Raw genomic sequence first — 72,089 nt, 5'->3', positions numbered from 1 at the left:
GGGGAAAGCTCAGCTTCAACACTTTCTCATACAAAGCGTTCCAGAGACATGGTCCAAGAATTGAACCCTGTGGAACGCCCGTCGTGTTTGTTGTGCACATTTTCCTACCGTCTGTTTCGTAGACCACGATTTTGAAAGTCGCTCCTCAAAATCTTACAAAGATACTCGGGGACCTCCAATATGTGCAGCGATTCGGCGATCGCAGCCCTGTTGAAGGCATTTTTTACGTCCAGGGTGACCACTCCGCAGAATTGATTACCTCTCCTCTTATGCATCCAAGCCATCTCTATAGCTTCCACGACCAATTGGATGGCATCAACGGTGGATCTACCTTTCCGAAAGCCGAACTGCATGTCGCATAAGCCGTTTTCTCCCTCTGTGTATTTCGTAAGCCTGTTTAGAATTACTCGTTCCAGCACTCTGCCAACTGTGTCCAGCAGACATATCGGTCTATATACTGAAGGAGCTCTAAGATGCTTGCCTGGTTTCGGCAGCAGCACCAGCTTTGGTTGCTTCCAAATGTCGGGGAAGGTACCCTAATCGATACATGTTTGCAGCCCGATCCTGAACATATCCGGGTTTTCATGGATTGCTGCTTTCAGAGCTACTTTGAGGATACCGTCTGGTCCCGGAGCCTTCCTGGGTTTTCAGGCTTACACCACCGCGATCAGCTCATCGTTCGTTATCTGGGCTTCTTTTTCATCGTCATCCTGAGCTCCGCACGGCATCCTGTGGACGGCCGGCTCGTGCCGCGGCAACAGCGTTTCAATTATGGTCTTCATCTTCTCTGAATAGCTATCGGGTGGTACAGCTGGGTCTCTCAACTTCGCCATTGCAACTCTGTAGGCGTCACCCCACGGGTTTGAGTTGGCGTTGCGACAGAGCTCCTCCAGACAGGCTTTCTTGCTGAGCCTGATTTTTCTGTTAAGAGCGGTTTTTGCCGCCTTGTACGCTGGTCTTTGATACGCTCTTTCAGCGTTGTTGCGGGCTCTCTGCATCCTTCTCCTAGCCCGAAAGCAGCTCGCACGCAGATCGGCAATCGTCGAGTTCCACCAGTAGGCTGCGCGGCAACTATTTATGTCTCGGTTTATCCTCCCTCTGCATGATTGCATCGCATACTCGTGCTGGAGCCGGCCTTCTGATACCACTCGTCAGTTCAAACTTCTTGACAGCCGAGGGCTACAGAAGGGTACGTCAATAATTGAGTCTCGGCCATCCCGACGGTATGTACTGGTGGTACCATCGTTGGCAACATCTACGTTTAGCCCTGCTAAGGCCTCCAGTAAACGATTCCCTCTTGAGTAGGTAAAGCGACTGCCCCATTATATGGCCCACGCGTTGGAATCGTCGGCTATGACAGCTGGTCTACGATCTGTGAGCTCTTCAATCAGCTTGTCGAGCATCTCGTTGAACTGGTCAATAGACCATCGCAGGGGTGCGTAGCAGCTACAGAAGCAGACTTCGTTAATTTTGGCTTTAATAAAGCCTTCATCTGCACGATGTACTACTACTTGCAAAGGATATCTTCCCACCGTCCATATCGCCACTGATTTCGTGTTGTCTGCTTTCCAGTTCCCATCGCCAGCCGGGCACGGTATGACTTCGATATGATAGCCACATCTTACTTATACTCCGCCACAGATTGCCACGGTTGTTGAGGTTAAGTTGGATTACCTCCTCTGTGAATTAGCAGTAGTCACCTTAATGGAGGCCTGGCATCGCAGGCCTCCGCACCTTCTGCATAAATTACCTCTCTTAGGCCCCTTGCAGAATCTAGCAAGATGATCGTATTCCTGGTACCTATAGCATGCTTCGGGTTTCTGAGAGACACTCAGTGGACGACCAGCCTACTTTTATTTTCTCCTCTTTCAGTGCCTTGATGGCCCCTTCAATTGGTAGCTTGATTGATGCTATTAGCATTCCAGATAGCCCTTTCCTTATGTGGATCAGCATCTGCACTTCCCTTAGCTCGCACTGCTCTTTCATGGCAACATTTTCTTCCGTAGAGTGCATCCAAAAACCGTCTCCGGGCACACGGCTCTCACTTGTACCGTTTTACCTATGGCTTTCTCGGTGAGCTTTTTAGAATTTTAGCTCCAGGATCATATCTCCGGTGCGCCTAACTTTCCGAACGTCTGCACCTAGCTGTTCGAGCTCCGAATTTTTCCGCATTGCATGGCGAAACTTCTTGTACGAGTCATCGCTTGCCCTAAAAGAGTTTTTGTTTTTCGCCTGCTCTTTGTTTTCGTCTTCCGATTTTCCCTTTGACGATTTCCTATGGGGTATTGTTGCCTTCCTTGGTGGTTGCTGCGTTCGCTGGATCTGTCTTGTTGACGCGAGCATCCTTGTGTTTTTGGAGCCGCCCAGTCTTGCATCTCCTGGTGATGCTCATGGCCTCTTCGGCGTGAAGGGCACGCTTTCCGTCCTCTGGGATATGTCCCTCTTTGCAATGGTTTCCCTCGCAAAAGTGATTGGCATCGCCGTTTGTTGATTTTTCACTTGTCTTATTTCTAAGGCAGTCTTGGCCGCTAGCAACTGCTTCTCAGTCGATTTCACTTTATGTGCAACGGCCGCCCATTCCTTAATGTCTTTGTGCACATTGCTTCTTTTATGAATTCGTGCAATTTGTCCACCAGTCGCGTTATGAGCCTACTCGCCGTTTTAAGTTGCTATCACCTTTCATTACTCGAGGAGTAGAATGACACGACTGTCAGCCCAATATCGCTGTCCAATCCAAAATCCTTGCCTTGTCCTATTTGAACGCCGTGACCAGTGTACCGTAATCAGAATTTTGCTGGCATCCATCCTGATGTGCTGGTAGTCACTCCAGGGGCTAAGGCACTTTGAAAGCGGCACCAGGTCGCTTGTTCAGTACTACTTGCAGATATGTGTTTTTTTTTTATTTGTAGATGTTCAACAGTGCCCACTGTTCAGTACTATGGGCTCCACAAGAAGCTACGGTCGAGAAAGATTCACCCCCGCACCAAATGTACCATGTACAAAAGCATGGATCCTACTGGAAGAGGACCTGCAAGCACTTGGAGTATTCGAACGAAAGATGCTTAGGACCATCTTCGGCGGTGTGCAGGAGAACGGTGTGTGGCAGCGAAGAATGAACCAAGAGCTCGCTAGGCTCTACGGCGAACCCAGTATCCAGAAGGTTGCGAAAGCCGGAAGGGTGCGCTGGGCAGGGCATGTTGCAAGACTACCGGACAACAATGCTGCAAAGATGGTGTTCGCGTCGAATCCGGTTGGCACAAAAAGGGGGGGGGTACAGCGAGCGAGGTGGCTTGATCAGGTGCAACAAGATCTGGAGAGCGTGGGCCAAAATCGTAGTTCGAGGGACACAACCATGGACCGAGTAAATTGGCGTAACATCGTTAACGAGATACATTAATGAATGTTTGCCCTTTACTGGCATAAACCAGATTTGCTGGTATGTCTGAAACATAGTCTTCGGGTTTCTGAGAGACACTCAGTGGACGACCAGCCTACTTTTATTTTCTCCTCTTTCAGTGCCTTGATGGCCCCTTCAATTGGTAGCTTGATTGATGCTATTAGCATTCCAGATAGCCCTTTCCTTATGTGGATCAGCATCTGCACTTCCCTTAGCTCGCACTGCTCTTTCATGGCAACATTTTCTTCCGTAGAGTGCATCCAAAAACCGTCTCCGGGCACACGGCTCTCACTTGTACCGTTTTACCTATGGCTTTCTCGGTGAGCTTTTTAGAATTTTAGCTCCAGGATCATATCTCCGGTGCGCCTAACTTTCCGAACGTCTGCACCTAGCTGTTCGAGCTCCGAATTTTTCCGCATTGCATGGCGAAACTTCTTGTACGAGTCATCGCTTGCCCTAAAAAAACAAACACACTGTGTCTTCTGATTGCAAGTTTCCAAAGACCATCGTTAACGAGGTTTTATCAAATGATTTGATGTAACACGAACTAAATCAAATAATAATCCAAAGGTTCAATCCTGGATCCGATGATAAGTTTGGCTAAACTAGACACTATAAAATGTCATCCACGAATACCTAGGCATTGCCGAGGATGACGGCAAAGAGCTTGCACGCAATTCGATAAGGTTTTCGCTATCTCTAAGAAGTCGGCGACTTCATGGTTGGCCACGATTATGCTAGATAAATTTCAGCCAAGATGGGCACGCAAACCGGCAACCCTGCCGGCCGGTATTCCGATGCGGTCAGCATTCCTGGACGGTACACTAGCTACATAGCCGCCCATATGAGGTGACAGTAAAAAAGGAACTTATGGGAAAAGGTATACGCTTCGGAACATCCCCCTCCTCCGTTTTTGGCTTTGGAGGATCATCTCAGCCAAACGCTGCGCCCCTTTCCAAAGGCCATTCCAACCGAGGTTCTGTGCTGTTCCGTATCCAAACTCAGGAGTAGGGGTGAATGCATGCTATAAAATCGTTCCACCGCACCGTTCGAAGCAGGATGTTGAAAGGATGATGTCCTCTCCTGCGTGTGTGTAGCTCCTGAACACTGTTTTCTCGGGAAGGGGTGAGCAGTGCACAGGAAGCCTGGGTTTGGGTCGACGGAACGTCCGAAGTGTAGTAAAAAACAGAAGGGTCAGTGAATTGAATATAATTTTTAAAAGATGTTGAAATTGTAATACTCTCGTGTTGATGCCTCTTCGGGCCGGTGTGGTGCCACCGCTTCTGGACACCGGGCGGTCTGCTACCTCCTCCGGTGATTTTGCCTTCGGTCTGAGATTATCCTGAAGCTTCAGCCTTTTACATGGGCGTTGCCAGGATTTGCATTTAGTTATCCAGTGGAAACTCCTGAATTTCTGCATGCCTTCTGCAAATAGTTCTTTGGAAATTACACTAATAAATGAATTAAATAATAATTGAGTAGTAATTCCCTAAACTACTATACATGGTGTAGAATGATGATTTTTACAGCACGAGTCGTAAATTTATCCTACGAAGCTTGCCGAGTAGGATAATTACGACGAGTGCTGCAAAAATCGAGTTCTGCAACGAGTTACGTACAACTTTTTTTAAAAATTTTGAAGAAGACCACTTGAGGGTATCAGAAATTATATTGGAATGCATTCACCACTATTTTATAGTTTCTGAAAAATGGTTGTGTAATGATTAATCACGCAACTGAAAACAGTTGCGTATAGAGAAATCGTTGCGCAATGAATCATTACAGCACTGGTTTCAGTTGCGTAATGCCTATCCCTGCACTGCATACTACAGTGCAGGAAAGTAGGCCGTTTCATGACAAATTGGCGTGATGGAAAACAGCCTATTACGATGAGAAATTGTAAAAACTTCTTTTCAACTGGTATTGCTTTTCAAGAAATATTGATTTTTTCACTAAGGTCGAACTTTTTTCACCTTACTCCAATCTTTAATAGATTCAAACCAAATATGAATATACATAAAACCTGGGAGGGAGAAACCAATACAAAATTCCTGTACGTCATAGTGAGCCGGGATTCCGCTGTCACGAACTGTCACTGTGAGCCCAGATCTCAAACATTGGACTAACATGGAAAAAGCGCGTAACTGATTAAAATACATTTTCGCATTTCATCGAAAGTGACAAAAATTGGATGAAAATCAAATCATGCACATAATGCAAGTAATGTCACGTGAGCACCTTTCAACTGATTGAATATAAAGCATTAAAAAACGCATCGTTTTACTTTTTCCAAAAAAAAAAATAGTATTTAGTGCATAGAAAACTGTGGCCCTTTTTCCATGTTTGTCAGGAAAGATCGAAAGTACACAACAAAAGAAAACTAGCCTTTTTCCCCAAGCCTGCTTTGATTGTTGTTGGCAAGTAGGAGTTATCTTGCAGTTCAAACAAACGTTGTTCTATATTTCGTGTGTAGTATCGGAGCCTCCCTCCAAGCATAAAACCATTCATTTTCCGTCAATCAGGGCTGTTAAGAAGGTGAAATGTCACCTTCTGTCCCCCCTCTGGCTACACCCACGACTCTTCTACTCGAGAGGTGGATGGAGAGGTATGAAAATGGAATGATTTTATCTTCTGATTTGATTTTTCTCGTTTGGCCCTTTCCTCCTGCCCGTTTTCAGGTCGCCTCTTTGGCAACCGAAAATATGGGATGAATGTTATTTTTATCGAAAGGTTTGATGTTTGCATGTGGTGAAATTATGATAGCCACAACATTCGTACGAGCGGACTGTTGAATGGACCGTAACAAAATATGGCAGCAAATGGGAACAAGGGACAAGGGAAAAAAGGGCCGAATGGACGAAATCTAATCAATATGAAAAAGTTTTTTTTTCTTCCTTTCTGCATCGAACCTATCATATTCCCTTTCAGGAGGGCATTTTTCTTCCGTCGGAATGGAATCGTAACAGTTTGTCTTTCCATAAACTTTTGAACGGAAATCGATTGCGTTTAGTGACTGATCGGTTCCCTGTGGAGTGAAAATTCAAAGGTAAAATCAAACGGTAACAAACTGCCTGTATCAGTTTATTTTTCCACACCACCTTCTCAAACTCCACTAGATGGTTCTTTACGCTCCTGTCAATAAAGCTTCAATAAGGAAGCGTTAAATTTATCCTAATGCTAACAAATTGCACCGAAGAGAGGGTGTCGCTGACGAAAGAATCGTTTGTGAGATTTTTTTCCATCCAGTAGCTTTTCCGAGACGATTGCAGTTTACTCCTTTAAAATGTTTATTTAAATCAATTCCCGTTTCACATTTTTTCCTCAACGAGGGGTACATGAATACTATGGATAGTGATGTTACACTCCAAATAAGGCTGATGCAATGTAGAAAGATAAGTAAGATCAATAACGGGATATTTTTAATAATTTTTGTAATGCAATTCTAAACGTACAAAAAAATAATTTGAAATTTTATGTTCTCAAAGAATAATATTTTGCTTCTGAAAAGTATTTAGAGCGAACTTTGAAATTTCTGGACTGATACACAAAATACGCTCTGACATCGCTTTTCGTAATACAGTTCTAGAGCAGGGCGACTCAAAATAAATAAAATGTTTGAAAACCCAATCCTTTCCATCCTTACCATAAAAGTAGTGTTCTGTGAAATTTTCAGCATTTTCGGTGGTGATTTAAAGGTGACCCAAAGACAATGTAGGTTTAAATGGGCATTACTATAGAGAAATTTTGAAAAATGTTCCAACACGTTAGCACTGTAATGTAAGTACAAACTTATCATCTCATTGTGAAAACTCGTTCTTCAATCCTTAATGAAGGATGGTGCTGAAGAAACAAATCGGTTTTGAGCTAATTTTGGATTTTTGTAGATGTTTCTAGAGCTTGTTCTTCTTCTTCTTCTTTCTGGCGCTACGTCCCAACTGGGACAAAGCCTGCTTCTCAGATTAGTGTTCTTATGAGCACTTCCACAGTTATTAACTGAGAGCTTTCTTTGCCGATTGACCATTTTTGCAAGTGTATATCGTGTGGCAGGTACGAAGATACTATATGCCCTGGGAATCGAGAAAATTTCCTTTACGAAAAGATCCTCGACCAGCGGGATTCGAACCCACGACCCTCAGCATGGTCATGCTGAATAGCTGCGCGTTTACCGCTACGGCTATCTGGGCCCCATCAAGCTTGTATGAAGCTAAATAATAGCAAACAAATTCATGAATATCTCTTCTACAAATCGTCAGATTGCATTGCTCTCTTCAGCAAATTCCTTATTATGGTTTGAAGAATAAATTTTTACTTTGAGATGATGAGCTTGTACTTACATTTTAGTACTAACGGGTTTTGAACATTTTTCAATATTTCTTTATAGTAATGCCCATATAAACCTACATCGTCAAAGCACCATTTGGAAAGCTGAAAATTTCACAACACACTGCAAGAAGCTTATTTACGATTGTGTAAGAATCTTTCGCAGAATAATATCCTGCATTCGGTGATAGCCATGTCTAGCATTCTGTGAAATCCTAATACGCTTCTGCGACAATCTTGTTCAACATTTTGTGTGAATCCTGCCTAAGACGTTCGTAAAATTTATGTGAGAATTTGATTTTATAAGCTATTAATCTGTCCAACCTCGTGTATAAAACTCATGCTCAAAAATATGATCCTTGCATGATGATTCACCGAAATTCTGTTATGCCCTGGAAATATTTTAAAACTCAGTGCTGTTCCAAAAACAAGCGTGCCACTCAGAAATTAATTGTACGTCTCTCGTTCTTTGCGAGTAAACTCAAACAAGGTGCAGGAGACAATTTGTTATTGTGCGAGACAAAGCGAAGCAGAATCACTACTCTTCCAATCTCTTTCGTGAAGGCACAATAATTCACTCTAAAAACATTTCAGCAAGGTATGCTTTGAAAGCGGACAAACCTAAAAAATGCTTTGCAAAAACTTATAGTTGTGGATCCTGATAAATTTGATAAAGTCAGAAACATAAGGTGGTGATGAATTATATTTATCATGTTCAACAGTTTTGACTGTCACATAGTAATGAAATGACTTCAAGTGGAATTTTTACGCGTGTACAAAACACAAAGAGTGAATAAGAGACAACATACCACGCAGCCCAACGCACATTGCGAGTCAGCCCTGCCAGGGTGCAATGCAGAAAATATACTTGTGTACGTCTCTTTCATATTTAGGATGCTGTCTCGCAGAAGCGCGTGTAGAGTTTTGAGTCGCACCCCATCCCTGGTTATACCTTCTCACACACAGTCTGGATTGCATTTGGGTCCCACGACAACTGTGTAAAATTTCAGCTCGATCGATGAAACTATATTTTAGCGCCGTTCAAGGTTTAGGGTAAACAGGTATAATACAACCACCCCCCCCCCCCAAACGAAAAAAATGCTCTATCGCAGTGGCAAATGCATTACTTCTATAGCTTTTGGTATCAAAGTGTTATTTACTTAGTTAGTCATGCTCTACATGCAACTTTCTCTTACCAGGTAGCTTCTAAAATGAGTACAAGATGCCCCTCCCGTAGAAAAAGTATTGCAGAGTTGTAGAAATGTTTACAAGGAGAATTCCACCACTTGCTAAGCTTAAAAGGGTATATTAGCAGTCGTCTTCCGGTAAAAGTTTTTGTAATAAAAACAATAGTAAAGGATGGGCTTCATTTACAACGAGGCTTCCCTATCGGACCCAACATTTTACGCCAAAAAGCTGACTATCGATATTTTCGGTATCTCTACTGGTTGTCTATACTTCTTGGAGATCTTATATGCGCAACATCAGTTTTTCGTGGATATTTAAGATATGTAATCATATTTACGTGTTAAATAAGCGGCAATGCCTTGAAAATGAAGAGGGCGCACACTGGGGCAGATCGCTGTTTTCGACGGCCAAAACCTCTAGTACTCTAGATATGTACCCTAGATGTTTGGTGTCTTCGACAAAGTGTTTTAGAATAACTTGTACTATATTTTGAAATATTCAGATTCGATCTAAATAAGTGAAAACTGATCTAGATCAGTTTTATCTTTTGATAGGAGCGTACTAGCAAAAAACTTTCTTCTGCAAAGTTGTTCATTGAAGCATTTTTGACAATTCTTCGGAAGACACTTACACTCTATCGCTGACGTGGATTACGATTTATGACAATTTCGTAAAAACAGCCAAAAAATCGATTTTGGCCATTTTATCATACAATTATTTTTTTTTTTTAAATATTTTGTCATCAGGTATTAGAAGCTTATCTATAAAAAAGTAAATTTACATCATTTACTAGCAACATTTTCCGATTTCATTATATTTTTGGTAAAAATTTTAGACTGTTTTATATTTTTGGTAAAAACAGTCAAAAAATAGTGTTTTACATAATCCAGAATAACTCATGAAGCGGCAGATGGCAGCAGCTAATTTTTTGTATACGACTAGTCAAGAACATAAATTTCATTGTTGCGAAGAAATAAAAGTGGGGCCACGTGGGGCTTTTTTGTTGTGGTGGTTTGAAAATTTGATGAAAATATGTTAAAAAATGCTTATATTTGAGAAATTTTCATGAATTTCTATTTTTCAAATGTATTTCTGAAACATATTGCATGTTGACGAAGTGTTTTGAAGAAGTCATCTCTAAACTGGTGTTCCAATAAACTTTTAAACGGAATTCAAGATAATTTGCCCCATATGTGTATCTACCTAACTATCTATCCTTTGATATTTATTAGAGTAATAGTATTATGATTAATAAAAGCCATATTATACGATACCAGTTTCGTGATGATTTTTTCAAAACACTTACTTAAAATTAAAAATATATAAATTCATGAAAAGTTTCTCAAATATAAGCATTTTTTAACATATTTTCATCAAATTTTCAAACAAAAAAAAACCCACCTGGCCCCATTTTTCTTTCTTCGTAACAATGAAATTTATGTTCTTAACTAGTCGTATACAAAAAATTAGCTACCACCATTTGCCACTTCATGAGTTATCCTGGATTTTGTAAAACACTATTTTTTGACTGTTTTTACCAAATATATAACTAAATCTGAAAATTTTGCTAGTAAATGATGTAAATTTACCTTGTTATAGTAAAGATTCTAATACTTGATGGCAAAATATTTTTTAACATTTTTTTGTATGAAAAAATTACCAAAATCGACTTTTTAACTGTTTTTACTAAATTGTCATATATCGTAATCCACGTCAGTGATCGAGTGTAAGTGTCTTTCGGAAAAAATGTCAAAAATGCCTCAATGAACAACTTTGCAGAAGAAAGGTTTTTGCTAGGACGCTCCTATCAAAAGATAAAACTGATCAAGATCAGTTTTCACTTTTTCTTCTTTCTGGCGTTACGTCCACACTGAGACAGAGCCTGCTTCTCAGCTTAGTGTTCTTATGAGCACTTCCACAGTTATTAACTGAGAGCTTACTGTGCCAATGACCATTTTTGCATGCGTATATCGTGTGGCAGGTACGATGATACTTTATGCCCTGGGAAGCCGAGAAAATTTCCAACCCGAAAAGATCCTCGACCGGTGGGATTCGAACCCACGACCCTCAGCTTGGTCTTGCTGAATAGCTGCGCGTTTACCGCTACGGTTATCTGGGCCCCACTTTCACTTATCTAGATCAAATCTGAATGTGTAAACATGTAGTACAAGTTATTCCAAAATACTTTGTCGAAGACACCAAACCTCTAGGGTGCACATCTAGAGTACTAGAGGTTTTGGCGATATGCCTCAGTGTGGGGCGTATTGCCCGGTTGGGGGGCATTGTACCAATTAGCCCTATACGGGATTTACTGTGGAAAAGCTTACTTTTGCAAAAAAAAACATCGTCAGAGGCCATTATCCTTTGTATAAATTTTAAACATAGGTATTTTTACGATAAACAATTGTCAACATTGTCCCGCATCCTATTTAACAGACCGAAAAAAGTAGTCCTTAGTACAAAAACTCTGTAAATTGTATCGACTTCTCTAATCTAAACTAGGTGCGTATTGACCGATGTATGAAACTGATTCATCTCTCGGAATTATTTCCGATTACGTCGGGGTTGAAATGATCACCTTCATAACCCGGCTAGAGGTGAGCAACAAAATAATGATAAAATAAAAACACATTTTGCAATCGCATCTAGTTTTATTATGTTCTGAATATATGAGATTCAATATCACATCAAAAACGAATCATGCAATCATAGTCAAATTGGTTGTCGGTATGTTAGCCTTTCAATTTTTTAAATAACTAATTAATAACAAAATCAACATAACATCATAATAAAATATGTTATTATTTTGATATTTATAACTTACGAAGATAATTAAAAAAAAATATATCAATCTTATAATAAAATTTTGTCATTATGTATAATTGAAATACTAATGAAGCCATAGTCCATTTAACGAAACGGCAACACTAATGATATTGATGTTACTTTCACACGTGACGACACCGCCTCCTGTCAAAATTTCATTCATAAAATAAGCGATCGGCTGTTATGAATGAAAAATATATATATATAAAAACGTTTATATAAAAACGTTTCTTAAAATGGACTATTATCAAGAAAAACAGAATGACATTTATATATTCAATCATCAAAAAAAAAAGTAAAATAATACAAATAGTATTCTCGTTAAACTAAGAAATATTTTATTAAGTCAGTATTAGAGTAAAGACAAACATTAATTGCAGAATAATAATTATAACAACTTAATTAACCCATATCCACGAAGAGCTAATGTAGTTATTATTTTGCAATCAATATAACAATAATTACTTATTTTGTTATTTTATCTTGTCGATATTTTTGTCATTGGTTTGTTATTACAATGGAAAAACAAGATACACACATATTAAACAAACTGAGCTATTATTTTTGCGTTGCGGGGTAAGAAGTATTTCCTAGATTGCATACTGGAAACTGTCATGTTGTTTACTTTACCATGCTTGTTCCAATTACTTATGAAAAACTATTTTGGATGAATTAGCTATTCAATCGCAAGTCAGAGCATGACACTTTCAATTGCCGGCCACGTCTATATCATAGACTGCATTATAGACAGAAACAGTTGATTTTTTTGTATTCTGTAGCTTCAAGAGACTCTATAGCTTTTTGTGTAGCTAGTCTAAATGCATTATTTTTTTTTTTTTTTTTTTTTTTTATTAAAGACACTTTACACCATTTGGTGCATTCGTGTCTGAAAAACTATAACATTAACATACATAATTCAATTCATTTTGATTCGCTCTCATTTTTCCTTCTCGATCGCGTCTGGTACACCTTCCATTCCGAATTGTTTCTATTTTCGACTATTTGACCATTCTGACTACATGATCGCTTTGGCTCATTCTCAACTGTCGTTCCACTATGCGTAGTCTCAGTTGACAACCGTCTCTTCCCGCTAGGCTCCACTGTTGTTTCGTTTCGATCATCGTTTTCGCTGTCGCTACTATCGTCATCGTTGTCGTCGTCGTCATCGCCAGTATCATCCTCACTTGATATGGAATGAGCCGGCGGTGGTGCGCATCGGTTTTCGTTACTCTTCTGTTCACTAGGTGCGTGTGGCTCAACTCGTTTTTCGGTTACACTCGATGAAGTTCGTTGTTGTTCCTTCGGGTAGCTAACGTAACTGCGATAGCTGTCAACGGTAATGTATACTGGCAGCGGTTTCTCCATCCTCATACGAACCACGCGAACACCATTGGGGACGCCCGAGAAGTAGTTTTTCCAAACATCGTTCTGGATGGAAAGTACCTTGCCGTACGGTTGAAGGTTTTTGGTGATGATCGAATTCGGCATCTGCGGCGGCAGATCGTGAATTTTGATAGTAGTGGTGGGACCGTCCACGTACACCGGGACGAAATAATCTACACCTTCGTAGATAAATGAGTGTCGTAGATGGTGCTGCTTATGTAGACGTGGTGCTACGCTTGCATTGTTCATCTCAATGAACACGCAATTTTCGAGGTGATGCAATTGGATGCTCTTGACATCGGCCATGTCAAGCTTGAGCTTTTTCTTGAGGAATTCCTCCACCTGGTCCAAAACCGGTCGCTTTGGCAGGGTACTGAAGTCCACAACGAGGGTATTTTTCCTGTGCGCAGTCATTTTGCGTTGAATGCAAAAATTCTGTCACACAAGAAACCGTGATAAATTCGAAGAACTGGAGCTAAGAAAAAACACGTATATCGCACACGAAGAGCGGTTGCCAACTGTAAATGCATTATGAAATCGTTCAATAAACATTACTTATGAGTAATGTAGTACTTCTTACTTTTGTTTGAGTGTGTAAGAATTATTATTTTGGGCGTGTGCAAGTGACATCGCAGAAACCGACTTGCAGGTTTAGTGAAGGAATTTGTGGCGAACGGTTGTGCTGGTTTGTAACCAGCAAGCACTTGTTTGGCCGACAGAGCGCATCGTACCTTCGTGCTGTACGTAAACGAATTCTCTCTGCTCTTGGAAGTTTTCTTAAAAACTACCTAAAGGAATAAAACAGTACTTCTCAGTGTTACTAAAACAGTACTTTTCAGTACTATTTTTTATACTATTGATCCTTTTACAATCCTTGTTTGGACCCGTGTCTTCGATTTTTCGTTGGACCAATTGGCGAAAGCTAGCGGTGGTAATCTTGGGAAAAAAGACCTCTTGAGGGTCACGTCTGCTTATTCACTAAACATGGTTGCAACTTCAAACAAAAGGAAGGGTGAATCTCTGAATTCACAACTTCCTTCCAAAAAAGTGGGTTTTAAAACTGTCACTACACGTGGCAAGAATGGAAGAAAGGACGTTTCCCCGGAATGCGAACTTTCTTCCAAGGGTGAAATGAATAATTGTATCGAAATGAGCAATCAGTTCGATGCTCTAGACAAATTTTGCGAACACCAAATCGAAGCAGCCTCTAGCCCAGGCTCTTTGATTCAAGTGAGGAAGCAAAGAGTGCCGCCTATCGTGGTCAGTTGTTCCGAATTTGGGGGATTTAGGCAGGAGATCTTGAACTCCACTAAGGGAATCAAGGTTTCCTACTAAATCACAAAGAAAGAAGACTGTCACGTTTTGCCGGAAACTCTTAAAGATCCGAACTTCTTCCCAAACATCTTGAAGAGAAGAAGCACAATTTTTTTACTTATGACGACAAAACTGAACGTTTGTTCAAAGTTGTCTTGAAAGGTCTCTCAAGTGACTATAAATCACCTGAAGAGATCAAAAATGGTATAAATGATTACGGCGGATTTTCCCCAGTACAAGTAATCATTATGAAAAAGATAACCGTATCTGCATTATTCGGAAAGGGCTTTCTCATGAATATAATTTAGTTCACTTTAACAAAAAAGAACTAAATAATATTAAAGCTTTAGAAAAAGCAAAACTTATGTTCGAGTCCGTGTAACATGAGAACATTTCCAGAAACCTGGAGGAAATTACCTGAAACCCACTCAGTGCCGTCGGTGCAAAAAGTGGGGTCATGGTACAATTTTTTTTCGCATGGATGCTAAATGCATGATTTGCGGAGGTTCTTCTCACGCCAATGACGACTGTCCAGTGAAGGAAGATACCACCAAGTTTATATGCTCGAATTTCGGGGCCAATCATAAGTCAAATTTTTGGGATTGCCCTTCACGCAAAAGAGCCATTGAGGTTCGTGCCAGGCAGATGAAAGGCAGTTGCGATAACGGTCGTTTCCGGAATTTCCCTGGTAGAGTATCGAACAATGCTCATTTTTCAGTTAACGATCGCTTGATTAGGAATCATACCCATCAGGAAGATCATAATCATGCTCATTCACAAACTAATTTTAATCCATCGGATAGGCGTTCGAATCTCTTAATTTCGAATGTATCTACCCACGATAAATCCTTTGCCGATATCGTATTTGTTTGATGAATGCTCTTCAGGATATTTATCAATTCAATACCCTGACAGCCCTACATGTTTTTCCTCTTCTAGAAATCCATCTACGATTCACTTGGTCTTAACCGACTCTAGTAATCTTTGTAGCCAATTAGTTACTCATGCTGATTTTGATTCTGATCATGTCCCTGTTACATTTCAAATATCCCATGAAGCGATTCTCAATCCTATCAGCTCGACATTCAATTATTTTCGAGCCGAATGGAATATATATGAAACGTATATTGACTCTAATCTAAATGTTAACATTTCATTACAAACTAAACTTGATATTGACAATGCTCTTGAAACTTTAACAAATTCCATTGTTGAAGCCAGGAGTATTGCAATTCCAAAATGTGAAATAAAATTTAAATCCGTGATTATAGACGATGGTCTTAAACTCTTGATCAATTCTGTGTACTTTCTTCAAAAGGGCGAAACTAACAAATTTAAACAAATTGAGTTGAAGGCTGGACTGGTATCCTTTTGCATCTGACTTTCCGAAAAAGCCACAAAATTTCATATTTTTTAATTAAACTTGAAATAAATCATGAAAAACAAATGGGCTTAATTGAATTTCGAATATTTGTTTCCAAGTGTGCCATTTCGCCCATTTCCTCTCACACCAAACAACGATGACAATAGGGCTGATCTGAAACCAGATATCAATTAGGGGCTCTTGATGAATGTTGAGCTTATTCTCGCATAAATCATGTAATGCATCATTTAATCTGTTACCAAATGTTAATTTAAGACGCCTGCATTGAAACTGATATGTAGAAACCCCGGTATTATACAAGGTATTGTGTTGGAATGTTTTAGTTTGCTTATCGCACTTATGTTGGATAGATAATAGTGTGGAAAGGAAATCGATGCAACGTCTCTTGTTCAATTCACTGCACATCATATTGCATCAGATTACCAAGAAGTTAGAAAATTCCTAACATACCTCCGCCGCTGTACAGTTTCAAAACTTGTCCCCGACATAGTTTTTGTCACCGGTGAAGCTGCCCGGCACCTTCCCATACAAACTATAAAGGCATTAAAGATGGCATATCGGTTTATCCTCCAGCAGTGGAGGATATCCTGCAGAATTATGAGTGTGATTGGCTGAAAGAAAAACATAACTTCTGTAGAAGTTGTCCGCAAAGATTCTGGTGGTATCCGATCGACGATGGAATGTTAAAACACTTACCTTTGGCTACTCCTGACGACGGCTAGTGGACTCAAGCGGACTGCTTTGTGTTTGATGAGAGCGGCGAGGTGATTTTACCAGCGCTGAATATTCATATTTCAACATAAATATAAGCCTTTCATTAATAACGATACTATAAAAAGAAATTTGAGCAGAAGGGCGCAATTGAAACCGCTTCCAACAAAAAGCAAAACAAACAGGCGAATTTGACAGATGGTTTTCCAATTGGACTCGATCGAGGGGCGTAATTGGATTTATGATTTGACGAAAGGCGATTATGCTGCAGGGCGCAATCACAAACGATGTTCAGAAATGGACGTTATTATATTTTTCGCAAAATTGTAATGCAAAATTAAAACAAATAAGTGTTGAATTAGATAAAATGATAAAACACCTTACGGTGATCACAAATAACAAAAATGAGGGTCAAAAAATGGTGTTATAAGAAATAGAGAATTAATTTTCTATTGAAAAATTTCATTCGTTGATTTCTCATTTAGACGTCGTTGTCAATTTCGCCCATTTGAAAAAAGTGCACAGAATTGCAATCTCCTCATGTTTTTGCTATGAAAATTATATGGCAGGAGTTGCAGAAAGAAATCAAGAAACGTTTTGCTCAATTAAGAAACAAAAATTTTGAAAATAAGATTTTTCAATTGGACCCTGGCTCTAAGCCCTTTTGGAAATTATCTAAAATTTTGAAAAAACCTCAGAAGCCAATACCGGCATTGAAAGAGGAAAACAAATTATTACTAACTAATTGCGAAAAAGCTCAAAAACTTGCTATGCAGATGGAAAGCGCGAACAATTCTAATTAAGGATCATAGTGCAATAGAAAATCAATTTACTCAGGACTTCGAAAATATTCTCAATCAAGAGAACGTTTTCGAAAATGCCTGGGATACTGATTTGAAAGAAGTGAGAACTATTATTTAAAAAAAATCAAAAATATGAAAGCTCCTGGCGATGATGCAATTTTCTACATCCTCATCAAGAAACTTCCAGAAAGTAGTTTATCATTTTTAGTTGATATATTTAACAAATGTTTTCAATTAGCATATTTTCCTGACAAATGGAAAAATGCTAAGGTTGTTCCAATTTTAAAACCAGACAAAAATCCTGCAGAAGCTTCTAGCTATCGTCCAATCAGTTTGCTTTCCTCCATCAGTAAACTTTTTGAAAAGGTTATTTTGAACAGAATGATGGCCCACATCAACGAAAATTCAATTTTTGCCAATGAACAGTTCGGATTCCGCCATGGACATTCGACCACTCATCAACTTTTACGTGTAACAAATTTCCAACCGTTCCAATCCGTTCCAACAAATCTGAAGGCATTCAAAAGTGTTTGGCATGAAGGTTTGATTGTAACTGAAAGAACTTTAATTTTCCAACATACATTGTTAGAATAATTCAAAGTTATCTGTTAAATCGTACACTTCAGGTTAATTATCAGAACTCCATATCTGAAAGACTTCCTGTAAGAGCTGGTTTTCCTCAAGGCAGCATTTCGGGACCAATATTATACAATATTTTCACATCTGACTTACCTGAGTTACCTAAGGGATGTCAAAAATCCTTTTTTGCGGATGACTTAGGCCTCTCCGTCAAAGGACGAAGCCTGCGTATCATCTGTAGTCGATTGCAAAAAAGTTTGGATATATTTTCTTCATCCTTGCAGAAATAGAAGATTTCTCCTAATGCTTCCAAAACTCAACTAATAATATTCCCACATAAACCAAAAACTCTTTATTTGAAACCTTCAAGTATACATGTTGTCACGATGAGAGGGGTTTCAATAAATTTGATGAAGTTATGTATCTAGAGCTCATGCTAGATAAGAATTTAACTTTCAAAAATCACATTGAGGGCATTCAAGCCAAATGTAATGAATATGTAAAATGTCTCTATTCCTTTATTAATAGAAAATCAAAACTTTGTCTTAAAACTTTAAAAAATCTTAAAACTTTGTTGTATGCTGCACCAATATGGACTAGCTGTTGTAAAGCCAGAAGAAAGCTCTGCAGAGAATTCAAAATAAAATTTTGAAAATGATTCTGAAGCTTCCTCCCTGGTATGGTACCAATGAGTTACACACCAAAAAAATCTTAGATTAACACGAAACGTAATTTAAGCCACAACACAGCAAATTATTCTCGAATTTACATGGCACGTAATTGTTTATGATTATCATGTAAAAGGAGTTGCAACTAAACATTCAACAATAGTTAATGTAAACTGTCTCATTGCATTCGAAAATGCTTGCAATCTTGAGTGAAATTGAAACATTTCATGATCATGCATCCAACATTCGCCAATGTTGTATGCTTTCTTGCATCTTGGAAGTGAAATTGCAAACAAGATTGCTCGGTTTGCATGGTTCTACGCTGAATATTCTGTCAAAAATAATGCACATGGATGGATCGACGGCTTGTCATGCCATGTGCATTACTTATGATTGAATTTTCAGCGTGAAAATCTACCGAGCCGTTTTCCATGCAACATTCTTCGAGAGAAGACGTTTCGCGTTCAACAATATGGATTTTGGTAACAATGTTGTGTATAATAGATGTGTTTATAGATTTTATCATAGAATAAAACATGAGAAATGGCTTTGCATGATTGAGGCTAAAATTCCGTTACGCTTAAATCTAAGATTTTTTTTGGTGTGTAGTATGTCATTAAAACCGAAGCAAAAAATAATCTAGGACACATCCACGAACCCCTCGAACTCGAAACGTCTATTTTCTTCCCATAGGTGCTTTCCATACGGTAAACTCTTTCCCCGTAGTAAACCTAAACGCAATTTAAATCCGTTTCATAGAAAGCAGATATATACACAAATTTATTGCCCAATCTTCGCCCTGTATCACATCGTTCGGCTTTGATAGACTTACCCCGTCCGGACGCGAAAAATCCAGCCAATATCCTGAAGTCAGTCGGAAATCAGTCCTACCACCATCATCACCAAAGACATCGTCGTCTTCCGATCCACACGAAGGGGTTTCACACCTACTTCCCTTTCCCATAACAAACTGCATGTTACGTTCCGCTCGTATGTTATATAGCACTTCCTGTGTCGCTTGTACCCCTTTGCCAGAGCGTGAATCCGCGAACAACACGACGACGACAAAACGGTAAATTGAATATCCAATCGAAAGACATTTTTCCTGCTTTTCTCCGCATGGCTATTGACACTTGGTAATCGATTTAAATTTTATTTACTGTCTACTTTAAGGGAATATGGTCCCTCGTTTGGTGCTTCCTTTATCCGGGAATTTAGAAGCCTCGCTAACGCGGGCAACGAGGCGTTTGTAAAGGTGTTCAATTAAGTACTTCTAATCCTAAGGTATGATAAAAAAGTAAAAACTTTCCTCCAAGGTAGCTCGTACAAGTTCCCATTCGAGACGCCTAATTGAAATATCTTGTTGACCGAGAGTTTGCTGCCCAACATGAAAAAGAAATTAAAAAGTTTACCCCTACTCCGACTCAACGAGTCGAATCGCCGTTATTAGCCCCTGGAAGCAGCGCCATATCGACTCGGGGAAACACCTTCGTCATTCCTGGGAGTCCCTCGGGCCACCACAGCCGCCCTCCGCAATAAGGTGATATTCACTTTTTTATCACTTTCACACTTTTCCTGACAAGTGGAGTTTCTTGCACTTTTCTGCGAAACAGCACGGCTCAGCAAGACGGATGTTGGAGGAAAAAAAAAAACTCTTGTACCAACTTTCCTCCGGGAGCCACACGCTGTGAGTGTCGATAAAAAACAATGACACGGCTACCTTCCTAACGGTAGTAGGATCATCAGTTCAGAAGAGGGCTGTCGGTCGGAAGTCGTTAGCTCGTCGTCGCCGTCGCCATTCGCACAGTAGGCCAAGTGTAAGAAAGTTTTCTCGTTCAACTTCCGGTGCCAGGCGGCGACTGCTCCACAGGGAAGTGCGATGTTCCATCTTCGGTGAAGACTGATGTTCAGTCAAAAGAGAGAGGAATGAATTTCGATAAATTTTATAAACAATTGGCTTTGGTTCTTTAGTATTTTGACGTTAACTACGTCTTACGGCAATATACTGGGTGTCAATTAAAAATCTAAAATTTTGCGACCGTCACGAAATTATGAATGATTTTGAACGCTAATAACTCAGTCATTTATCTATCGATTTTAAAAATTTTCCCACCAATCGGTCGGAAATGTATACAGCAATTTTCTCGAATGGAGAAAACTATTGAATATCGACAATAAACTATTGAAAATTAGGAAAATGTCGACCCCTTTCTTACGCAACCAATCACGTGCAAGCAGTTTTCCACGCTTCTTTTGCGTTCCGCTTCGCACTATAAAACCAGACCGATTCCTGCTTCTTCGCTCATTCTTCTTTTTGCCGTCAGACTGTGAACATGGTCGGCGAGCAAGTCTCGAGTGCCTTTCGCATTCTCCGCTCAGTTTTCAATGGAACGCGAATGGAACAACAACACGCCGCCACGACTGAAGCCGCTTGTTGAAGCGCACATCGTCATCGCCACCGCAAACCTCATCGGGCGAGGAGGATTTCTACCAGTGCGCCGTCAAAATGTGTCCGTGTTACGCAAATTCAACAATTCAATCGGCACTTTTCAGAGCCAACAAATGTGTTTTAAAGAGTTGATTGTGTAATATTCTTTAATTTGTTCGAGATGGCTGAAGAAAATCGACCAAAGCCGCCAAAATGTGTCCGTGTTACGCAAATTCAACAATTCAATCGGCCCTTTCCGGAGCCAACAAAAGTGTTTTAAAGAGTTAATTGTGTAATTTTCCCTAATGTGTTTACCACATACTTGCTATAATTTCTTAATTCATCTCATAGCAGCATACAATAATTGATTTATTACGAATGATTGACAATACGGCAATTTGAGGATGTTTCCGAGGACGCTGCTGCTGTGCCGTTGGGATGCAATATATTTTCTATTGTTAAAGAATGATTCAAATATTACGTAACGCAAAATTTGCCAGCTTTGATTCCCCTTCTTTCCCCACGTAATGAAATTTTTTAAATTTTGACGTTAACTACGTCTAACGGCAATATACCGGGTGTCTATTGAAAATCTATAATGTTGCGACCGTTACGATATTTAGTTTGAACTAAAGGAAGGCTGCAACTATGACAATCGACTTAAATTCAAATGCAGAAAATCACTTGGCGTAGTTAACGTCATGCGGTCGTGTCTTGTACACAACCCCCACTGATTTTTTTTATAATTTAGCTGTAGTTGTTTGGCTCTTAGACTTTGTCTCTTAAGCTTCAGTTGTGTAACTTTGGCTTATTAGTTTTGGCTATTGAGCTTGTTACCGTTGAGAAGATCTAAATTTGTTTATTTGTTTTCCAGAATAATTGTTAGTATTTGTTGTTAGTTTATTGTTTCGGTAAAATTAATTTCATTAAATGTATTTTAAGAAATTTTGAAGAGATGTTAGGAAAACTTGTACGTATTTGTTTGTTATTATGTTGTCACTAATTGTTAATCAAACTAATTACTCCGGAATTAGTTATTAGGAACAAAATTTGTTAACACACGAGACACGTCTAATGCTCGAAGTGAAATAAAAAGGGGAAAAGCGTTAGCCATAAGGTATGCCACGTCAAAAAGGGAATAATGAAAGGGGATGGAAAAAGGGAACAGGATGGGCAGGCTACTGGGATGAATAGCGATAAGCTAAAGGTCCATTCAAATCTAGATCTCAGTGAGACAAGACGAAACCGTGGTGAACCCCTGTAGCTGCCCTAAAGGTCCGCTCAAGGTCCAAGGATCACGCCAAGGCTACTAAGAATCGACTGCTGGAACCCCCGACGCCCTAGGACGCTGGCACAACCCGTTAAGCTACCGGTATCAGCATATACCTTCCTCGTGTACCAAATCGAAGAACCCGAACTCGTGCGGCCCAACACCTGAAAGGATACGGAGTTGGGCATGTCAAGCATCGAACGTGCCCATCAACTCCCCCGTGCCCTACTTCCGGGTCGCATGGAGACACTACACTTCACACCCACATCACAACCAGTGAGTCTAATAAAAGAATAAATAAAATTGTGTGCGTTTTTCTTGAACCCTTGACGAGCCTAAGCCGACCCTAAGAGTTTCTGTACGTGAGCCAGGTCCCTCCGACCGGCCAGGTAACAAGCTTTGGCTCTTAAACATTATCTCTTAGGCTTTGTATCTTAAGTTTTAGCTCTTATGCTCTGGTTCTTAAGCTTTGGATCTCTGACGTTTACTGTTTAACTTGAGCTCTTAAGCTTTGGCTCTTAATCTTTGTCTCTTAAGCATTGACTCTTAAGCTTTGTCTCTTAAATTTTGGCTCTTAAGCTTTGGTTCTTAAGCTCAGGTCCTTATGCTTTGACTTTCAAGCTTTGGATATTAAGCTTTAGCATTTGAACTATGGCTTTTAGGCTTTGACTCCCAAGCTTTGGCTCTTAAGCGTTGGATTTTAAGATTTGGCTCTTAAACTTTGGCTTTTGAGCTCTGGCCCTTAAGGTTTGACTCTCAAGCTTTTGCTCTTGAGCTTGGCTCTTAATCTCTGGCTCTTAAGCTTTGGTCTTTGAGCTCTAGTCCTTATGCCTTGGCTCTTAAGCTTTGGATTAGAAGCTTTGGCTCGTAAACTTTGGCTTTTAGGCTTTGACTCTCAAGTTTTAGCTTCTTAAGTTTTGGCTCTCAAGCTTTGGGTCAAAAGCTTTGGATTTGAAGGTTTGGCTCTTAAGCCTTGACTTTTAAGCTCGGGCTCCCTGGCTTTGGTTCTCTGGCTTTGACTCTTACGCTTTGGTTCTTAAGCTTTGGCTCTTCAGGGTGTCTACTCGTCTACAGAAATGAAATTCCCTGATATTTCCAGGTTTTTTTAAGGTTTTACAAAATAGTTCCAGGTTCAAGAAATACTCTTATTTCACATTAATAAAAATTTAATGTTAAAATAATGTTGGTTCAATAATGGTTCGAGCTTACATTTTTTTTTAAATGCATATTGAAGATATTTCAATGTGGAACAATATCAAAGGGTTAGTTTTATTCAACTGAATTGTATTTGATATGGACTATTCTTATTTTTTATATAGTTTGTAAGAGCTATGATCATCATTGTACACTGAACGGCAACATTCAAGTGCATCAGAATACTTGGATACTTAAGACAGCTCATTAGGCGAAAAATCGAGTTCGACCAGTACAGCATTTATATTTTGTATTTTTGATCTATGATGAATTGATTGCATTTCATTCGACAACGTTCAAATTTTGTAAATTGCAGGGCTAGAAGTAACTGAAAGACTTGAAAATAGGAACTTTAAGAAACTTTTTCCCTGAAAAAGGGTACCGTGACATGCTCTATTACCATGAGGTTAAAAAAACTCAAGTTTCAATCGATCAGATAAAAATAACGTATGATTATTTTCAAGTCTTTCATGTTTTACATAGTAGACCGTTTTATATACTTTGCATAAAAAATATGATTTGAACCATTTTGAAAATTTTGTATCAAACAACGTATTGAAGTTTGCATGATTGATTAGGGAAATAATATATATATTTCACTTCGCCATTTTGGAATTATAACTGAAACACGGTATTTGGAACACATAAGCAACCGCGTCCTTATACCGTGTGCTGGCACCACGGTAACGTTTGTGACAATCATTTAAAAAAAATAAATTATATAATATGCTAGAAATCCACATAATTCCCAAATACACGGTATTAATCAACACACGGAATTAGAGCAGGTCACGGTACGAAATAAAGACCAAACTGAACTAAAACGAGACCGAACAGGAATAAAAAAAAAAACAATAAATCGAAACCTAACGGAAACCAGGAGATGAGAGTTTGATTCATTATTAAATTAGATTAAAGATTTCTCTGAGAATAACTCTATTTTTTAATTCCTTGTGACATAACGACAAATAATACTGCTCGTATTACTGTATGAAATTTTCAATGATTTTCTCAAGGAATTTCATCAGAAATTATTTCAGAGATTTGCCCAAAGATTCAGATATTACTCCGAAGATTTCGTCAGGTTAGGATGGTTGGATAGATTTCTTTATTTGAAAGGTTTGCAGCCCGAGAACTTCATCAAAAATTCAACCAGAAATTTCTTCAAAGATTTCCTTACAAGGAGTTCTTACAAAATTGTCCTTAAAAAAATCTTCAAGATTTTATCTAGAAATTTCTCTAGGGATTTCTCCAGGACTAACTCAAAGATATTTTTAAGATTTCTACAGTAATTCTTTGAGATTTCTCATGGAATTCTTTGAGATTTGTCTAAGTATTCTTCCAGATTTTTTTTCTCCGAGTAAATGTAAATGATATTTTTCAGGAATTTGAGAAAATGTTCAAAAACGTTCGTGAGGTATTTTCAATGCAAATTTTCAAGCAACCTCTGATGAAACATTTTAAAGTTCTTAAGGCACCCTTGATGAATAAGGATTACTAGAAGAACTCATAGACCCTCGAGGAAATTTTAGAAGAAATTCTAGTTAAATTTTTAGGATAATAGAATAAAAAAAGAATCAATTGAAACTCTGAATTATATCTTGCAACATTTTCTGAAGAAACTTTTTGAAAAATACCGGACGTAATCCCTTAAAAAAGTAGGAGGATTTTCTGAAAAAAGCTGCAGTGATAACTAGTATGGAACCCTGAATGAACGTTTGTAGATTCCAAGGGATTTTTTTTGAGAAACTCATTGAAAAATGCTTGGTTGAAATGGCGTGAAGAATCCTAACCGGGTTTCTTGATAAAAAAAAATCGCTGAACAATTTCAAAACTCTGGAATTAACTTTTGCGGATGTTCTTGGATAAAAATCTGTAAAAATGTTTGGAAGAACTCCTATAGTAACAAATAGAAAATTGAACAACTGGTTGAATTATTAATGGAAATTATCAGGAGGAAGACCTAGGATTGTGTTCAGAAAAAAAATCAAAGTGATCCCTGAGCAAATTATTGGAGATAGTAACGTTCAAGTGCTCGAGAATTTCAGGAAATAGGAGCATATTTTGGTGAAATTTTGATATTCTTTGAAAATCGCTGAAAGAATATCTGGGATAACTGGAAGAGGAATCCCTATAAGAATTTCTGGAGAGATTCCAGGTTAAATCTCTGGAGAGACAACTAGGATAATTTCTGAGGCTTTTCCTCGAGAAATCTGAGATGAAATTCTTGAAGAATTAGTTGAATAGTCTCGTAACATTCTCTGGAGCCTGCAGAATTTTGTATCAAATTTCATTTGCTTGCAGTTGATAAGGAAAAAAGAGACTTTAAAGACCATTTTCGTTGGAAAATAAAAAAGTTTGGAGACCTTTCATGAAAAATGATGATTTTTATTAAAATAGAGACCAAGTCTCTAAAAAGAGACCTGTTACCAGCCCTAAAATTAATTCCATCAGTGCTCCACTATTCGCTCTTGCCTCTAGTGTAAAAATTGATTTTTCGTGTCAAATCAAAAGCAACATTTTTTACACGGATATATTCTAGCAATGTTAACAACATTAACATTTTGACACAAAAATAGTATTGATCGACACAATCGTTATTTTATAATAAACATTTGAACACATAACTTCCCTTAAATGATCGGAATCTGGTGCACTGATGGTACATTGTTTGTTTCGACACTTTAATTTGAAAATTGTTCGAATTTCAGATTACTTTCCCAAAATCAGTTTTTCAATTTCGAATAATTTGAAAAACATTCATGAAGGTAACCCATTACTGGACACATTAAGAGATATTAATAAAATTCAATCACATCTTGGGAAGTCAATTAAATTTCATACTCGAAAATATCCTCAAGATGTTTGGGTTTTGACTTGAAAATGCTTTATCATGAACATATTCTACCATAAATCACTGGCTTAAAGAAATTTCCCTGGTGGTTTTCAAAATTCCCTGAGAATTCTAGGTTTTTTCCAGGTTCAATAAAATTCCCTGATAATTCCAGGTTTTCCAGGTTTTTCCAGGTAGTAGACACCCTGCTCTTAAAAGTTGGCTCTTAAGCTTTGGTTCTGAAGCTCTGGTCCTTATGCCCTGGCTCTTAAGCTATGGATTTTAAGCTTAGGCTCTTAAACTTTGACTTTTAGGCTTTGACCCTCGAGCTTTGGCTCTTAAGCTTAAGCTCTTAAGCTTCAGCTCTTTAGCTTCGGTTCTTCAGCTTTGGATCTTTATCTTTGACTTTCAAGCTTGGGCTCTTATGCTTTGATTTTATGTCCAAAGTTGAATCACCGCATGACTTTATCAAACAGAGCCAAATCTGAAGAGACAAAGTGATAACGCTGAATCTTATGAGCCAAGCTATTGCTTCAAGGCCAAAGATAAAGAAACTTTGTTAGTAGTGAGAGTAGTATTTTGATTAGTATCGCGCTTACCAAAAAAAAGACAATAAATGCTTATAATGATCTTCCGCTTTGACACAACATCTCAACAACTTAAAAAAACTTCTAACAAGGTTTCTTTATCTTTGGTCTTAGAGCTCCTTAGCTTTGGCTCATAAGATTCAGCGTTATCGCTTTGGCTCTTCAGATTTTGCTCTTAAGTTTGGGTACTTCAGCTTTGACTGATAGGCTCTTAAGCTTTTGACTGCTTGGTTTTGACTTTTTGGGCTTAGTTGTTTTGCTTTGGTTTTTACTGTTTAGTATTAACCAGGCTCGATAGGAACTACTATGCGATGCAAAAATGAGGCGTTTTCCAGGGTTTTCTGTAGAGTAAAAGTTGAACACAAAATTCACAACACGAATTCTTAAACGATTCGAGTGAGGGTGCATCAAAATGCGAGGACTTCTTCTGATACTCTTTCCATGTTGATTATATGCTCACCCTTACTCACACTTTAAAAGAACTCTTAGGTGACCCGTCTGAACCAAAACAGGCCTTGCCGAATTGTGATGGCAGTCTTTTTTGAAGGATTTTTTCTCCTTTGTGTTTTGTGTTACATCTGTCTCGCTCATTTTTCGTTGCCTCTCTTCATGGTATGTTTTCGCTCCCTCGCAAAGAGGCAATGACAGCACGCTGCTCTAGAGCATGGTGAACTGGGTGATGTAGAGGAGTTTCATCAAGCCTGGTATTAATTATCAGGTTTCGGCTCTTAAGGTTTTATACTTTAACATTGCCATTCTAGATTTGACTTTTTAGCTTTGGCTCTTATGCACTGATTTGCCTTAGCTTTCGCTCTTAAACATTCGTTTATTACCTCTGGCTGTTGGATTTGCACCTTGGCTCTTAAGCTAGGATAATTTCCGGAATTGGTTATAATATGGCCACTATATGGCGGAATTTTAAGAAAATTTCAAAAGTGTAAACCTTTTGAGAAACGATTGAATTGGATAACTATGAGTTTTGCATTTTATTAATCCTACAAATGACCATTTTCGGGTTCCGGGACGCCTCAAACTTACGATAAAGTGGCCAATTTGTATCTGAACATCTGTGCACAACTTATTGGAAGGCATTAAAATGCACTAAAGTGCACAATTATGTATGATTTCTACTTTACGAGAATTAAAACGGTTTAGTATCCAACAAATCTCTAGCCGGTTCTTCCGGGCATTACGTCCGAATGGCCACATCCAGTATATTTTAAACGCTGCAAAACTCTTCATTTATAATGTTGAATACCAGATCTTAATGATTTATGCAAATTAAAATGATTGTTATTAATAATAAATAGAGGTAACTTGGTATGTCCCAAAAGAAACCCCTTTTTTACCCAACTTGACCCAGTGACCAACCTGTGGTATGAATACTTTTACACCGCGATGTTGTTTGCGCAACATTGTATTTCACTTTGTAACAGTTTTGTTGCAATAACCTGTGTGCCAAGGAAAACACAGGTCATAAACGCTTCTTAATCCGTCGGCTGTGAACACTACCTCATCGGTAGTGCCTCACTAGCGCAAACTTTTAGCAAGGACACCAAACAAAACCGTTTCAGTATAACAGTTCAGCCATAATCATTTCGCAATAATAATTAAAAATAAATGAATTTCAACTGATGTACACAAACTGATGAGCCTCATCAGTTTGCGATAACACCACCCGCTTTAAAATTGAATTCGTTAAGGAAAGAAAAGCGCAGAATCAAGTCTCTTTGCTTTTTGGTGATTGAACAAGGCAGTCGATTTTTTGAAGAAGTAGTGAACTTATAATACGAGTCAATAGAACCGCTTAAAGTGCACAGTAATTGCGGAGTGAAGTGTAAAAAACGTAAGGAGAGAAGAACTGATTCAATTGTTAAATTTTATAGTATTATTTACCGTTAATAGGCACGGTATACAGTTAAAAATTATGAAGATTACACGTCATGTAAACTTCATTTATGCGATGTAAACATGACGTAATGTAAATTTAAGTCTGAAATAATGTAAAAATGTGTTATATGTCATGTAACCACAGAGGATCCTGGTGGATTACATCATATATAATTGAAGTTTACATGAAATATCATGTAAATATCCATGATACTCCACGCTCCAATTATGTGCATTATATGTCTCAGAAATTTACACGTTTCGTTCGAACTGTGTAGCTGAAACAGAGAATAGTTTCTGAATTCTGCAAGAATGATTGCAATTTATCATTAAAATATCAGGTAAATGCAAATTAAATGTGATTGTGTGATGTGGTAGCTTATGTGGATGTATCGCTTGAAGGCCAAACCTTCAAGCGAAGGTTTTTATATTTGGCCTACGCAGATCCTGGTTTCGACCCTTCGAAGAATAGTGCTGTAATAGCCCCATCGGCGAGAGTGGTTAACGCACCGTGGCGATAACGTGCCACCTACGATCTGGCCACAGATTCGTTCAGTTTTAGGCGAGTGGTAGACGATCCTGAGCGGTTGGCAAGCAAGTGCGACAAGGCACCGTCCGTGGCGTCGCTCCCAACCGGCCTGCCGGCGCAAGAAGCCGTAGTCACGATTCCGCTCCGCGCCGAATCATCAAGCAGTCTCTACCGAACGCCACTACCCCGAACGCCACTACCCCGAATGAGCCATTACCCCGAATAGTATGAGATACAGTACAGTATCTTGTTTTGCGTGTAAAAATGCGTCTCTAATGAAGGCTGGTAATTAATGGCATGTAAAATTCGTCGGTAAAATGTTCATCATATATTTATTCTTTCGAAATATCTTGATGGCAACTATATTCTTCTCATTCTTTCTGAGACAGTGCCTGTTTATCAGCTCAGTGCGCACCTTCGCAATTCAAGGGTTCATTCACAAATTTCATGTCGCCAACAATTGCCATTTTTAACACCTACTCACCCCCTCGTACTATTTTTTGTATGGCAATTCTACATATTGTGAATGGGCTGTATCATTTCGAGGACAACCACCCACAAACTTTTTTGCTCCCTTCAGCGTTACGAAATTTGTGAATGGGCTTTAATAAAATAAGCATTTTATTGACTGAAAGGAATTCGAATCCATAACCCTCAATATGGTATTGCTTAACAGATGCGTAATCACCGGTATTTGGTTGGTGGTGTTGGTGGTGTTCATATTTCAATTTTGTTTTTGAACAAATATTTTTCTTTCTTATGAATATAGGTTGTGTCATAGCATCACGTTGTTACAGTGATCATTCACGTCATAGCTGCAAACATTTCACCAGAAATTTGCCCTTCTTTTTTAAATAGGCTGTTCTTTCACGTTTTTGTTCGATAAGCTAGTCACTAATATTTCCATATAGAACAGCTTTTCATAAAGGAATATATCTTGAAGGCATTCACTAAAGTGATTCCTGCTATAATTCTAATCGAAAAATTTCCCTTTCTTTTATATTCTTGTATTAAAAAAGACAGATCTCTTATGGATTTACCCACCACTTTTCTGCCATCATTTCTTCATTATCTTGAATCAAAAAAATATTTTATTTGTGGTTATCACAGAAATTCAAATTAATGATCCCACAAATCAACAAAAGTTCTTACTGTAGCGTCAATGAGAGGCCGCCGATTTTTCTAACATGTACAAGTGTACAAGTGCGATAGCGGAACGGTCGTCTATTAGGTTGGTTTATAGGCGGGTTCCATAGAACAACTTTTGCAGCGATTATCTCAGGATGAACTTCCATTACCATCGTTTACGGAACAAAATCTTTAAGACGATCTTAATCTTAATGCCCGACACCTATAAAATGAATAAAGGAAGTGGCTACCGACGTCCAATAAGAGATTTTAGTACATCCTAATTTTGTACATTCCTTCCTTCCTTCTGGCGTTACGTCCTCACTGGGACAGAGCCTGCTTCTCAGCTTAGTGTTCTTATGAGCACTTCCACAGTTATTAACTGAGAGCTTACTGTGCCAATGACCATTTTTGCATGCGTATATCGTGTGGCAGGTACGAAGATACTCTATGCCCTGGGAAGTCGAGAAAATTTCCAACCCGAAAAGATCCTCGACCGGTGGGATTCGAACCCACGACCCTCAGCTTAGTCATGCTGAATAGCTGCGCGCTTACCGCTACGGCTATCTGGGCCCCCATACATGCCCCCATTGTACATATTTAAAGCAATTCTTCTCATAATAAATTCACCATTCTTTTCGAAATGGGCTGTTCTTCAGAGCATTGCAATGTGGCTGTGTGAATCTTCCCAAAATTAGAGGACAAAACTAAGTTTGTACAAATTATTTGCTGAACAACTAGCTGCTTATTTATCTTCTAATATTTGAAAAATACATTTTTGAGCCAAACTCGTGAAATACTCAAAAGGAATCGGACAATTATCTCCCCACTCTCTAACTAGAATATGTCTCAAAATGTTATCCATTCGGGGTAATGGCGTTCGGGGTAGTGACCCATTCGGGGTAGTGGCGTTCGGGGTAATGACCCATTCGGGGTAATGGCTTTCGGGGTATTGGCGTTCGGGGTAGTGGCATTCGGGGTAGTGGCGTTCGGGGTAGTGTCATAGAATCCCCGCCTACTACGTCGCCACCCACCAAAACGACAAGAAGCCGGTACACGTCGACACCCGGTACGGCACGACATCATCAACGGCGCCGGTCCGTGACGGCACGAGATTACGTCGTAGCGATCGTCCGTGAGCCAGGATCCCGTCCGGTAGCTAAGCTACGCTCAGGTTAGATCTAATCCAACATTGTTTTATATAGCTGTAAGATTACTGGGGAATACTTGCGCAAGTCTTAGGTCATGAAGTTTATCCTAAATATAATGAGATTTTCAATCAGTATCGATGTTTTCGCAATCACACGTTAGTTTATTTGTAATCAATATCCAAAAATCAAAAGTCTTATCCTTTCGCTTGGTTTGATACATTTTGCGCTTTTATCGTTGGTGAGTATCCCGTAAAGTTCGTTTAAACCCGCCTTGAGAGAGTTTTGCCGGGTAAGCAATTCAAAGTGCGATCTCGCATCACACCACTTGGGTGTGTTGGCGCTTAAGCGAGATTTGTTTTCAGGGTTTTGTAGAATTTAACCGCTGCAGAAAGTTTACGCTCCTGGATTCCGATTGGATTCCGTTCGTGTCTGTGTGGAACGGAAGCATACTCTAAAAGTTGCACAGCACTGGTGACAGGACACCTAAAGAAGTTCTTAGAACATTTGGTTCCGTATCGTATCGTCTGGCTTAAGACTTCGCTTAGGGTACGCCTGTTACAACTTATCGCCAATGCTTGCATCGTTTAAGTCGTTTCTATAAACATCCGTTGCGAACGCAAGCACTGGCCAGTAAGCTTAATTTGATCCGGTCGCCCAAGTCGACGACCGACACCTGAAGCATTCTCCATGGGTCTCGATTTAACAATCGAAGAGAAATAAAACATTCGTATTCGAACCTTCGAAGAAACGTGATTCAATTCTAGTGTCCGTATATCACGGCAACCCTTTCCTTTACAACAACACATCATTATATTGTTACACACCGGAATAACTCCGGCCTCAATTACATATCTTCGTACCTGCCACACGATATACATATGCAAAAATGGTCAAACGGCAAAGAAAGCTCTCAGTTAATAACTGTGGAAGTGCTCATAAGAACACTAATCTGAGAAGCAGGCTTTGTCCCAGTGGGGACGTAATGCCAGAAAGAAGAAGATCTCTTTAGTTTTGACTTCTAAGCTTTGGCTCTTTGGGCTTGCCTATATATATAGGATCTTTAGCTTTGTTTGTTTGGTTTTGTATCTTTAAATTTGACTCCTAAGCTTTGATTTCAAATCTTTGGGTTTTCAGCTTCCGCTCTATAGTCTAGGTTCTCTAGCTTTGGATTAGCCTTGCCTTCGACTTTGACAACAGCTTAAGCTTTTCGGCTCATTGGTTTTCACTTCTCAACTTTTGTCGTTCACCGTTCTCCCTTAAACTGCGTTTAATTTTTAGTTTAACTAAACATAGCTGTTCAGCTGAAACATAGGATCTTTAGCTTAGACTCTTTTTCTTAGCTCTTTACCTGTTTTATGTTTATTTATAGTAGGGTACAAAAAACTTCAAAATCCTGTGCTCCTATGCCTCGATCTCACCCGGAACTACATCACGCAACTTCATCGGGGGAGAGCTGTGCTCATCCACTTCGTCAGTCTCAGCCTCTAGCTGTTCTGCTAGTTCGCTGTTGTTATCGCTAATGTCGTCAAAAACGCTGCTCACTACGACATTCCTACGGTGTTTCTGCGAATACTCGTTTTGCCTCATTGGCGGTTGAAAATCTGCACAGCTTTCTGTGCGACGACTCTTGGGCTGGCCTCACGTCAGAGCCCTGTTGAATTTCTACTGGACGCTCATACGCACTTCGCTACTCTACGACGACTCGATCTTCGCTGGTTGACCAGTTGGATGCCGAGGTCGGTCCAGCGATTCCGGTTGAAGGATGACTTCTGGATCACTGGCGCCCCGACGACCCAAAACTGGTTAGTGACGATCGATGCTACTCGGCCTAGTCCCCGATATTGAAGCTAGCCTACTCCGGCTACGCGTTTCTTCATGCTTCGGTTTTTCCGGTGGAGTCCCGAAGTCAGTCCAGCGATTCCAGTTGGAGGATGGCTTCTGTTTCACTAGCGCTCCGACGACTCAAGCCGGTTATACGTAACGTACTATTCAGAGTAGTCCCCGGCGGTGGATCTATGCAACTCCGACGAAAATTTCCTCGACAGCAGAAGATCTTCCGAACCGATGCTATCCAAGCAGATGCCGATCTCGCGATTTCGGTGGAGGGAAACTTTTGGTTCACAGACGCCCCGACTATCATTTTCCGGTGCTGTTTCGTGAATTACTCAGCGATGGAATAAGCCTACTTCGACTTGACGTTGGTCGGTCAAGTGCCTGGGTTGATTCTGCAATTCCGGTTGGAGGATGACTTCCGGTTTGCAGGCGCCCGACGACTTAATTCCGATACTACACTACGCCTGATTCTCGACGGAGGATCTAGCCTACTCCGATCGCAGCCTGGAGCTCTATGATGTTCACGCATCTCCTTTGCAGATTATGTCGCGTTATCCCTCTGTTCACCGCATTCCAATTGCTTTCGAGGTGGCACATGTTCTACAGAATGTTATTCGGCTTTTAAACGCTTGCGGTTTCCGATATCATTTCGCTTCGCATATCCTTGAATCGAGAGCAGTTGAATATAACATGTTCCGGTGTCTCCTAGATATGTGTACAGGTTGGACATTGTAGAGACTTTGTGCAGATATTTCCGGAAGCGATAAAAACTGGGTACATGTTTTCTGGTTGTTCACACCGATACGTTAGCAGTAAGCCTTTGGGTCCATCTTCCTTTCTCCATTGGCGTAGGAACAGGGGGGCGGGGGCAGGGGGGCCTGGCCCCCTCCAGAATCATCCAGCAACCCCCCCCCCCTCCCAGAATTTATGATGATAATAAAAAAACGCAACAAATTAATACGTAGCAGAATCTTCTGAATCAATGTAACTACTGAAGAGATTTTTGTCAATAACAAGAGTCATGGTTATTGACAAAAATCTCTTCAGTAGTTACGTTTTCTTATGTTGAACAACTGAAGTGAGGAAACCTCGCTTGTCTCACATAGCAGCAGCGTGGTGGTTCTGACTTCGGTGAATCGCGCAACAACCGATAGCTTAACCGTTGCTGTCGATCGAATGGTTACTGTTAGAAATAACTTTTTGTTGTATGCGATAAACACAATTTTTCGACAATAAAAGCGTCAATATCCTGGAAATTTGATTCCCAAAATTCGTTCCAAATCCAATTAATACTATTTTCAGCATAAAGCAGCATGTTCCTTGCATTCTGATTTATTATGTGCTCGAGATGTCCGGTAACGAGAATACACTAAAGAAATCCATAAATTAACTCCAACTCGTATAGTGTCCGAAAAAAATAATTGAAAAATATAGACAGAATTTGTAAGACAATACATAGAATTTGTAAGACAATACATAGCGAAAATTCTTGTTGGAAATTAAGACATAACTTTCATGGAATTTTAGCGTATCCAAGTATTCTTTAGATGATGTGAAAAGATGTAACACAATTATCTTTCCAAGAAAACTTATTACTTCATAAATTTTAATATGATTAATTTCCAACAGATTTGTATAATTTTTTGAAGAACTTCGATATTCTTTACAAAATTTTAGTATAATCAAATTCCTCAAGGAATATTGAAGGGTGGCTTCAGAACTTTTAAAAATGTCTTGTGAATAAGTCAAATAATATTGTGGGACTTGTTCATATTTTCATAGTGAATTCCTCCTTGTTGACATTCATTCTCTACCGAGCAGAAGAAAATAACTAATAACTACTGAATACCAAATTGAGGTATCCCGTGCCAGAAAATTTTCAATACTTACAACCTGAATGAGCCTTGCATAAGAGGTAAAATACCTCAAATAATACCTTCTGCATATTCTATAAATGCCAAGCTGATAATTAGATCAGGTATTGCAATACCTAAATAATACTTGATGGATTTTTAGATAAAAGTGATTTTTTTTTTTTCAATAAAAGTTCACCTCTAGCAGTCCATAATACCTTTCGAATACCAAAATGAAGTATTTTTAATCGTTTGAAACATTTTTTTTTTAAATACCTTTATAATACCAAAACGAGGTTTTGAAAACTTAACAATACCTAATTATGGTATGATACCACAATATGGTATGCATAAGTTATTGCGAGTTATTCTTTCCTCCTCGGGTTGTTTGTCTATTTTTCATTAGCAAATTGATTTCTGAATATGTTCCCGGATTTACCTAAAAAATGTTACTAAATTTTTCACAAGTTCAGTTTTTTCTCGCAATTCCTCAAAAAGTTGGTTCTGTCAAATCTAATACTGAGATATTTTGCTAATTGTTCTACTAGAAATTTTTTTGCAAATTCCTTCAAATATTTTTTCCATAAACTTTATTACAAATTCTTCCGCAAAGTTCATAAAAGTCCTTAACAAATATTTCCAAAATACTTAAAAAAATGCGTCAAACATTCTTCTATATTTTCTTCTTCGAGAAATTTCTCTTCAAATCCCCGGATTACTCTAGAATTGAAAAATAAAGGTTTTTAGATGTAGCTTGCCTGCGAATTCTTCAAAGGAAATTTGTTGAAGAAAAAATTTTGCTTCCGAAATTGGCATAGTGGTTCAGGAATCTGTAGAGAAATATGTAGCAACATAACTGAGAAGTAGAAGAGTAAAGAAATTTGTATTGATCTTCCTTAAAACACTTCTTTGGAAATAATGTTATCAATTATTAGCAGAATCTACTAGAGCGGAATTTCTATAGGCTCGCTGGCAGAATTCTAGAAAACCGGAAGTCAAGGAAGGATATTTTTCAGAATAATTTCTAAAGAAGATTCTGATGCAACTTCTTGTGAAATTCATTTTATTTGTCAATTAATTAGAGAGATTTTAACAATCCTGTAATTAACCTCTTGAAATAAGATAAATAATCACTTGACTTTCATTTTACCATTATCAATCTATTACTCTACCTGCTTCAACCTTTCAACCTGCTTTTGTTTCTCCTTCCTTCGCATGACGCTTTGAGGAACTTCGTACAAAAATCTGTCCATACTAAAAAAAATGCAATATTTTAAAGAATTTAGAAAATGATGAATTATAGGAGTTTTGAATTTTTATACGTACGGTTATGATCTAAAAACATACTGGCAATGTTTTCGCGTTAAACACTATACTACAGTATTACAGATTAATAGACCCTTCAAAAAAGTTTGTTTTGAAATTCTGAACGTAGGAAAAATTCTACATAAATATGTTCACCAGAGTATCATAAAACTTCGGAGTTGATACAAAATTTTATCTAACATTTAAGTTACAAATGCTTTCAGTAAAAACACCAATAATTTTCTATTATAACAGACGAGGAAAAAAACAAGATTTTTTGTAGTAAATCCTACAAGGACCACTTAACTTTTTTATGAGGTACATTGTCAATTCTTGAATTTTACGACAGGAATTCTGATTTTTTTTATTTTTGAATAATGTTTATTCAAAAGATTACCAACAAAGTACTTTCAAACCTTGTTTTATATGTGTTTCTCTAGAAATCTGATAAGGAGTAATTTGTAGGGGAATATATAGAGCAATCGCTAAAAATATTGTGATATTCCCGGAGTAGTTTTTAAACCAAAAAATTGAGTATGGATATTTTTTTTAATTTTATTCATGAAAAAATCCTGAGATTACAATTACCAAAAAAAAAGTTAATTCTAGACCCTGAAAGAATATTTGATGGAATTTCTAGAGAAATTTTTAAAAAGTTCAAGAATAAATTGCAAAATATTAGAAAAAAAATTCTTAAAAAATTCCTAAAAGCATCGTTAGTGCGGTTTAAACTAAAAAAATCTCTGGAAAATATTCAGATGAATCTCTGGTGAATTTTTCGGATGAATCTTAGGGAATCTAAAAAAATATCTGTGAAAATAATGCAGATACAAATGCGAAGAATTTCTCTGAAAAATATTAACAAAATTTCCTCAATCGTATTTTTTTTTACAATTGCTCATGAAATTTTTGTGAAATATTACGAGGAATTCTTAGAGCACCTAGAATAATTATTTCATTGTTTTGCAGGAAGTCCGGATAATTTTTACTGCGTTTTTTTAACAATCCTGCAGAGACATTGAGGAAGAATTTCGAAAGCAAGGTGGGAAGAACTGTTGATGAACTATCTGAAGAATTCGTGGAATAAATCCTTGCTTGTTGATCTTGAAGACATTTTTAGTGAGAGTCATAGAATTTTTTGTACTATTTTTTGATGAAATTCTCAGTTATTCCTGAACAACCTAATCAAATTTTTAATGGACAACTGGAGGATACTTGTAACTAACAATTGGAATTTATATGTAATAAGTATGGAGAGGGCCTTCCAGGAGAATTTATTAAAAGAATTTTTAATGCATTCTCTGGAGAAATTCTTCAAGTGTTTTTTTTTTTTTTATTTTTTAGCTATTTGATAGAGAAATTTTCTGGTGATCAATAAGTCTAGGAATGATTTTTCGTGAGAATCTCAAGATGAGCTCAAAGCAAGCTTCCGAATTCTCACTCACTCTCACGATAATGGATTTCTCCATCACCACAATTTTCAGCGAAAAGCTGCCTTGCGAAATTATCCGTCTACAAAACAAAGCGAAAATAGATAATGGCACAACTCCACAGCTGTGAGTATTTTATTTTATCATTCTCCTCTCCATGGAGAACTTTTCATGTGTCCATCGCCACAAGCAGCAGTTGCTTTTATGCATCAAATTAACTGCTGATTTCGTCAAGTTGATGTGGTAGCATGGATAGCGTGCACGCATCGCGGCTGTTTTCAGCAATGTTGTAGGTTCGAATCCCGTCGGCGGCACCAGTTTTTTTTTATCCACATAGTGATAATTCTCGGGAGAAGTTGGTGAGCGAAAATATGATGGGGTGAAAAAGAAATTATCCCCTGAGTGGAATGATTTTCGGTTATCCTCCATCGTAACTCTAGGGAGAATAAGTGTGAGCGAAAAAAGAAATTCACGTGAGGAAGCGAGAAAGCATTCTCCTTACGTGCGAAAAATTGTAGATTTCGCATCATTGATACGATAATTCAGAACCCTGGCTCAAAGGAAGCCGGTAAAGGAATTCTTGGAGATAGCACTAAAAAGAACGAAAATAATTGAGGAAGGAATTTCTTCTCCAAGAAGGAATCTCTTCAAAGCACATGGTTGAATACCTGAATAATTCGTGGAAGTACCACAAAAGACCTTCGTTGTAAGAATTCTTGAAGAATTTTTGACTGGATTACAAAAAGAATCCAGTAGTGAAGATTGAAATTTACAAATATCGCTGATGTGCCGTGAAACGAGACAAAATAATAAACAAATAAAATCAATACTTTTCTGGTAAAACTACGAAATTTGAGAAAATCGTGATTATTGTGACCGACATTACTTCTGTGAAACAAGTATTTTCTAGGCCCCCCCCCCTAGGCCCCCTCCAGAAAAAAAATCCTAGCTACGCCAATGCCTTTCTCCGAGTTATTCCACTCCTGCTGTCACTTGGCCATTGTTTCCATTCTGATTGTATTCCTCACAGTAAATGAGTGCAGACGGGGATCATTCCGGCGATAACACACTAGGCTTTCGCCACACGTATAGCCATGAGTCGGAACGTACCAGTCAGCTTCTCTCGATTGCGTTTGGTTCTCAATTCAATCTCGATATGGACCGTATGCCAGAAGACGCCTCGTACTGCTTATTGGTCCTCCAATGTTGGGCATGATGCTAGCTACAGTGGTAGCCGCTTTCGTTGCCTTTTCGCTGGCATAGCTAGTCTAGCTATTCCGACGCCAGCATCTCCACCTCCTCCTCAGTCTCACCAGTTATCGCAAGAACGACGTCACCTGCGAACCCGACGATCTCGACTCCATCATACTCCGCAGTGTTGGAACAAGTATGGATCCCTGTGGAACTCATGTCGTTACTTTGGTTGGATCCGTCCCTGGTTTGTGTCGTAAGCCGGTTCCGAAAGTAGATTTGCAGAACTTTACTCGTCACTATCTCCCGTTTGAAAGCGGCTCTGGCCAGCCGGTAGGTCACCTTACGCTCTTCCATGCTGGCTTTCGATCTAACTCTCTGCACGCGTCTTCTGGCTCTTAAGAAGGCTGCACAGAGGGTGCTGAGTACAATATGCAGGACGCCGCTGACTCCTTGACTCCAATTTTCTCGGTATAGTTGCGTCACACGCTCTCGCCAACGCTTCTGTCCACTCTCCTCCTTCCATGTTTGGAGCGTCGCTTACTGCTCGGAGTACTTTGACGAAATGATCCTTGTTGAAATCATTTGTCTTCCACCAACGTTCTCCATTCCTCCTCTGCCATACTGCCCAACTTCTCTGGACAACGCAGTAGTGGATTGATAGTCACTATCGATGTATTTTTCGCTAACTTACTTACTTACTTACTTGGCTTTACATCAATTATCTTGATAAAGCCTCGCCAACAATAATTCGCCAATTCACTCGGTTCATGGCCGCTTCTCTCCATCCTCGACTGTGACCCACGCTCTCCAGGTCCTGGTGCACCTGGTCAATCCACCTAGCTCACTGCGCCCCACGCCTTCTTGTTCCGACCGGATTCGTAGCAAACACCATCTTTACAGGGTTGTTGTCCGGCATTCTTGCAACATGCCCTGCCCAGCGTATCCTTCCAGCTCTAGCTACCTTCACGATACTGGGTTCGCCGTAGAGTTGAGCGAGCTCGTGGTTCATCCTTCGCCGCCACACGATCGTCCTTAGCACTCGGCGTTCGAAAACCCCAAGCGCTTGCAAGTCCTCCTCGAGCATAGTCCACGCCTCATGCCCATAGAGGACTACCGGTCTTATGAGCGTTTTGTACATGGTACATTTGGTGCGGGGGTGAATCTTTCTTGACAGCAGTTTCTTCTGGAGCTTCGACTTCCGCTGATTAGGCGCCTTCGTATTTCCCAACTAACATTGTTGTCAGCCGTCAACAAGGATCCGAGGTAGACGAACTCGTCCACCACCTCGAAGGTATCTCCGTCTATCGTAACACTGCTTCCAAGGCGGGTCCTGTCGCGCTCAGTTCCGCCAACCAGCATGTACTTTGTTTTCGACGCATTCACCATTAGCCCGACTCTTGTTGCTTCGCGTTTTAGGCGGGTGAACAAATCTGCCACCGTTTCAAATTTTCTCCCTCTAATATCCATGTCATCCGCGAAGCAGACAAATTGTCCGGATCTCGTGAAAATCGTGCCTCGACTGTTAAGTCCGGCTCTCCGCATGACACCTTCAAGCACAATATTGAACAACAGGCATGAAAGTCCGTCGCCCTGTTGTAGTCCCCGCCGAGACTCGAACGAACTGGAGTGTTCGCCCGAGATCTTCACGCAGTTTTGCACACCGTCCATCGTTGCTCTGATCAATCTTGTGAGCTTCCCGGGAAAGCTGTTCTCGTCCATGATTTTCCATAGCTCTACGCGGTCGATACTATCGTATGGCGCCTTGAAATCGATGAATAAATGGTGCGTAGGAACCTGGTACTCACGGCATTTCTGGAGGATTTGTCGCACGGAAAAAAACTGATCCGTTGTCGAGCGGCCGTCGATGAAACCTACTTGATAACTTCCCACGAACTCGTTTGCTATGGATGATAGACGACGGAAGAGAATCTGGGATAGCACTTTGTAGGCGGCGTTTAGGATGGTGATTGCACGATAATTTTCACACTGCAGTTTGTCGCCCTTTTTGTAGATAGGGCATAGAACGCCTTGCTTCCACTCCTCCGGTAGTTGTTCCGTTTCCCAAGTTCTGACTATCAGCCGATGCAGGCAAGCGGCCAACCTGTCCGGGCCTATCTTGATGAGTTCGGCTCCGATCCCATCCTTGCCAGCGGCCTTGTTGTTCTTGAGCTGTTGAAAGGCATCCTTAACTTCCCCCATCGTGGGAGCTGGTTGGTTTCCGCTTTCCGTTGTGCTGACGTAGCCATCGCCTTCGTTGTCCTGACCTTCTGTGCCTGTGTTCTCTGCGCCATTCAGGTGTTCATCGTAGTGCTGCTTCCACCTTTCGAACACCTCGCGTCCATCCGTCAAGATGCTCCCATCCTTATCTCGGCTCGCGGCACGAAGCCTTTGCGGGATGTGTTGAGCTTCTGATAGAACTTCCGCGTTTCTTGAGAACGGTACAGCAACTCCATCTCTTGGCATTCCACCTCTTCCTGGCGGCGCTTTTTGTCCCGGAATAGGTGGGTTTGCTGTTTTCGCTTCAGTCTGTATGGTTCCACGTTTTGCCGCGTACGATGCTGCAGCATTGCAGCCCACGCTGCATTCTTCTCCTCTAAAACCTCCTGGCACTCCTCGTCGAACCAATCGTTCCTTGAGCTCCGTTCCACATATCCGACAATGCTTTCAGCAGCGTCGTTAAAGGCTGCTTTGACTGTCCTCCAGCAGTCCTCAAGAGGGGCCCTATCGAGCTCGCCCTCATCCGGCAACGCTGCCTCAAGGTGCTGCGCGTACGCATTGGTGACATCCGGTTGTTTCAGCCGCTCGAGATTGTGCCGGGGCGGGCGTCGGTACCGTACATCATTGATGACGGATAGTTTTGGGCGCAGTTTCACCATCACCAGGTAGTGGTCGGAGTCAATGTTAGCGCCACGATAGGTTCTGACGTCGGTTATGTCGGAAAAGTGCTGTCCATCGATCAAAACGTGGTCGATTTGCGATTCTGTCTGCTGAGGTGATCTCCAGGTGTACCGATACGGGAGACTGTGCTGGAAATAGGTGCTACGAATGGCCATATTCTTGGAGGCGGCAAATTCTATCAGTCGTAGGCCGTTCTCATTCGTCAGCCGGTGGGCGCTGAACTTTCCAATCGTCGGTCTGAACTCCTCCTCCTGTCCAACCTGAGCGTTCAAATCTCCTATGATGATCTTGACGTCGTGGCTTGGGCAGCGGTTGTACTCGCGTTCGAGCTGCGCGTAAAATGCGTCCTTGTCATCATCAGTGCTTCCGGAGTGAGGGGCTATGCACGTTGATTATGCTGAAGTTAAAGAATCAGCCTTTGATTCTTAACTTGCACATTCGTTCATTGATCGGTCACCACCGGATCACGCGCCTTTGCATATCACCCATTACTATGAAAGCTGTTCCCAGCTCGCGTGTGTTGTCGCAGCTCTGGTAGATGGTATGATTACCTCTAAACGATCGCACCAATGCTCCTGTCCAGCACACCTCCTGCAGCGCTACGATGTCGAAACCGCGGGTCTTCAGTACATCGGAGAGTATGCGAGTACTTCCAATGAAGTTGAGAGATTTGCAGTTCCACGTACCGAGTTTCCAATCGCTAGTCCTTTTTCGTCGCTGAGGTCTTTTCCGATTGTTGCGGTCCGTATTCTCTCTTTGGCGTTCCTGTGCTGATGTGCTTTTACGGTTGGCTTGCAGGGCCTGACACCAACCCCCTAGATTTCCGGAGGACCATTCCCCCTAAATGTTCGGAGGGCCATGCGCAGTTTAGCTTAGAGTCCTTCTCTGGCACTCGGACGATGATCAGCCGCCCCTGACATGGGGAACAGACGCTGTTGTGAGCCACTCCTAACATGGAGTACAGACGCTCCAGGTTTGCAAAAGCAAACCCCCCCTTCCCTGTCAGCATACGACCAAAGTTCCCACCGGGGGTTGGTTACCCGATCTTCCCCAAGGTTACTCGTACCCCGGCCAGTACCACGAGGAGGTAGGGATAGGAGTTGCTGGGCAAGAGGCTAAGGACCGCACAAAGGGGTCTATTTTATTCCTGCAGATACGCGAGGTACCAGCCATTTACCCAGCCATTTACCGCGCTAACTCTCCAGTTCGAATTGTTGATCAGCGACGGGCTGCAAAACGTCACGTCGATAATAGATTCCTTACCGTCTTTGCGAAATGTGCTAGCGAGACTGTCGTTGCACAGCCTTACGTCGAACTTCTCTCGCTGGTCAGTCGGCTACCCCACTTCACGGCCCAAGCATTGAAGTCTTCTCGGATAAAATAAAATAAAATCCTTATTATTGGAAAAAAATAATCGATACACAATCTTATTTATTCCTAATAATAGCAAATCGTAATCCGATAGAATTCCAATCGATATACAATCGAAATCCAACTGAAACCCAATCCATATTCAATCCGTGCAAATTAATTTTACGTTCAAACTAAATCCTGGATTGATTAAGATTGGATTTGGATTCTTTTATTCAGAGAATCTGGATTTGGAAGATTTGGAATTGAATGATTTTGATTAGGTTTTGAACGCGAATATCGATTTGAAGTTCGAAGGTGATATTGATTTGGATGTCTATATAGATGTGTATTTTCACCTCAAGCCCTTTCAGACTTGCTGGTATCATGCAAACCTTCAAATCTACATCGGTGACATGTCTCCGTTCTCCAAATACCCCCTATAATTTATATGAAACACCACCGGATCAGCCTGGAACTCCTGGGGGGATCAATTATAAAATTAAACGGTTTTTTGCCATTCTACACCGAATCACTTCTGCAAGGATTCCGTTTTTCGCTCCTCCAGATAAACCAGCACGGCGTAGGGCGGTTAGTTGGAGTTTGATACCTTTTTAAGTGGCTTCTTTTCTTCAATGGCTGTGGTCCATGGGAATTGCACCGGGGCGGTAACCAACATAACGAAGCATCAGCAGCTAGAGCAAACGGTGAGTAAGACGTTTCGTGTTTCCTTTCTTTTTATGTGGAGAAGCATCTCCGAGAGGGCTTCCAGTTGAAAGAGGATTAGAGTGGATTTACGTTTCGCACCCCCCAGAGGAAGAAAGTTTCTCGTTTTAACACCCCTCCTGAGTGTTATCCACTTAATAAGGTAAGGAGATATTAGCTTTCCCGGGAACGTGAGATGATTTCATCGAATTAGAAATTTGTTTTTAAATTTCAGTTTGTCGAAAAACAATGAGTGTGGAAAAACGATTTTTGATGTTTGAAAGGTAATTATTATCGAACATGAGCCCTACATACTTAACTTTATATAATTAGTTGAGTTTCAGAAGCATTAGGAGAAATCTTCCATTTTTTTCAAGTTTTAAGAAAATATATCCAAACTTTTTTACAACCTATACAGATGACACGTGGGCTTCATCCTTTGGCGGAGAGGCCTGTGTCTTCCTGAGCCTGATGTTACTCAGGTAAGTCATATGTGAAAATATTGTACAATATTGCTTCCAAAATGCTGCCTTGAAGAACACCAGCTCTTACAGGAAGTCTTTTAAACTTGGAGTTCTGACAATTATTGTCCTCGACATTAACGGACTACGGGCAATTCAATCATCTTTCCAATCCCGGACCAAGCCCGTTTGATAATACTCCGAACTGACCGCTGCCCTTCCTGAAGCTGACCGAGTTATCCAAAAATCCCTTACACGTCACGCAGTCCGGCTCTATTGAATGCACACCCGTCTACCGAACAGGAAATTAGATTCCTCCGGAGGCAGTTTTCGTTCATCAACCGTGCTCAGGAGAAGACGTGTCAACCAATCCACCCGATCCCGTCTCCGTATCATCATCGTCGTAAAGCCACAAGGATCTGCTAAATTAAACCCCTTGAAGAAAGGAAACACGTTTCTTAGTCCATCTGCTGCTGCCTTTGCTTCTGATGCCGGTGGTGGACACTTCCTTTGTCGACGTCCCACTTCATTCTGGAAACTGGACACCCTGAACCACTATTGTCATCTTTTTCTCCTCCGAAGACCAGTTGCAGAAAGAAAAAAATAAGACCAAGACGATACACTTTCACTCTATTGAAACATCCATTTTCGGGATGGGATGAAAAGTGGAAAATTCTTTTTTTTGCTTTCATTAGGACCGAGTCCCATTGTTGTCAAAAGGTGGTGAAATCCTTTTTAGCTTCACCCTGGACTATGACGACAGGAGGATAATCGAACCACCCCGGGATGAATGGGAATCATATCTGCTGATTTTTCGCATTTTCGATTGTTCAGCTACCAGCAGCAGTGACGACTGCTGATGCTGATGGTCAACGGGTGGAATCCTTTTGAGGGAGGGAGGATGACAAAAGACGTGACATTCATTTCCCATCGCCGCAGGAAACAAGGTACGATTTTGGGTTTTGTGATAAACTGGGAGCTTTCTACTGATGAAAATTGATGGCAGGGGAAAATGTCGAAAAGTCGATTTGTGGCTCTTCAAGGCATTTTTGAATATTTTGTTCAATTCTAGACTGCGTTTTACAGGTTTGTTGTCTTAAAATTTCTAGATATGAAGAGTTTTGATGGTTCATAGAGGTTCCAGAGACAGAGTCTATGAGGATTGCAATGATCTCTAGGAGATCTCAGAGATTTCCTCAGGACTCCTAGAGTATTGCAAAGGATTCCGTTTCGAACAGTTCAAGGGGTTCCCTGAGGGTATCTCACGGTATCCTAAGAGATCAATAGAGGATATAACTAAGGTTTGAAGAGGTTTCCTTGTTCTCATGTTGGTTATCAGAGCTTTCTAATATGTTGCTTGCAATTCCCAGGAATTTTAAAAGAATGGTTGGATGTTTTTGGCACTAACCTGGGCTTCGTAGGGACTTTATGAAGGTTCCGACAAATATCCACGCTATTCATAGTACCGTAAAACGGGGTAACTTTGATAGTTTTTTCGAAGAAAACTTGAATATTTTTGCATGCTGTTTCAAAGATTTACAATTTATATTTTTAAAACAAGTACTGGCATCCTAGCTATCGATTACAGTCGATAAATTGGCAAAAGATTCATTTTGAATGGATATATAATTTTTCATATAATCGAAAGTTGGTTTTCTGTTTTGGGGTAACTTTGATAATGGAGTATGATGCGAACAAAATTGAATGAATAACGAACATTTGTAGGGCATTGCATACCTCTAGGCGTTTAACGTTATATGGAAATTTCTGACTTAGATTACAAAAATGGTCCCAGTTTGTGAACATGCTTTTCGCTAAGAGATTTGAGACCGTATTCAAGTTCTATGATAACTAGGCTATCAAAGATAAGTGGCCAACTGTTCAAAACTACATGAAATAGTGATCGTAGAACAGATTGTTTGTAAGCGTTTTGAAAATGCTAAAATTGCGTAAATTTTTTAAATTCGTATAAAAAGCCAAAAATGTTCTTGATTTGAGTAAAAACCGCTCCTTCATGAAGTGTCATACTAATATTCTTTAGTTTTGCATTCGCTTTGCTTAACTGATTAACAGAAATTATGATATTTCATTTAGTATGCGGTGGGTTACGCACTATCAAAGTTACCCGCATTATCAAAGTTACCCCGTTTTACGGTACCTTCAAACTTCAGTTGGCTCATCATAAGATGGAAAGGGTGCTAGGTCAAGGTCTACATGAGGGGTAAGCAAATAACTTCAAAGAGTTCTCTGAAGTACCTTTGTCTAATGGTCAACAGTCGGTTGAACTTCAATACGTACTAAGCGTCGTACGTAAAAGATGATGAGGCCATCCAATACAGTTGCTAGGATCAAGCGAAACGTATATTATAATCTAAGGGATGCAGACTTGAACATTTAGGTTGTTCAAATTGAACACTAACTTTTGCACGGGTGCTAATCGTTTTTGTTTGGTTGTCTTGAAGGAACCACAGTAAAAGTGCACCCTTAAAATATTTCACACAAATCTTCGACATTTCGATGTAGGCAATTAACCCAATAAATATACTAAAGTTGCTGGCCGTATTTTAGTGAGAAACATATTTCAGAAAAGTTGTAAAATACTCATGCTTAATTAAGACCAAGTAACGAAATCATGACCGTCCATGTCTAGGCACACTCAAATCATTTTTACGAAAATTTAAGATTGACAGCAACCTGGCTGCCTGTCGATTTCCAGTTCCGATCCCCCAGATTTTAATGGTATTGAAAACAAATGATTAAAACAATTAAACATACAATACTTCATTGAGGTATTCGTCAGCTATTGAGGACTGCTAGAGGTATTGAACTACTATTGAAAAATTTCACTTTTATATAAAAAGCCATTATGTATTATTCAGGTATTACAATACCTTATCTAATTGTTAGTTTGGTGTTAGTAGAACATGCATGATATATTATTTGAGGTATTTGAGGTTGTTAGTATTGGAAATTATCTTGTATGGAAAATACCTCAGCTTGGTATTAAGTAGCACTTTTCTTCTGCTCGTGAATACAAGGCGTTTTCTGGCAAATGTGTGATCGTCCATACATTGGTACTTAGGTGTTGGCTTGGAAACAAGATAAAGTTGTTTGGGTATTCGTGAACTGAAAGTTGTCCTCCAATCAGAGTTGTTGGACAGAATTCTACGTTCTATTAACTATCATAGGAGCCAACAGCAACAAGAGGTGCTTCAATTCGGTTCAGTAGATATTCCTTCAGGAGAACTTCACTGTCGAGGTCTTTGCCGAGTAGATCCAACTTCGGCGTCCATCTGGTCCATCTTGAGAGATCGAGAATCAGTAAATTTACAGCAACTTGCCATAATCGCTTACTTCACCTCATGTTGGACAAAATTGGTTCAGGTCACTTTATCGACCATGTCAGGTTGACATACGGGCTTTGCTATTAAGGGCATGTGAAGTTTAACAAAGACAGGTTTCTAATAGTTTTCAAGTGTGTCAGAGATGTACACAATGTTTCTTAAGGGTATCACCAAGGGGCTCCTAGACGTTCTCAATAGTTCCTAGATATTCTCATAGATCCTAAAGAGCATTTCAGAGATCCTTAAGGAGTTCTTTGGCTTCAATTGACAAAGTAAGCGCACAGTTAGTAGCTGTGGAAGCGCTCATGAGAAGTTGAGAAACAGGCTCTGTCCCAGTTGGAACTTAATGGCAGAAAATACGAAGAAGAAGCTCTAAACATTCTCTTGAATTTTTCAAGGGATTCAAAGAGGCTTAAAATTGAATTCCAGCGTTCCATAAACCCTTTGGATACCCTTAGGAACCTTTTAAAGAAGGTGCTTTGTAAAACCCCTTGCAACCATCTGAGACATCCATGAAACCCTCTCTTCAACATTTCCCAAGGGTTGGAAACCATTGGACAACCTTACGAATAGAACATGTCAAAGAATCTTTTAAGGACTCTAATTGGGAACTTCATGATGGCTCCTCCACTATCCGGCACAATTACGCTGCAATTCAGTTTACGCTCAACTTCCAAGCCGATAAGACGCATTTTTGTCGTCTCTGGAAGTCAATCGCTGGCGTATTTTTCGATTTTTTTTTTCTTTACTTGTCAATTTGTTGGTGTAACGCTGGGGTTGAAGCGCAAGGAGGTGTTGCGGATTCAATACAATCCGGCAAAGTGGCACAGAAAATCGTTGAGGAGAACGACCTGACAGTGGGTGGAAAGCAATATAAGTTTCACTTGAAGATGGAGGACGGAGCGGTAGAAGTGAAGCTATTCAACCTCTCGGAGGACGTCTCGAACCGACAAGATCGTCAAATTTCTCAGTGCTTACCAAGCATGGGAAACACTCACTCAGTTATTGCGTTTTCCTCACTCGCTTCCACGCAAAGTCGGGAGCGAGAAAGCCGTCTCTTTAACCATCCATTTCATTTATTTAGTTAACATCTAAACAGATAACACTGAATCGACAATTTCACGCCACAAAACTCCGTTCGTGGCCTATCGGCCTTACAAGCGTTTTGTACATGGTACATTTGGTGCGATGGTGAATCTTTTTTGACCACAGCTTCTTGTGGAGGCCATAGTAGGACCGACTTCCACTGATGATGCGCCTCCGTATTTCACGGCTAACGTTATTGTCAGCCGTCAGCAAGGATCCAAGGTAGACGAACTCGTCGACCACCTCGAACGTATCCCCGTCTATCGTAACACTGCTACCTAAGCGAGCCCAGTCGCGCTCGGCCTATACTTTGTCTTGGTCGCATTCACCATCAGTCCGACTTTCGCTGCCTCGCGTTTTAGGTGGGTGTACAAGTTTGTCTTCTACATTCGCCATTTCAAATTATAGAATAGATTCATACTTGAAGTGCTGATGACTGAAACATATTTTAGAATAAACGACTCATTCTGGAGACTTCAACGCTCACCACATCGCATGGGGATCGCACCAATCAAACGCGCTTGGACGATTCATAGCCGAAACAACCCTGACGAAGCAAATGGTGATCTTGAACGACGGCTCAGCTACCCGCATCGACCCGGCTTCGGGCAACACTTCGGCGATCGATGTGACGATCTGCACAGAGAGTCTGGCTCGGAGGTTTACCTGGCGAACCATATCAGACACGCACAACAGTGATCACTTCCCAATTGCGGTGTCCATACCTGGGTGGTCAAATCAGCAAACAACGCGACGAAAATGGCTGTATGATCGGGCTGATTGGGAGCTATATGAACGGATTACAGCCGAAACCATCCGCCCAGAGGTCGAGTGGAATGTAGGAAGCTTCACCGAAAAACTTATTGAAGCAGCGTCTAAGTCCATCCCGCGGACTAGTGGCCGAATCGGTCGGAAAGCGGTACCATGGTGGTGCCCCGAGGCAAAGGCGGCAATTCGTCGACGACGAAAGTGTCTTCGGTTGCTCCGACGTTTACAGCAGGTCAACCCAGATCAACCCGAAGCGTTGGCGGAATTCCAAGCAGCGAAAGCGGAGGCGCGAAAGGCGATTAAAGAAGCGCAGGAGAAATCGTGGGAAAGCTTCGTAGGGAAGATCTCCCCACACAGTACAACAACCGAACTGTGGCGCACGGTTAACACCTTGCGTGGAAATCGGCAGAAACGATCAGTTATCCTCAAACGGCCTGACGGTTTCACGGACAACCCCGAAGAAGTAGCGGAAGAACTGGCGACGTACTACGGCGAAAGATCGGCGACGTCCAGCTACCCTCCATCGTTTCAGATGGCGAAAATGGCAGCTGAGAGAGAGTCCATAGATGTTTCGTCTAATACCGGCTACGCGTACAACGTTGACATCACCCTAGCCGAACTTCTGTGGGCTCTCGACAAAGGGCGAGGTGCCTCGACAGGTACCGATGGGATAGGGTACCCGCTGCTTCAACGTCTTCCCGTGTCTGTAAAATTTGTACTGCTGGAGCTGCTGAACAAAATCTGGCGCAACGGTGAGTTTCCCGCCAGCTGGCGGAACGCCCTCGTTGTCCCGATTCCAAAACCGAACTGCCAAGATTCCGGTCCTGCTGCCTTCCGTCCTATCTCGCTTACCAGCTGCATGGCGAAAACACTCGAGCGAATTATCAACCGTCGGCTAATCACGGAGCTGGAGTCGAACGGACGACTTGACAAGCGTCAGCACGCTTTTCGTGTGGGACGCGGTACCGACACGTACTTTGCCGAGCTGGAGAGGTCGATACCGAACGCCGACGAGCACTGCGTGATAGCGTCTCTGGATTTGTCGAAGGCATATGACACCACCTGGCGACACGGTATACTTCGCACCCTGAAATCATGGCGGATACGTGGTCGGATGATGAACCTTCTGCAGAGCTTCCTCTCGGAGCGAACGTTTCAGGTGTCGTTGGGTGGTTACACGTCCAGTGAACAAAAGCTGGAAAATGGTGTGCCGCAGGGATCAGTGTTATCCGTAACGCTGTTCTTGGTGGCGATGCAGCCAATCTTCCGGGTACTGCCGGATGGAGTCGACATACTTCTATACGCCGACGACATCCTCCTCGTCGTAAAAAGGGCTAAAAGCGAAGGAGTGCATCAAAAATTGCAGACCGCCGTGAAGGCTGTTTGTAAATGGGGGAAGAGTGTCGGCTTCGCAATGTCTGCTGCCAAGTCACATGTGTTCTACTGCAGCCCGAATGCACGTCGGGAGCCGGCGCGGAATATCATTGTTGACCAGGTCTCTGTTCCGAAAACCAACCAGCTGAGGGTTCTAGGTGTCACTATCGATCGCACCTTGACATTCAAACCGCATTACAAAATGGTGAAGAAAGCATGTGAGTCACGTCTGCGAATACTCCAGATGATCGAAGCCAAACTACCGCGAGGCAATCGGACAAGTCCGCTGCAAGTCGGATCGGCGTTAGTAACTGCAAAACTGACGTACGGCATCGGATTGGTGAGCCGGGGAGGACCAGCAACATTGCAGACCCTCGCTCCCGCATATAACAAAATGGTCCGGTATGCTTCTGGAGCGTTTGTTACCAGCCCGATAATTTCGGTCATGGTCGAAGCGGGCACCTTACCGTTTGAGCTGTTAGCGGTTCAGTGCATAGCGAGGACAGCCATCCGTATTCTAGGGAAAAACAGCCAAAATAACTCTCTTCCCTTGATTCGGCGCGTTTCGGATCGTTTGGAGGAGCTCACAGGCACGACACTCCCTGCTGTCGGTCAACTTGTGAGGCAAGGCGACCGTGCTTGGAACGAACGGAAACCCTCGATTCTGTGGGACGTGAAGAGGAGGATACGAGCCGGAGACCCACCAGAGAAAGTACGTCCAGTCGTCCAGCAACTTCTGTCGACACGCTTCCGCAACTCGACCGTCGTCTACACTGACGGTTCGAAGTGTGAAGACACGGTAGGAGCCGCTTTCTATAACAACGGCATTTCCTGAACTTTTGGCTTACCGAAGGAATGCAGCGTCTTCTCTGCGGAGGCGTATGCGATCAAGAAAGCGGTTTCCATTCCAAACATTCTGAACGAGGTGGTGATCCTAACGGATTCGGCGAGTTGCCTGCAGGCCTTAGAGGCCGGATTTTCAAAGCACCCGTGGATTCAGGAGGTTGAGTACATAGTGCGAAACAAAAACGTTCGGTTTTGTTGGATCCCGGGACATGCTGGCATAACCGGAAATAATGAAGCCGACCGCTTGGCCAACGAAGCTCGACAACAACCGGCTATCGACATCCCTATCCCCGGCGAAGATGTGCTGAGAGCGACGAAAGCAGCCATACGGCGCCGATGGGACTGCCAATGGTTTGGAATAAGAGATAACAAGTTGAGAGAAATTAAGCACGATACCAAGAGGTGGACAGAACGTGGCAATGCTGCCGACCAACGCGTGCTAACGAGGTTGAGAATCGGTCACACCCGGTTCACACATACCTTTCTTTTGAAAAGAGAATCTCCACCTACATGCGAATGTTGTGGAACTACAATCGATGTGCGACACCTTATTCTGCACTGCAGGAAATTCGAACAGGAAAAAAGAAGATACGGCATCGATACGTTAAGCCTGAAAGAAGCCCTCGATGACAATCTAGAGAGAACAACGAGGCTGTTGAAGTACCTACATGAAACAGGATTGTACAAGACATTGTGAAAATCAAAAATGAATTGCGTAATGTAATATAAATTAGATTGAACATTTTTCACCGACACGAATGCACCCTTCTGGTGAAAGTGTCATTAATAAACAAAAAAAAACTACATATTTGTTTTTCAAGTTTTCACTTATTTTTTTCTTTTGGGAATCTCACATTCTATAAATATACATTTTACTAACCTTTACTCCAAAACAATGTTGTTCACGCGTTCATCGATCGTTCAACTCGAGTTGAAGTTAAATCGCGACGAAATGACGTCCAACATGAACAAATTATTTGTTCTTATTTTTATTAATTACTAGTGGTCCCGGCAAACTTCGTCTTGCCATCAAATCATCAAGTAGGCTGTTGAAAAATGTCATGGTATCTCCTATACAAAATAATATATTAGTACTCCCCCGTTTTAGCTAATTTTCCGATAACTTTCCTAAACTTTTTGGTCACACGAACACGTAGGAGCCCTTCAAGAAGACAACAGTGAAAGAATTGTGCAAATCGGATGTCCTGTTCTCAAGTTATTTCGTGACATACAAACACCACTCCATTTTTATTTATATAGATTTGATAGTGGTTACTAGATTCGAAATGAATGTAAAACGATCAGTGAATGAACAATATTAAAAAGGGGATGAATAAAAATGTTTGGTTTCATCACTTAATTTTAATTGTAATTAATTAATATCATAAAATTGTCTGGATATTGGGACCGTCCGGGTTTTGATTTACCACGGTACAATATTTAGGTTAGTTAGAAATAGCGAAGATATGCAGAATATACTTCAGTAATTAGAAATTCGAATAACTCACGAAAACAATTAAAATAAAGCTTGTGGATGTTAAATTCACGTTCAAACAATTTTCGCATTTTTTATGGGCCATACTGTATTTATATGATACAAAACTAAGAAGTTTGAAAACGGTTTTAAGGTATAGTTTTAACAATCTTTTGTAGTGTGGGCCTTTTCGTGTTAAACATAGATTTAAGGTGATTATAAAACGAAGCCAAACTTTGAATTTATAAACGCACAAGACTGCATAATCTGACAACAGTTCGTGTTGAAAATCAATCAAGTTGCTTGCGGTTGTGACCAATGGGATACATTTTCAACGCGGAGCACTGTTTGGTTTTCAAGTCTTGTGCTCTTGAAAATTTGAGGTGTGGCTTCGTTCTATAATTATCTTAAAAAAGGTTTATTAAAGTTTTTGAGAATAATACGTTCAAAAATGGGTTTAAACGATATGGTGGTAACAACAGCTTGTTGTAATTAAAAAACTGAAAATGTTACTTGCGTACGTATTGATCAGACTTATTTTGTGCATGTATACGGGACGAAACAACTCGGGACGAATAAACTCAGAATGTAACATTATATGCGACAAAAAAAAAAACTGTCAGTCATACGATTTCATCCACCGTGTAGTCCGGGAAAGATGTAGTTTAAATAAACGACTTCTTACGTTAATTCTTATGCAATTTATGGTAGCCTTGGTTATCAGAGTTCTCAAAATATTCTCATCTGAAATACTTGTTTCAATATCTTTCTAAAAACAACATATATTTGGTAAAACTTTTGAATAAACAATGCTTTCTTTCTGATATACGTGTTTAAGCTTCAAGGTTTTTAAGCTTCCGCTCTTGTTGTTCAGAATATATTTAGTGAAACAAAATTAATGCTATTTTTGATCTATCATTGCACAATGGACCGAATCGACAATTTAGACGAAAAAAAGTGTTTTCTCTGTTCTCGTCGATTTTAGACGTTCGATGTGTTCAGAGAAGTTATTCGCAATTGAGGTGCATCTTTTAAGAAAAAAGTTGAATAGGGTGGCCCTTATTTTAGTTAAAATTTTGACTCAAACTTTTTTGAATGATGAAATTTGTGGCTGCACTCTTCTGCAAACTTTTAGATATTGTTATTTTGAACAACTTTGTCGAAGACACTTTTGATCTAACTCTTAATTTAAGCTAAGTGAATGGATTTTGAAAGTTTTAACCATCAGGTATTTTGATCTTACTTTTTTATTTTCAGTTTTACGCCAATGTGGTCTTCATAAGAGTTGCAGAGGAAGTAAAGATACAAACTTTTGCTGAACATCGCAAGTTTGTAATTCTTGTGATTTTGAAGTTAGAAGCAAATTTAAGTGGAAAACTATGAAATCTTCAGATGCCCATAACTCATGGAGTTGGTTCGATAAAATTTTTCTTTTAGTAGCACTAGAAAGGCCATACAATAGGCAACTTTTGCTGCAAAAACTGTGAGAACGTAAGTTTCGTAAATTGAGAAAATTTGATTCAAAAATACAATTCAAAAACTCGAAATTCGCTTGAAACTCACAAGATTTTAAAGTTAACGGCGTGCTGTCTTCAGCAAAGTTGCAGAGTTTAACTAGATCTTCAACTTTCCCATTCACCACTTTTTAGAAAAAATTGAAACAAAATATGAAGACATGATGATACGATTCAGATGTAGTTAGTATATCAGTAGTCGCTTTCGTATACTTGCTGTTGTAAACTTTTTATGGTATTATGATTTTATTAGTACTCAGTGGTATAATTCACAAATAATTCAAAATGTAAAATTGTGCCAATGCAACTTATGAAACTTTGAATGTTTCGTCATTTTGACTGCTATTATTGTGACTGACAGGACAATAGTGTCCTGGGGTACAGAACTGTGGAAATGGTGGAATAATCTAACATTATTGAAGAAGCCAAGGTTATCAAAAAGTGTGCAGGTTTGGACAATTATTGATAGAATAAAAGTACAATTATATTGCTACTACTTGAATAATTTTGTATTAACTAATAGCAACTAACCGTCGGTACCGTACATAATTGATGACGGATTGTTGTGGACGCTGATCAGCCATCACCAGTAATCAGAGTTGATGCCAAAGTAGGCCCTGGCGTCGATTGTCAAAGAAATGTCGTCGATCAAACAGAACGTGGTCGATTTGTCATTCTGTCTGCTGTGGTAAACTCCAGGTGTACCGATACCGAAGGTCATGTTGGACGAAGCTTTTACAATGGCCTTATTCTTGGGAACAGTTAAATCAATATCTTAATTTTCCGGCAACGCAGTCTTTATTAAAGTAAAACGAGGAGCTTATTTGCACGACGTTGCGACACGGGTATTGTGACTTCCTCAGGGGGTAAATATAGTTTTCGTTATTTGTCCTATATTTACCCCCTGAGGAAGACACAATACTCGTGTCGAAACGTCGGGCAAATAAGCACCTCGTTTTACTTTAATAAAGACTGCGTTGCCGGAAAATTAAGATTAAAACATACAGTCGATACTCCACAAAGTTAAATCAATAGGATAACGACTGTTTATTTTGTTCTTAAACGCTAACAGTTGGCGCCAGCTGACAAAAGTACAGACAACAACTTTTCGAACATTGAGTTTCTCTCACTAGCCGCCGAGCAGCGACACTGATGTGTGCATTCCACTCACTGATCGCGCAACGCTGGATTCTCAGATTTCTCAAACTTCAAACACAAGCGCATGGAAGAATGATAGTCGCGAACTGTAAAAAGTATGGAAAATAAAAAAAACGTAAATTATTATCAATTGTGAACCGTGAATCTCAAGTCAATCCCATCTGTAACAAGTAGGCATTAGGAAAATCGGTTGTAAAGTTTCCAAACTCGTTTTCCACACGAATATTCAAGTTTCAAGAATATAAAAATTTCACAACTTGCTTTTCACTGCAATATCTTTCCGAGAAAGATATAGAGATGATCAAAACACGATTCATATTTGTATTACACGGTGCAGAAATCTGTAGTGGGACTGATATGCGGTTACTTTTCTTTATGGGATAATTTGACTTGCTATCATATTATCTCATTGGTGCATCTAAAAGAGCATTGGAAGATATGTTGAAAACTGAACTCAACTCAATTTTGATGTAAATGCAGATGGGACTGACTTTCGATTCACGGCAGTCTAACCATTACGGCATAATAAAGAACATTACCACTTCTCTGTTATATTAATTTTTCATCCTTACAAAACACCTCTTCATTCTGCTTCCATGCGCATCTCGCAATAACCGCCGCACGACAAAGAGTCAATATTTTCCCATCGTGTCTCACACTCCATCATCGGAATCTCGACGAATTACTCCGGTTCGGTTTTGGCTCTTCCCACTCCAAAGAATGTTACACAATCTCTCATAAATTAATTTCCTTGCAACATATGCGATAATCGAAACCTGCTCGACGGTGAATAATAGATATCCCCTTCCCTCAACCCGTGCCGACTCTTCCATCCTCATATCTTACCTTTACCTTCCTCCTCCGTAGAAGAATCTATCGCAGTCAGGTTTGGCCCGATCGAATGCTGAAAGCCTTTTTCAAAGTGGGGAAGACATTTGTTTGCTCAAACAAGATTTTCTGTATCCATCCAAGTTGGGAGGTACTACCTATGAGCCACAGCAGACAAAAAGCTTTCGGGAACAATCAAGTCGAGATGAGCTGTACTCCTTGCCGCCACACAGAGGTCTAGTTTACCAAAAATCGGCCAAGAACTTAATTTCCAAACATGTTTTTAGTTGAAACAAAGAAAAACCATTTTTTTCTCTAAAACTAAACAACCGTTTTGACTCATATTCCGAACACTTAAGGCCAACAGTGACTTCAAATGCATCTGATAGGCATAAATTAGCTGATATTTGTGAAAATTTCAATTTGTTTGCAAAGTCTAACTGTTAGCCGTTGGGTTTGCCGATAAAATTGTTTATTTTAACTTGTTAAGTATTGTTTTTACGCAAAAGTATGGAACAACATTTTGATTCAAATGCCGAATAATGTGTTCACTCTGTCTCATATTCCGAACACCTTGACTCATAGGGGAAGGGGTGGTAAAATGAACACCTTAAGGAAATCATCCTGTTTCTGATAGAAAAACGAGGAATTTGTTTAGTTCTATCGCACAACATCAAAAATAGGGATCATATCTATAGTAGCGACACTAATTCTAACTGAAATAGCTAAATTTTCACATAGTTTTATCGCTAGCAAAAAACGATGCAAATGTTCATTTTACCTGCACTATGTTAGTAAAATGAACAGCTATTGGCGGTAAAATGAACATCATGCAAAATACGTGAAGAAAACAAATATTTTTGAAAATTTTTCTTGTAACCCATTCAAAAATAAATCTAAATGTATCAAATTTGATATTATATCATAACGATATTCACCTCACTGAAAAACATCAAGGCTCCCGAGCTAAAAGTTACGTCAGCTCTAATTTTCAAACGTGGTTTTCTAAAATCTTAGTTTTCGTTGATATTTTCACTTCAATTGACCTCCATATCAACCCGAACACTCTGATTTATGCTCAAATCGTCCGTGCGTGATAAAAATTCATCGAAATTTGTTTTTTCTCGGTAAAAGGCACGGTGATCATTTTACCACCCCTGTTCATTTTTCCACCACTTCCCCTATTCCGAACAGCACGAATAAATCGTATTCAAATGAATAATTTCGCAAATAAATTTATCTGAGCTAGTTTTACTGGTCTCGAACTAGAGGATCATCACTACTCCAGAGGTATAGAATAGATTAGAAGAGTTTAAATTGGATTGCAATTGACTGCCATTTCCTTGCAGTTTGATGACATATTTCAGCGAAAAATTTCAACCAAATCGCCATACAAAAACGGAGTGTTCGGAATATGAATCTGTTCGAAATTTGAGACAAAACGGTACTTTATATTCATGCAAACTCTTGCAAATTTAGTTTGAAACACAAGTTTTTCGTTGAGGTATCTCATCAATACATAGATTTAGAAAATGGCAATACAAATTGGTTTTCGTGTGTCGTTAACCCTAGAAAATTAACAACCATTATTCTAGGTATGTCAAACAATAAAAGGTCAGTTTTTCATATCGTAAAAATCGCTTCCTGTCGCAGGAGATATTTTGATCATATGCGGTAAAAATATATATGTAAAAAAAAGTTGGAATCGTCAAAATATAGGGACAAATAGTTTTTTTTTTTGTTTAAAATTTGATCTGTTGAAACCGAAAAAATACTGACTATGCCCAAGATAGAGGCTGCAACCCTAAAATATGTTCGACAATACTTGTCATGTTGAAAACTGTCAAAATACATATTGGGAATGCGAAGCTTTTGCCATATTTTTTCAAATCCGGCCCACTGTGTGCCACACGTGATAACCTACTCGAGAGCCCTGGGAGAGAGTGGGGGAATCATATTTTATCGTGACCGAAAATGGTGTTTACTTACGAAATATTGAGCTAGGGTTCGAAGCGCCGAAAGAGGGGAGGCAGGTCGGATCCAATAAATCTCGGTAGTCTGCGGATTTCAAGGATTCCGGTGGTTTTTGTCTAGGGGTGTGGGATAGCGGAGGAAGCATTTTCACCTCGAACCAATTCTTATCGTCGGGCAAAACTGTTTCGGGAGATGTAGGAAAGGTAGGTTGTAACAAGGATCTATTCCAGAGGGTATCTTGCCCTAAGTGGAATGCGTTCATGTTTGTTCTTATGAGTCCATATTTAGTTGGGAAAGTGAATGTAAACATGAAGCAAACCTGAGTCGGATGAGATTTCCACGATAATTGCAAGTTGTGTGTTATATGCTCGCTAGAACAAGTGCTTTGCTTCACTTTGTTTGCAATAATGCAGAAAATTGTGGAAAAGTTTGAGGGGTGCAGCATGGAGCAATAAAACACTGCTCCAATCCCAGAAGATCATCAACAAACGAGATTCGAAAACACCATCGTTAGCATGATCTTGCTGGAAAATTTCTCATTCATCAATTTGACTATTTCAACATCAAAAGTGGTAAAATATTGCTCCCGGAGCTTTTTTTAAACTTTTTTACAATAATTTATGAGAAATTCCTGCAGGTATTACGTCAGAACTTTCTTCATTACTTCTTTCAGAATTGATCCGGGAATTATTCATAAATTTCCGATATTTTCACCAGGGATTCCTCCAGGGGTTCATTCAGTTCTTAGTAGTTCCTCTAAGAATTCTTTCAGGGATTCCCTCAAGAATTCATTTAGAGATTAATTCGGAGACTTTTACATGAGTTCCTCTGGGGATTCCTCTAGAAATTCCTTCAGTGATTCCTCCAGGAACGCCTCCAGGGATTCTTCCAAGTATTCCTCAAGGCATTCCTCGAAGAATTTCCCCAGGAATTTCTTCAGGAATTCTTTTAGGGAATACTCCAAGATTTCCTCCAGGGATTCCTCCAAGAGTTGCTCAAGACATTCCTCCAAGAATTTCTCCACAGATTCTCCAGAAATCCATCATGTGTTTTCTCCAGGAATTCCTTTAGAGGTTCCTCTAGGTATCCCTCAAAGGATCCTTGTAGAGATTCCTCTAGAGATTCCTTCAGAGGTGCCACTAGATATTCTTTCAGAAATTCCTCCCGGGACTTCCTTAGAGGTACAAGGGAGTCCATCATGGATTATTCTAGGAATTTTACTATGAATTCCTGCGGATTTCAGATTTTATCTAGATTTTGCACCTTTGTATGATCGATAATGTCAATTTATTGTTGCTTATTAGCGATTTCTCTCTACTTCTTTGACAGTCCTATCAGTATTCGCCTTGAGTGGCACTGAACAAAACTCCCTGGTCCGAGTTGCAGATACGCCCGGCACGTATTGCTTTATGTTTCCCTAAGTTTTACCTCATCTCTGGCAATATCTAAGCCAGCTATCTTCGTTGCTGAGCAACGCATCACTTCGGCTGCTGTCTGAATATCGGCATGACGAACTTAGCCATCTCGTCCAGGATTCACCCAAGCACCCACTTCTTCTAGTCCAACTATTTCCAGTTCTTTCGTTCACCACGATGATCAGATCTCCAACGTTGATCTTCTTGAACCAATTTGGCTGTCTGGCGATGACTGATAAATAAATATTTGGTTTAGGATAGTGATCGCACGATGATTTTCAAATTCCAGGTTGTCGCCCTTTTTGTAGATAGGGCATATAACACCTTGCTTCCACTCCTCCGATAGCTGTTCCGTTTCCCAGATTCTGACTCTCAGCCAATGCATACAAGCGACCAACCTGTCCGGGCCCATCTTGATGAGTTCGGCTCCGATACCATCCTTGCCAGCAAATTGGTTGTCCTTGAGATGTTGAATGGCATCCTTAGCTTCCCCCATCGTGGGAGCTGGTTGAATTCCACTGTCCGCTGGGCTAACGTGGCCATCGCCTTCGCTGTCCTGAATCTTTGTGCCTGTGTCCTCTGCGCCATTCATTATAGTGCCGCTTCCACCTTTCGATCACCTCGCGTTTGTTTGTCAAGATGCTCCCATCCTTGTTCCGGCACATTTTACCTCGCGGCACGAAGTCTTTGTGGGATGTGTTGAACTTCTGATAGAACTTCCGCGTTTCATGAGAATGGTACAGCTACTCGGTCTCTTGGCATTCCACCTATTCCAGGCGGCGCTTTTTGTCCCGGAATAGGCGGGTTTGCTGCATTCTTCTCCTCCAAAACTTCCTGGCACTCCTCTTCAAACCAATCATCTCCGTTTCACATATTCGACAATGCTATCGGCAGCGTCGTTAATAGCTGCTTTGACTGTCCTTCAGCAGTTCTAGCAGGCCCTATCGAGCTCGCCCTCATCCGGCAACGCTGTCTCAAGATGCTGCGCGTACGCATTGGCGACATTCGGTTGTTTCAGTTGCGTTAGATTGTACCGATGCAGACGTCGGTACCGTACATCGTTGATGACGGATAGTTTTGGGCGCAGTTTCATGATCATGGTTGTCGTAATGATTAACGATTGCTTCCTCTTTTTCGAACAGGCTTTGTAACCGATTCCACCATAAATCTTCCTGTACCGCAGCCAATAACGCCATGTATTCGGCTTCGCATGTGGATAGAGCAACTGTTTGTTGCCGGTATACGTGGAGATGGGACATTTCGCATAAAAACGTTTCGCATAAGGACGTTTCGCATAATGGACATTTGGCATAATGAGAATTATATGCTTTCTTTGAAATGCTACCTGTTCTTATATGAAACTGTTTTATGCGAAACGTTCATTATGCCAAACGTCCTTATGCGAAATGTCCTTATGCGAAACGTCTTTATGCGAAATGGGTAACCCCCAATATACGTACCCTGTCGTAGACTTCCTGTCATCATGGTTTGATGCCCAGTCAGCATCGGAATATCGATAGTAGTTTTTGCTGTTATGATAGACAATGTTTCTTTGACATACATTAAAACATGTTTCGCCGCATTCCAATGCTGTTCGCCAGGGTTGGTGTTAAACCGGCTGAGCACGTGCACGGCATAGCAGATATCCGGACGAATACTTTGGGCGAGGTTCATTAGACAGCCCACAGCTCTTCTGTATGGTACATCCTTCATACGCTCCTTCTCTTCAGCTATCGACGGACACATTTCCTTCGTCAGCTTCTCGCTTGCATTCATCGGGGTAGTAACCGGGTTGCACTTGTTCATTTGAAAACGGTCAAGCACGCTTCCTGGTCCAGAGAAACCGCTTCTTTGGTTCTGGTTATCCTGATACCCAGGGCGTAAGTCAATTTAAACTCCCCAATGACATTCATTTTAAACTCCCTACTTAATTTACTTTTTATTTCATTTTTTCAGCGTTTGCAGTTGCTGAAAATTAGGGCATCATCGACGTATACAGCAACGAATAGCAGCTTGCCACCGTTGATACGATAGTATACGCATGGATCGTTCACAGCAAGTGTGAAAAGGTATCGCAGCGAACTATATCGGACGACGGGAAGGAGGTGTCCTCGTAATCCACCCCTTTTAGTGAGCTTCGTGGCCGTGCGGTTAGCGTCGTCAGGCAGTTAAGTTCATCGTGTCATGGGGTGTGGGTTCGATTCCCGCTTCAGCCATTGATACTCTTCGTCAGGAATATTTCTCGGCTGTGCCACTGGAGCATGCTTGTCCGTTGTCTAGTGTTAATAGTGTTAAGTTACAGTCTGTGCAGCTAAATGGCTGAAGACGGTGTCCGTGTTTTTTCGCAGCGAGTATCCTTTGATGACCAGCCTAGCTTTGTATCGGTCAAGGTTTCCATCCGGTACACCCATTTGCACTTAATCGCCTTGCGCCCTTCCGGCAAATCGGTCAGTGTCCACGTCTGGTTGGAGATTAAAGCGTCGTATTCATCGACGATTGCTTCCAGTGCTCAGTATCGTCTCGGCTAAGCGATTCGTTATGCGTCACTGGATCATCCAAGAACGTCTGAAAAAAATCGGCACCAGTATCGGAACATTCGTTGTCACTATCGTTCAAATACTTGCATTGGGACTGACGCCCCACATTGGTCCAGTTTTGAAAAATCATGGCAGAAATTGCGCATTCTCAATATTTCACTATTTTTAGCCATTACAAGTGTTTTGCAACATGATTTAGGGTGGAAGGCTCTATTTTGGGCATAGTCATAATTTTTTGGTTGTCATAGTGCAAAATTATAACAAAAATGCTGTTTTTCATACGTTTTTTTGGCTCTCAACAACTATCGTTTAGGCAAGCTTAGGCAAGAAGAGTCTTCTTCAATCGATTTCTTGGTCTTAAACGCGCGTTTGAGCAAGATATCTCCACGGGGAGTGGCAAGGAGCGATTTGTACGGCATGAAGGAGATTTTCTTTGAATATTTGAAGTACCTACTGTAGTGACTAGCCTTCTTATAGAGCCGATCTTCCTTCCAAATTAGAGAACACTTTCCCGATCACGACTTTCTTCAAATTACAAATATATTTTTGCTTACTCTCTCAGGGGACTCTTTCTTGGCTTACCCTTTCAGAGGACTCTTTTTCTTTAACTACCCCCTTGGGGACTTTGATGTTTTGATTACTCTCTTTTTTTTTTGCTTACCCAGAGGACTCTTTTTTTTGGTTTACTCTCTCAGGGGACTCTTTATTTTTTGACTACCCTCACAGGGGACTTTTTTTTTTGCTTACCCTCCCAGGGGATTTTTTTTTTGCTTACCCTCTCAGGGGACTTTTTCTTTTTGCTTACTCTCCCAGAGGACAATTTTTTTTGACTACCCCCTCGGGGGACTTTGATGTTATGATTACTCTCTCAGTGAAGTTTTATTATTTTTCGCTTACCCTCTCAGGAGACTCTTTTACTTGGCTTACCCTCTCAGGGGACTCTTTTTTTTTGACTACCCTCTCAGGGGACTTTTATGTTTTGATTACCCTCTCAGGGGATTTTTTCCTTGCTCACCCTCTCAGGAGACTTTTTTGCTTTGCTTACCCTCCCAGGGGACTTTTTTTTGCTAACCCTTTCAGGGGACTTTTTCTTTTTGCTTACCCTCTCAGGGGCTCTTTTTCTTGGCTTACCCTCTCAGGGGACTCTATTTTTTTTGCCTACCCTCTCAGGGGACTTATTTTTTGCTTACCGTTCCAGGGACTCTTTTTTTGACTCACTCTCAGGGGACCCTTTTCTTTCACTTACTCTTTCAGGGGACACTCTTTTATTTAATTTTTTTTTTGCTAACCCTCACAAGGGACTTTTTCTTTTTGCTTACCCTTTCATGGGACTCTCTCCAATTGCTTATCCTCTCTGGGGACACTCTTTTGTGTTGTTTCTCTCTCAGGGCACTTATTTTTGCTTGCCCTCTGAGGGGACTTTTGGTTTTCTTCTTTTTTTTGCTCACCCTCACAGGAGTGTCTTTTTTTGCTTACCTTCTCTCTCAGGGGACTCACTTATTTTAATTCATCCTCTCAGGGAACTATTTTATTTTATCCTCTCGGGGAACTCTGTCTTATCCAACTTACTCTCTCAGGGGACTTCATTGTTTTACTAATTTTTGTTGTTTTTTTCTTGCTCTTAGGGGACGTTTCTTTTTATTTAATTTTATCCTCTCGGGGAACTAGTTTTACTCTAGCTTACCCTCTCAGGGACTTCACTCTGGATAATTGCATAATCTATCCCTTCAGGTAATCCGCTCAAATTATTTTAAACTTTAACTTAACCTCTCAGGGTATTTTTTTTTTTGTGTCTTAGGGGTCTGTTTTTATTCTCTCAGGGAACTCTTTTTACTCTAGTTTACCCTCTCAGGAGTTTCTTTCCTTTTCTCTTTTTTCATATTGATTTTTTATCAGGCTTGTCTGATATCAATTGAAAAATATCGAACCATTTAAAAACAAAATTTAATCATACCTTAATCATGATCATTTCCTTCAATTACTTCTTAGTCACATAAACCTCTGTTTGCATAAAAACTAAAAAATTTTTTTCGCACAAACGAGCTCCATTCCCTCATTTTTGAATACTGTATTCATTGTTTCTATGAATTTGTTAAATGAATATTTATTTTATTTTAGAAAAAATATCAACGCTTTATTTTACATTTGCGTATTGTGTAATTACATTATTCAGTAAGACTCTTTTCTTTTAACAAAAATTTGTTGTTTTTAGTAATCGCTCGCCTCGTATACATGCATTGCACAATCAACAGGCTCTATGTCTTTAACTATAATAATAGCACTCATTTCTAATGTTTGGTTGTTGGCCAACGGCCCACCCGTAGCGTTTGCTTGCATAGTTTTTTTTTACAAAGCATTGCATTATCGTTTAATTCAAAGTGGCAGTGATACGTAAAAAAATCAAAAATTTGATTTGCGAACTACCTTAGTAAGCCATGACTTTTGTTGTATTATCTACAATATGGAAAAATACGGAAAATCATCACCATAGTATTGATTTTTACTCGACCCCTTTCTTATTTATTTGTTCAACAACTTAATTTTTCTTTTTTATTTGTGGTGGCTAAGACCGTTCACGCTCCATCTTGCCTAAACGTTACCTACCTTAGACAAATTGTGCATTGAAAACGGTTGCTGTGCAACCATCAGCCCTGTTGTCCTGCTAAGTCGCGCTTAGTCGACGACTAAGAAGCTTTTCTCATATTATTTTTAGAATTTTTCACCAGAAGTCATAAAAAAATAATGTGCGAAATCAACAACAATCTGACGCCCCATAAGATATCAATCGAAATTTCAACCTGTACCTACCAACGCTCTGGAGTAATATTCCCCTTTTTAATATAGAACAGGAGCATATTACCGCCCTGTAGAAAATCAATCGAAATTTACGAGCTGTATCCACGCTCTAGAGTAATTTCACCATATCTATCGCCCTGTAGAACATCGATTGAAAATTCCAGGCTTTATCAACACCCTCGAGTAATTTGCCTTACCTAATGTTAACCAAATTCATCTTTACGCCTCACATCAATTGAATATTCCATGCATTATCAACGCCCTGGAATAATTTGGACTCGTATCATGTAGATCAGATAGATCTTAACGCCCTGTGGGTCAAATTTCAAGATATATAGACGCATTTGACTAATTTGACCTTGTCTTACGTAGATCAGGTGTGCCTCAAAGCCCTGCATTGATTGAACACTACAATCTGTATCGACGCCCTAGAGTAATTTGAACTTGTCTCATATAGATCAGCTGCATCTTAACGCCCTGTAGGACATTATTTAAAATTTCAAGCTGTATGAACGCCCTGGATTAATTTGATCTCATCTCATGTAAATCACGCCCTGTATAACATTAATAGAATCTACAAGCTCTATCAACGCCCTGGAGTAATTTGACCTAATCCCATATAGATCAAGTATATCAGAACGCCCTGTAGGACATCAATTGAATATTCCAAGATTTAACAACGCCCTGGAGTGATTTGACCTTTTCCGTGTAAATAAGCTGTATTCTTACGCCCTGTGGGACAAATGTCATGATGCATAAACGCCCTTTGAAAAGATAAAGAGTTTTTTTGCCTCTTTGAGAACGATTTGTAAAAATGGGCTTTTCCCTCTTTCTAAATTCAAAGTTAAAATAAATAAATAAGTATAAATGCACTCCACTAATTTGACCTTGTCTTACGTAGATCAGGTGCACCTCAATGTCCTGTATCGATTGAAAATTCCAATCTGTATTGACGCCCTGGAATAATTTGACCTTGTCTCACGCAGATCTTAGATCAGGTGCACGCTCTGTAGGACATCAATTGAATATACCATGCTGTATCAACGTCCAGGAGTAATTTGACCTCATTCCATGTAGATCAGGTACATCTCAACACCCTGTAGGACATCAATTAAAAATTCCAAGGTTTAGCAACGCCCTGGAGTAATTTGGCATTCCTCCACGTAGTTCAGAAACATTTAAACGCTTTGTATAGCATCAATCGATCAAGCTATATCAACGGTCTGAAGTAATTTGACTTTATTCCATATTGATCTTGGCGAGATCTGGAGCATATTTACGCCCTGTTGAAAAAACAATAGAATTTTTTTAGCAGTATCAACGCACTGGAGTAATTTGACTTTATCATATGAAGATCAGGTGCATCTTAACGCTCTGATTGATGTCATCAAAATTGTCAAGATGTATCAACGCCCTCGATTAATTTGTTCCTCACTCACGTATATTAGGTACATCTTAACTTCCTCTAGGACATCAATTGGAAATTCTAGCTTTTTCATCGCCCTGGAATAATTCAAGCTTATCTTATAAAGGTCAGGTGCATCTGAACACCCTTTAGGACATCAACTGAATATTATAAACTGTATTACCGCCCTGGAGTAATTTGACCTTATTCTATGTAGATCAGGTGCAACTTAACGATATGTAGGGCATGATTCGAAAATTCCAAGCTGTATCAATGCCCTGAAGTAATTTGATCTTATTTCACATTGATCAGGTGCATCTTTTTGCCCTGTATGGCATCAATCGAAATTGTCAAGCTTTATAGAAATTGATTGAAATACGCGTATCTGTCAAAGATAAGCATTTAGGAGCGGAATTAAAAGGTATACGGTACTCCATCTACTTTTAAGTTTCCCCAATAGTTTTTACATTGGACTGCACTTGCTTGCTGCTTCCTGATCTATTGGCTATCTTCTGTTGATTTTGACGATGAATTTTTAGTTTTTTTCTGGATACTGGCCCGTCTATACCAGCTTAACTACAGCCGACTCTAGTTGCTTCTTTTCTTCACTGTTTGGCAGCACTCCACTGCATTGCTTTTGTTTGCTGTGGAACCGTAGCCATCATTTCAATATTCACCTTATTTGTATGTACATTTCTTGGTTCATTCTTGGCAGCACTTTTCTCCAGTCTCCAATCTCCGTTTTTTCATCTCACATGCAATGTTGCCTTAAAAGTGGCAGTCACCGCGGATGGTCAGAAGCGCGTTATATTGATGAAGGAATCTTCCCGGCTGAAGGAAGCGTATGTAAGCGACATAAATTGATGCTACTACCAAAGGCGGGGACACCAACAGGTGACTCGTCGGCGTATAGACCTATGGTGTCCAGCCATTTGGCCGAATGCCGTTTGACCGAATTCCGTTTGACCGAATACCGTTTGGCCGAACGCCATTTGGCCGAATGCCATTTGGCCGAACGGGTGGTTTGGTCGAATGTCGTTTGGCCGAACGGGTGGTTTGGCCGAATGTCGTTTGGCCGAACTACGAACAAAAAAAAAAACAAATTGCTTCAACGTTGATAAAAAGGGTTCATTGGTGTGGCCCAATAACTGATCAGCTTATTAGTTTTTTGATTTTTATAATGTGATTAGTGCTCTAAGAGAATAAGAGATGTGTTTGATCTTCCGACCTTGACGCTTGCTCCTGCGGGGGCGGGTGATGGGGGCAAGATCAAATATGTCGCGCGTCGGTCGTATAATGAAATGACGAAGCGCCGCGGATCGTTAGTAGTGTTTGATCTATTGATCGCGTTGCTTGCTTTTGCGTGGGCGAATGATGAACACTTGTTCGGGGTACAATACGATTATCAAATTATATCGCGAATCCGATTAGACGTGATTATATCATGGATCGCATCACCAACCACTGGTGACTCCCAGATCCTTACCTTATCCCACTAACCCAATATCCTTTCCATGACAACTGTGGAGATGCAGAGGTATACTCGGTCTCTAGTAACAACCGTTGTCTAACTAACATTCCTTCCCTTCCCCGATGACCGTAAGGACGTGGCCGGCGCCGTTATTGACTTTTAAATTTTGAGCTCTCGATTTGTGCACATTGAAGAATGGTCAGCTAATCCTAAGCCCCATTCATTAATTCCCTGTGCAACTTCGATTGTTCTGGTCAATCACGGAGTAGCAACTACGAATTGTACGGTCAACTATACTCATGCTCATGCTCATGATTAGTGCTCTAAGAGAATAATTTCAAACGATTCGTTAATTCAGGACGAAGTTGTGAACTCGCGTCAAGACTTGATTCGTTGGTTTGTTTCTGAAATACCAACTGTATGCTAGGGGAACAAAAAATAGATTAGAGTATCTTGTACCTTTTAATTCCGCCCTTGTTGCTTATCTTTGCTATGTTTATGCTGCTAGGGTTTAAAGTGATTTTCATTAGAATTTTTTCCTTCTTTTGAACATAGGCTATTCTTTCGATTTGTATTGGTTCCATAACTATTGGCAAAATTAAATTTTATTTTTAATTAGGAATTTCAACTTCTTTAAATCATCGGCAATTCTTTGTAGCTATACTCATTTAATAATTATTTGCATTACACTCGTTTGCATTTTTTAAACAAGATTTTTTCTTCTTTTGATCATAGGCTGTTCTTTCATATTTGAATATTTTTCGTAGTTTGTTGAACGCTCATAAAGAGTTTTATTAAAAAACATATTTTTTTACGGCAGGGGTTAACTTAACTGAGATATAATTGGTCGGTGTTCAGACAGACCGGACTAGATGATATTTTGGCCTTGCAAAGATTAGTCAAGGACTCCATCAATTCTAATTTCTCCGATGCTGTTTTGACTCAAATGTTGCATCAAACAGATCCCAATATATTATTGTTCCGAACGCTTGGGGTACGTTTTCCTGAAATCATTAAAAAACACTTAGTTCAGACTGTCTGAACACCGACCAATTCTTCTCCAAGATTAACTCTCACAAGTTTGAACTCCTTGTTGCTAGATCTATGAATTAATTTACTTTGAACGATTCGAAGCATCAAAGCAAACCGCTGCTACAGAAGAATGAATAAGTCGTAAACCGTTTTAGTTACTGTCAAAAGCTGACTACAAATGCAATGCGAAAACCTCTGCTGGCAGCTATGACCGCTAGCAAAGAAGTAGAATAATTGCTTACATTTGGCATTTTCTTCTTTCAGCATTGACAGCATGCTAACTGTAGTTCACTATTGTTTTCAATTTCGGCCAAACGGCATTCGGCCAGATGACATTCGGCCAAATGGCCCGGAACTTAGATCTATGTGTCTACTAGATACGACGGGTATGTTGTTGGAGAGGTTGATCCTCAACAGGCTAGTACCGTACAAGGAAGGTGCGGACAGGTCATCAACCAGTTTGGATTTAGGAAAGATAAATCTACTCGGGGCACTATCCAGTCTATCGTTCACACAGTTGATTTGGAAATCGAGCATAAAAAGAGCGGCATTCGTTATTGCGCGGTAGTCACTCTGGATGGGAAGAATGCGTTCAACAGCGCAAGCTGGGAAACGATAGCCCACGCACTTCATCGCCTCAAGGTACCGGTGCAGTTGTGTAAGCTTCAAGAAAGCTACTTTGATGGTAAGATTCTATAGTATACTGTGTGTCACAGAGGAGGGGCACAAAAGCGTTCGAATTACCGCGGGAGTATTTCAATCTGATATTTTTAAAGTTTTGTTTTTTCATCAAGACAGTGTCCAAGAAGCATTGTCATACTAGCATTCGCCTACGGGTCCAACGACAAATTGAAGACACGGGTTCAACCAAAGACCACTGAAGCATTAAGAGGTACTATATAATTGCATTAAACTATTTTACAGGTTCTGTCGACAGAAAGAATTAGTGTAGAGTATAAAATAGTCAGTTTTTCCTGGTTTACGGTTCCTATCTTTTTTTCACACCGACTTCCGTAGAAAGAAAGTATTATGCCAAACTCTGATGATTGTTCCTCATGCCTTTGTACTTAACACACCGAATGAACTTACGGGTCGTTAACGATGGTCACTACCGGCGACACCGGGGGAAACTGTCCCTTTATCCCGTCGTCGTCCACCGGAACCCCGTGCGAGCAGCAATAATGAGATGTTGATGAAGATAATAAAAACAATAATTAGCTTGACCGGAAAGCGGAAAGGGTATCTCCTACTCCCGGACGCTTGACAACTCTCCTGGAAATGTTATTGTTATTCGTACCTTCGCAGCGGTAGCGGGACTCAGGAGCTTTAATGGGATGGTCACCGGAAATGGGACTCCTTCCTTCCGTTTCGTCCGTCCCTGCGATGGATTCTGCGACGAAGCGACGATTCTTCCCTTCTAACGTCGCGCAATTTGAGTTAATGTCCCTTTAATAAATCTCCTCGCTTTACCCACCGCAACATTGTTTTTTGTTCGGAAACTTTGTCGCCAAAGAATGGAGAAAGGACGACGTGAGTAAATCTCGGGTTTTCGAAAAATATTACCTCGCGGTAGCGGTTTTATGTGCCATCATGGGATGAAACGTAAGACCACTCCCGTCGATTCCCGCCCCCGCCTCGACGTCTCATCATCATGGTCTAGTTGAATTTAGGATTTTTATACTCCCTTCGCCGCGCGCGAGGATGCGAAAAAAGTAAATTAAAAGATCCACTTAATACTAATACCTTCCAAAGTGTGGCACGTTTTTGTTGAGTGCGCGCTGAGATGATGTGGTTTTATTCTAGCTCTATTGTCGAAGAATAACGCGGTGAGCGACGCAATCTGGCAGACAAGGCTAGGTACCCACTTCAGTGTGCAAGTGGGATTATGATAACGATATCAACCACAGAGCATTGGACTTGACATGAATTTGAAATTTTGCTTGTTTAACGTGTTTTACATAGATCAGTACCTACATAGTTTTTAAGACAAAGCTGTTTGTAAAATTTTATTATTATAGTTTGAAATGACCATTTGGATTGACAACATAATAGATCATAGTTGAGAAACTTAAAACTAAATGGAGCACCGTAAACCTTTTAATTCCACTCCTAGGAGCGGAATTAAAATGTATACGGTACTCCATCTTCTTTTAAGTTTCTCTATTGAGATTCTGCTCAGAGGATTCGAACATTAATAAGATCATAGTTGTTTGGACTTCCGTGAGTATGAATTGCAATGATTGAGTTACGAATGGTAATAATGAAATTTCAAAACTTCGTCATTAAAAATATCCATAGCAAAACCCCAAAAAGTACGTCTTTTTGGCTGGTGCTCAAAACTACCGTTCTATTCTTTGGACTAGGACGGCCCTGCTCCAATGATAAAGTTGAAGCGATGGTGCGAGCGTTGTATCTAATCCTCACCAAAGTAGCACTTTCCTTGGTACAATATCCA

Source organism: Aedes aegypti, chromosome 1, assembly GCF_002204515.2.
Source record: "Aedes aegypti strain LVP_AGWG chromosome 1, AaegL5.0 Primary Assembly, whole genome shotgun sequence".
In the NCBI taxonomy this organism is placed as follows: Eukaryota; Metazoa; Arthropoda; class Insecta; order Diptera; family Culicidae; genus Aedes; species Aedes aegypti.
The sequence above is the reverse complement of the archived record's forward strand: the minus strand, read 5'-3'. Positions refer to the sequence as shown.